The sequence below is a fragment of the Octopus sinensis genome, linkage group LG8 (assembly GCF_006345805.1).
Source record: "Octopus sinensis linkage group LG8, ASM634580v1, whole genome shotgun sequence".
NCBI classification, from domain to species: Eukaryota; Metazoa; Mollusca; class Cephalopoda; order Octopoda; family Octopodidae; genus Octopus; species Octopus sinensis.
This window is the reverse complement of record NC_043004.1, coordinates 9,220,714-9,292,802: the sequence shown is the minus strand read 5'-3', so window position 1 is coordinate 9,292,802 and position 72,089 is coordinate 9,220,714. Positions and strand designations below refer to the sequence as shown.

Here is a 72,089-nt window from a genome sequence, read left to right as displayed (position 1 = left end):
TTCCCCCACCCAACAAAGCTCAAGGACTTTTTATTTCAGGCTCCACCCCAGACATGTCACCACTTTACATTTCCCTAAACCATTGAAGTAAATCTCGGCGTCTTCAACCAATTTTATTCCATTTCACTTGATATTCTTTAATCTTTAAATTTACGCCTCGTTCCTCGCCTTTCATAGAATCATTAGAAGACAACTTAATCTTGAACAGTCATATGTGTGTTTGTGTGTATTTGTAAGTGTATGCATGTGTGTGTAGATATGTGCATATATATATATCCATGCATACATACATATATATATATATATATATATATATATATATACATATATGCATATATATATACATACACATTACACATATATACAAAATATATATACATATATATGCAATATGATATATATATATATAATATCTATATATATATATATGAATATCTACATACATACAGGCATAGATGCATACATTCAAATGTATGTGTCAAGAACAACAGAAAAATTATTCAACACCGAGTGAAAGCGGGAATATATTTACTTCGTAGAATTCTTTATATCACATTTGCACTCTCAACGGATGGTAGCTTGAGAAGTTTCTAATTTATATACACACACGCGCGCGCGCGCCCCATGTGTAAGTAATTATTAAATGCTCACACATTTTGTACTGTCGAAGAATAAGATGAGATTATTCAATTTATTCTCTATAATGTATGACATGTGTAAATTAAATGCTTTCCTCACTGGTGGAATTTCAAATAAATTTTTCCCGTTCTCAACCTGAAGATCGTTTTAGCGTGAAACGAAAGCCTCTCGACGAAATTCATTCCAAATAAATACCTATGCGTGCGCGTATGCACATGTATATATATATATATATATATAATATATATATTATTGTGTGTGTGTGTGTGTGTGTGTGTGTGTGTGTGTGTGTATGTATGTATGTATGTATATATATATATACGTGAGTGCTTCTATGTTTGAGTGAAGTGATAGAGGGAATTAGTAGAAGTAGCAGAAGAAATAGAATAATACATGAATATATACTAATTTTAAAAATTTCTTTTAATGGACAAGTGTTACAAAAGTGCCACAGGCGACAAAAGTTCGTATTGTTGATTAGTGACTTATACGAATTTCTCGGCACTCATGTAACAGTTGTAATTTTCTGCAGCAAAAATAACGTATATGTGTGTGTGTGTGTGTGTGCATTTATATATGTATAGATAGAGAGACAGATATAATTAGATATATCTATATATATATATATATATATATATATAGATATATATATATATTATATATATATATATAAATATAGATAGATAGATATATAGATACTAATATAGATAGATAGATAGATAGATAGATAGAAGATATCCGTATACATGTATATTATACTTTTACAAGAACATAGCTGATAGCGACTTCGAAGTTTCGACCTGCTAATCACTGTCACCTTTCTTGTAAAAGTATAGGTACTCTACAATAAAGTGATGAGTAATTCTGCAGTTTAATCTTGTTTTTATTAGAACTTGACAAAACAACAAGAGTAATGTGTATGTATGTATGTATTTATGATATTATATATATATATACGCCCCACCCCCCCCTTCCCCTCCCTCCCTTCCTCCTTCCTTCTTTTTCTTACTACTGATCTTTGTCTGCTAAGCTGACCACTGTCTCTCGCCCTACCTCACACCCTACACACAGACGCACACACTAACACACACATATATATTTTTTTGTTTTTTCATCTCGCCTCACACACACACATACACACACAGCACACGCACACACTCCCACTACACACACATCTGTTGCGGTTTACCAAACCTTGTCTCCCTCATTTTGGCCTTAAAAACCCCTTTGCTCTGTTTTCGTAAACATCCGCCTTTCACCATGTGCAACTCGTAAATCACCAGTCGTCTTTTTTCTCTTCCCGTTGCCCGCTCTGGGATCTTTCTTCTCTCTCTTCCTTCTTTATGTTTCCGACGAAGAGCTCCGCTCGAAACGTCATACCTCCCTGCTTCCATTCCTGAGCGCCTATTAATAATATACTGTAATTGTCCATTGTTGTTGCTTTTTTGTTTCCCGTTTGGATTAAAATTATATATATATATATATATATAATAAGGATTATAACAATTATATCCGGATGGAATTTATAGATATTTTATACATCGCTATGTACGTTTCCACAGATCAAATGATTTTGACATCAGACTCGGTAATCCTTGGGATTAGCAGAATATAGTCCGTATTATCCGTATTATCCGGATAGTAGTTTTAAGTCTGTTTCACCTTTTTAGATTTCAATTTTATATACAGAGGAGGAGCAAACTTACTATAAACCACTTTTTTGATAAATCCGATAACGGAAGAAAGCGCTAAAAATGTAAATAAAAATATATAATCATTCGTCATTCTACCTTATTATTCTCAATATATATATATATATATATATATAATATATGTATATATGAATATATATATATATAATATATATATATATATTATATATATAATAATATATTATTGAAAACAAGCGGATGTATTCCACTGTAACTAGGTAAATAAAGCCTTCGAACAGGGACGATCAGTAGCGACACCTGCGGGTCTGACTACGCTGCATTGATAAAGGGCAACTACCCTGAAACATGTCTGCAGCTGTCTGACTAGCAGGATGAAGCAGCTGACCTCCCCTGTTCGAAGGTTTGTAATGGACGCAGGTTGTGTGTCAAATAGCTAGCTTGAGGCGGTGGCCTCTTGGAGCTAATCAGCGACAGCTTTAGTCTTATATTTATGACTGCCATATTAGTATGGCGATAACTATTAATTTCCAGTAACGCTGCCGTAATCTCCTTTAGAGAGACTTAGTAATTTTAATATTTCTATTATATATATATATATATATATGTATGTATGTATGTATGTATGTATGTATGTATGTATGTATGTATGTAGGAAATTAAAATTCATGGCCGGTGACCAATGCTTTCGAACCTATGAAGCGCTTAGCAGTGTAGGTGACTAGACAGACTGAAATGGATGAAGGCGCATAAATTCTCCACGACTGGTGGAAGAAATAGGTAACGGTCAGTTGGTTTTGTAAACAATATAATCGTTAGTGTTACATGGGTTCTGGCCATGGTGATATGCGAAGGAGCTGTGACGGGACTATCTACCGAATGGGGAATTCTAAATTTGAAGTAGTAAGCTTTTTAAATGATTGTATTGACTGAATACCTCTTTCCTGGAGTTTGAAAAGTTTTCCAGGTTGAGGGAGTTTGTCAGTAATTATTAGCAGGGAAGAATATTTAATCGGTTGAAAAAGTATCTTCCAAAACATTCCAAATATCTGACTCACAGACACTGACTGGACTTTTCCATTCCGATAATTCTTCTAGCAAATCAATTATTTTAGAGAACATTGCAAAATGTTCGTAACTCTGATTAGGTATCGTGTTCATTTTCTCTTCCTTTAGTCTCTGGTGAGCTCTCCCCGAATCTTCATCCATCTCGGCCGCCTATCATGGAAGTTCAGGGCTTTTTTTTTTTATAGCTGTTTTCTCTTCTCTTAGGGCAATTGCAATGCAGTTTAAAGGCTGGCCATGGCATCAGGACTAGAATCACCTTCGCCATATCTCTCACGAATAAAGTCTAAAAGAGAATTAAATCACAACGTCGAGACTACATCGTTGTATCCACTGTGGAGTAGTAGCAGTAGTAGTAGTAGTAGTAGTAGTAGTAGTAGTAGTAGTAGTAGTAGTAGCAGCAGCAGCAGCGGCGGCGGCGGCGGCGGTCGTGGTGGTGGTGGTGGTGGTGGTTGAGATTGTATTTATTGTTTGGCATCTGATTATTCCTAGCCCAGTGCATCTAAGAACAAAGGCTCTCCAACTATAGCCAACCAGTCGATTAACAAATATAATGCCTCTTGCACTCCCAATCCTTCCGCTATTTATGAAACTATAATGTAATTTAACACAGGTTTAGCTGCTATAGTCTGCATGTTGTGTGACTACGTTGAGGTTTCTTACCAGAAAATCCTTCGCCATAGATGTGACCGAGGCTAGATACATATAATGGTGAGGCCGACGTTTCCATAGACGGCGTTAATTAGGATTTCTATTGAATGTGGTGGCGAAAATACGCACTAGCTTTCAGATATTACATTATCTATCTTTCTGTGTGTGTATGTATGCATCTATCTCTCTATCTACTAATCCGTCCATCTATCCATCAATCTATCAAGCAGTGTGGTAAGTAGCTTGCTTACCAACCACATGGATCCGGGTTCAGTCCCACTGCGTGACATCTTAACAAGTGTCTTCTACAATAGTTTCGGGCCGACCAAAGCCTTGTGAGTGGATTTGGTAGACGGAAACTGAAAAAAGCACGTCGTATATGAGTGTGTGTGTGTGTGTGTGTGTGTGTGTGTGTGTGTGTGTGTGTGTGTGTGTGTGTGTGTGTGTGTGTTTGTGTGGTCTGTGTTCGTCCTCCCACCATCGCCTGACAACTGATGCTGGTGTGTTTACGTCACCGTAATTTAGCAAAAGAGGTCAGGAGAATAAGTACTAGGCTTACAAAGAATAAATCGTGGGGGTCGATTTGCTCGACTAAAGGCACTGCTACAACTAAAGCAAATAAAAGAATAAAATAATTTATATATGTATGTATGTGTGTATACATATATGTATTTATATATAATGTATGCTGATATATATTTATATAGTTTGTAGTGATTCGATAGTAGTAGTAGTAGTAGTAGTAGTAGTAGTAGTAGTAGTAGTAACAACAGCAGCAGCAGCATAAGCAGCAGTTAGAATAATAATCCGGCACTACAACCAAAACCAGCAGAGACACCAACAACACCAACGACAGTAGCGACATTGGCACCACCAGCACCACCAGCAGCAGCGGAAGCAAGAACAGCAGTAGCAGTAAATAGTTAGAAAGCGTATTAAATGCGATGTGTATTCGTAATTATACAAGATAAAATGAGATTTGCTTTGCAACTTGAAAGTTGAAAAGACTTTTAAATATCTGTTATATCATCGAAAGTATAATGACGTGTGTGTGTGTCGTGACGGATAGATATTGATTGAGCGACAAAAGATATTAAGTGTCATGTATAATTTATAATAAGAAACTTTCATAATAACCCGAAAGCCGTCTGAAATCACTGGTGCAGCAAACAGAACAAACACTGAAGCTTCTCAATAATTTCAAATATGGCAATGAATCAAATGATAACCACTGTCCGTTCGGTTTTGTCCAGATTAAGCTCTCATTCAAAATAGACCTTTTGTATTGCGTTATGGTGGACACCAAGTACTTAGGCTAAACACTTAAACATTAAACGTTACAGATCGACATAGTTTAATAGCTAAACAGCAAATGTCATCAGATCAATGCTATCTATCCAAATAGATTTCGATCTATCTATCTACTTACCTACCTATCTATCAAGCTATCTATCTATTTATCTATAACTATCTATCTACCTACCTATCTATCTATCTACCTATCTATCAAGCTATCTATCTATTTATCTATATCTATCTACCTACCTATCTATCTATCTATCTATCTATCTATCTATCTATCTATCTATCTATCTATCTATCTATCTATCTATATATCTGTCTATCTATCTATCTATCTATCTATCTATCTATCTATCTATCTATCTATCTATCTATCTATCTATCTATCTAACTGTCTGTCTGTCTGTCGGACTGCCTGTTTGTCTCTGCATATTTATCTGTTTAACTATCTAGCAATTTTTCTATTTGCCTATCTATCTATTTGTTTATCAATCTTTCTATTTATCTATATATAATCTATCTATCTCGTTATCTTTATGTATGTATGTATGTATGTATGCATGTATGTATATACGTATATATTTATATACATATATATATATATACACCTATTTATTTATATATGTGTGAACATATATGCCTATAATCACATACACATATACGTATACACACTTATACTCGAACATATATATATATATATATATATAATATATATATATATATATATATACATACGTATATATAGGCGCGTGTGAATATAGAGATATATTAGACACGTGCATACATTTCATATATATATATATATATACACACATTCATATATATTCATACACACATATATACGTGTGTGTGTGTGTGTGTGTGTGTGTCTCTATCGCATTTGTCTATTTATAACAACTTCTTCCTCCGCTTCTCTTTTTCTATAAACCAAGCAATTGCCGGTCGGTTCTGCTCGTAAGTATTGTCAACCTTCGCAGCCGTAGAAGTCGCTGTCATTTCATACATACATACATACATACATGCATACATACATACATACATACATACATACATACATACATACATACATACACATCATAGATACATTTATGCGTATGTTGAAATGCATGCATATGTATGTATAGAAATATAGTGTTAGATACACATATATGTATATGCATATATATGTTCGTATGTATAGAGATATTACCATTATATTATAGTATATCATATTGTTATAGTATATTATACATAGATGTGTGTGTAATATTTATTTACGCAAACTTAGGCATATATAGACAAATGTATAGATACAGATAACGGCACAGATGCTTAAATAGATAGGTATAAACACCTAAGTGTGTGTGTGTATGTGTATGTGTGTGTGTGTATATGTGTGTTTAAGTGTATATATGTAGATCACTGAATCAGATATCTTTGATAATCGTATCGTTAAACGTAACGATTCAACGATGATACTTCCATCTACCTTTTGTTATATTTGATAAATTGCAAAACCGCATGAATCAACACTTTCTCGAGTTATTCATTATTTGGCAGAGCAATATTTGGAGTTTATCTCTTTAACACTGTCCAAGACTTATTTTAATCTAAATACAAAAAGAACAATATAAATATGAAATAAAATAAATGGCCGTTGTTATACGTTTTTCTTTCTAATTTAATTTAGACCTGTTTCTTGCGTCGTGTATGTTACACGAAACATTCGCCAATAACTGAGTTCGTGAATTTAGCGGTTGAAAATTCTGGTTTCATGTTTTTAAATAATAGCAATGTTAGATTGTAAAGGCGCACGGCCTAATGTTTAGAGTGTAGCACATACGGTCGTGTGATTATTGTTTCGGTTTCCGGATCAGTCAACTTCCTGTATTCGCGTTTTTCAAGAAAAATGCTCCATTCCACGTTCTTCCATCCACTCAGCTGTAAATGAGTACCAGTAATTAGCCAGGGTAGTTAACCCTACAAAGGGATGGGGTTCTGTTCAACAGTGAGTGTTGTAATCTTATTCACTTATATGCCATGGAATATGGATGAAGTTCCGGATTTATGAGTCCTCAGCAGAATCGTTGAAGTGGTGGCAAAAATCCTTTGCTTTATCTTTATGTTCCGAGTTCATATCGTGCCGAAGATTACTTTGTCTTTCATATTTTTCGGATTATCGATAGAATAGTGTATTGTTGAAGTATGGAGATTGATTGAATCAATGTTAAATTCTGCGATTTTGTACCAAATTAGAAACCAGTGTTTGGAAAAACATGTTTAGATCGCCCAACAAATTGTAACTTGGGTTAACTTTAATTTTCATGTTGCTGATGTCAATAAAATAAGTTACTCCCAAATAATGGATTCATCTAATCGACTTTACCACGCCACAGAAATGTGTGGTCTATAGTAGCATATGGCTTTTCTAGTCACCACGACGGTGTGTTATCAGTCTCGACCTACTATTCTGGTGTAAGTCTAAACATTCAAACTTTGGACTATTTCGATACGCAACAGAACTTGAAGTGACTCACCACAATTGCAGGCGTATAAGATGCACCCCTTATCTTACATTTTGTGGGGAAAATAGTGTTTCATCAGAAACTTATTGAAAGATATTTTAAATTGGTTTTGTAGTGAAAACGTATGGTTCAGTTCATGTCAGTATAATTCTGTGACAGAATACTGGCAAAAGGAATGAAAGCATAAATTTATTATGAATAAACTATATTATGAGGAAAATGCATTTCAGCTTATTTTTCAGATCAACTGTAGGATTGTTTCTATTTTGGTCAAGAGAATTACTCGTGGTTTTGGTCATCATGTTTTTTGTAACCCCGATCGGCCACACTGGAGTGGTGCACCGACGATGATTTTGCTGTCATCCATTCATTACAAATAGCTGATTGGTGGATGAAAGTCTAACATTCCTTTCATCTTCTTAGGAAAATGTTCATTTAGATTACTAAAAAATGTTTTTAAAAGTAATATATTTATTAAATAATGTAAGACATAACTGCTTTTATAATCAAAAGAATCAGGCGCCAACGGGTCAAGAACTGGCTCTTAACTTATTCAAGAGAAAGATTCTTTCGTTTTGGTTTCAAATTTTGGCACAAATTCATCGAGACTACTTGCTGAGAAATTCTGACTATAATATTAAGCGTTTATAGTTCTGTATATGTAGTAGTAATGTGACTTAAATCTGAAAATGTTTCCCGTTTGTAATGGCTCGCAGTTTATCTGTGGGTATTGTTGTTGAATACCATCATGATTAGTTCTATATTGATGACACTGTGTAGCATTTTGCAGTTGTATCGCAGATTCAGGGACCAACAGACGTTTTGGTATGTTTACAGTGAAAACAAAATGAGTTGTTCAGTAGAAAACTCAAATTTTAAAGACATTTGTAGAGTTGAATTCTTCGGGAAATTGAGAAGTGGATAAATTCGATAAAATCAACTTAAAATACAAGATTGATATTTTTGGACTTCAAAGGCGGTGAGCTGGTAGAATTTCTAACGAGCTGAGAAAAATGCTTAGCGGCATTTCGTCCGTCTTTACGTTCTGAGTTCAAATACTACCGGGGTTGATAAAAATGTTCCAGTTGAACGCTGGAATCAATGTAATCGACTTAACCCCGAAGTTGTTAGCTTTGAGCCAGAATTTGAAACCAATATCGATGGCCTTGAGAAAACTGAGATGCAAATTTAGCTGCAAGTTGAAGTTGGATCGTAGAGAAATATAACGAAATAATTATTTCCGATTTAGGGGCCTAACCAGAAGAACTTGATTGCTACTTAATTTTATCGACCCAAGAGGGGATGAAAGGTAAATTCCACATTGGTGGGATTTAAAATTAGATTCAAAATCAGAACATACAAAGTCGGAATAAACACCACAAAGCATTTTGTTCAATGCTCTACCGATCCTGTCATCTACTTTACTCAATCACTTCTGACAGAAATTTGGGATATGAAAGTATTGATTGGTACTTTATTTTACCTGCACTAGAAGGATAAAGAAATAAAGTTGACACCCATAGGATTTGAACCTGGAATGTAGAGATAGATCAAAAACCGCGTATAATTTTATCCAACGCTTTGATGAAGAGAATGGCAAACAGAAGGAAAGCAAAGCCTCATCTCCTGTACATGACTGGGACTTATTTATCGACAACGAAATAATAGAAGGCAAGACTTGAACTCAGAAAGCAAAAAGACGTAAATAAATCTTGAGAGACATTCTCTCTACCGACTCCGCTAATCTGCAACCATTTATTAATAGACTATTTATAGTAATTCTTTCTCCTACATCTCATTAATTCTTTCAGCATTCTCTTCTAATATTTACTTCTTTCTCTTTATCTCCCTCCTCTTTTTCGATTCTTTTCTCTTCTCTTCTTTCCCAGCATCGATTGTCCGTTGATTTCGTACATTGTCGCCTTGCATTTATTGCAAGTTTATTTCACAATTAATCAAAGCTAGCTTAAACGGTTTAATTACAAATAGAAATATAAAAAGCAGTCGTTTTGACCAAATATTGATATTTAGATGAGTTGAAGTGAATGAACGTACAGAGAGGAGAGAAGAGGAAAACATAGTTATTTTGTCGTACAGTTTTAATTATGAACGCTACACCCCAATAAACATGTATTTCGTTATCTTAATGATTTTTCAAATGAATGGTATTTTCGAGATATCAATTGCCCTCCAGCAGAACTGTGGGAGCAATGAAAGTCAACAAGATGCTAGAGGTCCCTGAAACACGATCCACACTGCTTAATATAACAATTGCCCTTCGGCTGTTTTTGGCCTGTTGTATTAAGTTGCTATTTTTCATTTTATTTTCTCTTTGTGTTCGTTATTCAGGCTGTATCGACCAATGGTTAACAACAGGATAATTTTCCAAATTTTTGTTTGAGAATTAAGAAGTGAAAAAAATCTCTCTCCTTGAGAGTATCCGGAGTTAGAACAATGAACACAAACACACGCACACACACACACACCACACACACACACACACACATGAGCATTAAAAAAGATTGAAAAATCCATTCAATGAGGCAAAAGTGCACATGAACACACATTCTCTATTCTTTTATTTCTTTTATTCGCTTCAGCTCAACAACTGTGGCCATGCTGGAGCATCTCCAGTATTATCACTTTCTCAATAGCCATTCTCTTGTGATTGGCTTTTGATGAAGGAGGGAGTTTGATATTGCTATTTTCGCTTGAGTTTCTTGCTGTCGTGTATTTTCATCTGGGTCTGTGGACAGCAGCAGGTCAAGTTATTTCTTGAAACCATCAACATCTACTCCATGTAGACCCCCCAAATGTTTTGGCTAGGTATTGAATAACCGCGGGCCCTTGAATTTCATGCTGTTTCAGTACCTGGTCTCCACCTCAGAAGGGATGGGTGAGAACTTTGCAACAACGAAGTGACGTCCAGTATGGCTCTCGATGCTAGAGTTTGGTGCCGATCCCTCTAGGATATTTGTATGCTCACTTAGCTCTTCTGTCTGTGGGGTGATCACAGTTGAGTGCAGTAGTCCAGATGGCTGAGGACAAATATCCTTTAAAGAACCACCGTGGTTTCTTATGCCCTTGTTCTGAAAGTTCTCAGAATCCATTCGGTCATTCAGACAAATGTCACAAAAACAGATTTAAATAATAATTTTGACTGTATTTGATATTCACTTGGAATAAATCTCAGGAGTTACAACAGTCTAAGAGTTTATAAAAAATTCTTTTAAATGTACGTTTAAAGATTTCAGTTTCATGGAGGAGTTATAACGCCACATGAAAAAAATATTTGTGTCTCTCTATTTATACACGCATACGCACGCATACACACGTACACACACACACACTCTCACACACATATCTTTTTCTTGTTTCAGGCATTAGAGTGCGGCCATACTGGGGCACTGTCTTGAATAATTCTTTTTTTAGTCGGACGAATCGACCCCCAATGCTCATTTTGCTTTTGAACTTGGTAATTATTCTTTTACGAACTGCTAAGCTGCGGGGACGTAAATCAACCAACACCGATTGTCAAGTGCTGATGGTGGTGGCAAACAGACACACGCACATGCGACGGGCTTAATTTGTATACACACACGCACACACACAAATAAATATACATATATACGCGTATTGTTAGATAGATAGATAGATAGATAGATAGATAGATAGATAGATAGATAGATAGATAGATAGATAGATAGATAGATAGATAGATAGATAGATGGATAAATAACTTTCTTTATTGGCCACACAGGGCTGAACACAGATGGGACAAATACAAATGTAGAGCTTTTCTTTTTGAAAATGAAAAAGAAAAAGGGAAAAAAAAGAAAAAAAAGTAAAATTCCGATTAAAAGGGGCCGAGAAAAAAAGGCGACCAAAAGGGATCGCGTATCACAGAAGAAATTTTTAAAATATAAGAAGCAAGATTAGGTTTATCCGTGGAAAGAAAAGTCTACGGAAAAGACTACGGTAACCTCAGGCAGGGAGGGAATAAACACATGAGAGCAAAGTGCTCTCTCTTTCTCTCTTTTCGATTTACAGGATCATGCTCAAAGTTGTTTAGTCGCTCGCACGCACCATCTTTGCTACATTCTCCCACCTTTTTTTGAAACTTTCACGAGACAAAACCTACCTCTCCATTCTCACCTTCCTTTTCAAGTGGTACTTGAAAAAGTTGATGAGCGATTGGCCAGAGAGGTAAGTGTTTGTCTCTAATCCTTTCGCTCGAGTCCACCACACACATTCTTTCGCCATGGCCACCAATACGATGAAGACTGCCTTGCATTCGCGTTTAAGGGAAGATGGCGGAGCAATTTTCACGATAGACTCGGCCGACAGGCGGACTCGTCACGCACGTGACAGCAGCCGTTCGGCATAAGCCCACAGGTCCGAAATGATTGGACACTGCGAGTGCGTGCAGAACGGTTTCGTCGCTCTGACCGCATCTCGAGCAAGTCGGTCCGGTGTGTCTCGAACCGTGCCTGTAGAACTTACCCCGAATAAGTAATGCTTTTTGATAGCACTGCCAGGCCAGGGATCTTTGGTGATTGACCATAGGTCTCGGCCCGAAAGTTGTCCTGAACAGGCGGATCAGGTATTCATCGTCGATGCCCAGATTCTGCCCGAGAACGTCGTCGCACCTCCCCTCCACTAATCCTCTATAGAACGCCTTTGTTGTAATTAAGTCACACAAGTTTGGTCCCGGATGGCAGAGTTGCTTGAGAGTAACGCGGCACTCGCGGTGCCATACGCCTAGCACGACTGCAGTTCGGCCAAGGAGATGAGCTGCAGGAAAGCACGCCGCACAAACGGCGACCACACCTGTTCACCATCGTCTATGAAGCGGCGGAGATGTCGCAGTCTCAGTGCATGTCTGCGCATCAGCAACCACGGCATGCCTAGCCCTCCATTTAACGGGTGTTGACAGCAAATGGATCACGCTTCCCTTCCACAAGAAGCGGAAGAGTAATCGTTCCAGTTTTGTGATGGTAGGGTCGGGACAAGGCGCGATAGATAGATAGATAGATAGATTGATAGATAGATAGATAGATAGATAGATAGATAGATAGATAGATAGATAGATAGATAGATAGATAGATAGATAGATAGATAGATAGATAGATAGATAGATAGATAGATAGATCGCCCGCTAGTTAGATTGATGATGATGATTGTAGTAGTAGTAGTAGTAGTAGTAGTAGTAGTAGTAGTAGTAGTAGTAGTAGTAGTAGTAGTAGTGGGGTGGGGTTGTAACATTGCAACAAAATACAAAGCAGGGACCGGAAAAACTATTTAATCAAACCCAGTCACTTGATTTCGACTTACTTCATCGACCGCGGAGAGATAAACGGCAAAAATAATTTCAACGGGGAATGAACTCGGAACGTAAAGGTGGGTAACAACTAAATATTAGCGCGTGGATTATTTCTTTTCATTCAGATTTAATGTATTCTACTCAACTTCTTAAGATGTGTTCAATTTTTAATAGGAAAGGATAGGAGTTGAGGAGGATTTGGTTGTGATTTCTAATGATTTGAGCAGGCACTCAGTACGATAAAAGCGATGAGCTCAAGATGTCAACAACTGTTTCCACCGTTGTTATGCTTCTGATTAAATAAGGATCCAGCAACAACGATTCTACGAAATTGTTCAGCCTGTAAAATATGGCAACAATTTTCGTTCTTCTATCTTTAAAACAAAAAACCCATCAAAAACTATATAAAATAAGGTATTGTTATAAACCCCTAAAAACCTGTTAGTTCATCTCCGTAAGACCTTTCACGAAACATCTTCATAATCAAGATTGATTTGAAGCAAAACAATAAGTGCAACAATGCCATTTGATTAAATACAAATTCATTTCGCCAAATTATTTTGAGATTGCTCACAATAGATCTTATTACACGAAACATTTCGATGACGTCATTTCTTGCATATGAAGTCATCAAAATTTCTAGTTAAAATTTCAAGTCGATCTCAACATATCTGAAGAGATAATTTCTCGAATTATTTCAAAGGATATTAACACCAACTGAAAAGTAAGTTCTTTTAAAATTGATTTATCATCATCATGCTTTCAAGTTGCATGCGTGTTTCTGCCGCAGCAAAAGCTGCACTTTTGTGCTGCTCTGGTATTTGTAGCATTATCTTTTGGCGATGTTGGATCGTGTGTGAAAGTGCCTAGCACAGGATGTGATCTATGCCAACCTGGACTATTTGTGCACCGCGTTTAGAGTTGGAAAACCTAATACACTTTTGTGATGCCTTTGTTCGTACCTAGTGTGGGTTTATCATTTATTATAAGGTCGATTGTCACATCGAAGTTCTACACTTGTAGCATTCCGACTTGATATTATGTATTGCGTTTGCTTTTCATCCTTTCGGGATCGATTAAATAAGTACCAGTTAATCACTGGGTCTATGTAATCGACTTAATCCGTTTGTCTGTCCTTGTTTGTCCCCCCTGTGTGTAGCCCCTTGTGGGCAGTAAAGAAATAAGCATATGAACTCAGAAGTTAGGATGCCGGAAGAGATACCGCTAAGCATGTTGTCCGATGCACTGCTGACGATTATGTTCGTTCACCATCTTGTTCTGTGTGTGCAACCCACTTTGTTTGATCGTCTTTTGGCAAATTGTCCGCTGAACAAATTCAGCTTCCATTCTACATTCATATTTTCGATTTCTATTTTAAATTTTTCTTTCCCCTTCTTTCGGTGATCCTATTCTTTCTGCAGCGAATATTTGGTAAAACGTTGTTTTGTAGTTTTTGAATAGTCTATGAGTGTCGTATCTATTTCTGAAAAATATTTCTGTACATTTTGGAGGAGTCCTTGACAGGCAAGGGATTTAATCTTGAAACAGTATGTTGTAAAGTCAAAATAAACAACATTTCGGTGAGGAAGACACATGAACAATTCAATCACTATTAACTTCATTTAAACATTTATTATTAGATGTCAACATTTACGTCACACTAACTGCGACCTGGTCATTGACGAGGTTCCACTGCCTCTCTCTGCATCATTGTATGTTGGATGCAATGTTTTGATTTTTTGTGCTTAGAAATATATTGTTTCATTTAGCGGTAATTATCTCGTATAACTGGTGATTCGATCCGTCCCCGGTTCGATTTAGCTACGTGATGTTGATAAGCCACAAAAATGATAAAATATCGGTATCCAAAATTTTCTGAATGCGATTAAAGGTGTCTGTCATGTGTTTTAACACCCAGCGTAATGAGGGAGTCGTCCCCAGACACTATTACGCAGCGAACCGGCGAACAAACAAAACACACGGATTGATTATGAACGCTCGATAATGTTTAGAATTATTTTTTCCTTACATAATTTTTCCAATATATTTCCCGTTACAAAATAATGTTATTCTTGTCATAACTCAGGACTTCATTTTCATTTCCCGCCAATTCCTGCAGCAGAATGCAAGACAACATAAGTTAGGTGTCTCCATAGTCGTCAATATTTGTTATGAGCATTCGGTGAAATTATGTTAAGACTTGTCCATGCTTTAATGTTATCTCTCCATCTCTTTGGCTGCCGTTTCTCTTTCCGTTATTTTAGGGAAGCACTCCGTCGGTTACGCCGACGAGGGTTCCGGTTGATCCGAATCAACGGAACAGCCTGCTCGTGAAATTAGCGTGTAAGTGGCTGAGCACTCCACAGACACGTATACCCTTAACGTAGTTCTCGGGGATATCCAGCGTGACACAGAGAGTGACAAGGCCGGCCCTTTGAAATACAGGTACAACAGAAACAGGAAGTAAGAGGGAGAGAAAGTTGTGGTGAAAGAATACAGCAGGGATCACCACCATCCCCTGCCGGAGCCTCGTGGAGCTTTAGGTGTTTTCGCTCAATAAACACTCACAACGCCCGGTCTGGGAATCGAAACCGCGATCCTACGACCGCGAGTCCGCTACCCTAACCACTGGGCCATTGCGCCTCCTTCCGTTAATTATACCTTCCAGACAGATCTTTCTGGCGCCCAAACAAACTATCCGCTTAGTGTGGCCACCCAATTCGAATACCTTATTTTTGATGACATCTTTGGAGCTAATTTGGTTATTTGTCTTTGATCTTCGATTCTGATGTGGTCTGGCCGTTTGGTGTCACATTACGATTCGAAATTACATTTATTGTAAGAGTACAATACACATTTTCTCCCAAAATACTGTTATCTTTTCTTTATTTTGTCGAATCTCTATTTTTATTATTTATTGCGTAATTCCTGAACCAGAAATGGCATAATAAAAGACTTTGTTTATCTGCTCCAAATATTGAGTTGGAACTGTTTTATTCGTTTCTCAAATCTCTGTATTCTCCCCACTTTTGCTTTCGTCTGTTCAATTAAGCTTTCTCCTTTTTGAATTTTAACATCCTGTTCCCCGCTCCAATGTCATTTTACCATATATATAAATTTCTTTGTATTTTCCCTCTGTTATCTTTGATGCAACTGATTTGGATCTCACTTATTCCAACCACATCCTCTCGATTGCAATACATCCGAAGTCGAACCTTTTATTTGCGAAAAAAAATGTTAGATTTTACTCGTTTAATATAGGCAAGTATTTCTTAGCACTGATAGATAGACATTTTCCAGTCAACCATACTTACAGAAAGCTCTTCAATAGACATAACTTAAAAATCAGTTTCAGCTCAACTACCAATTTTATAAATATAATCGCACACAACACACGAAAACCACAATATGAAACCAGCTGTTCAAGCAGGGATAAAGATTTGTGCCCGCTAAATGGAGCTTGCATGTCCAAGGCCATCATTTATGAAGCCACCGTGAACTCTATATCCACTAAGGACACGGTTTCGACGAAGAAATACATGGGCATTACACCAACGGCAGTGGAAAGTGCGGTTTTTGTAATATGGAAAGATGGCTCATCTGGAAAAGCAGCTTAGACCCCGCCACATGTCTAAATTGAAGAACAACTTTTCGGATCATGTCTACATGTGACTAAATATTTGTTACGCTTTTGGTCTCCACGAGATTGCAGATAGGACTTGCTTTCTATATTGTGTCCACGTACAAGCTTTTTATCTGTCTATACTTTTTACTTATATTTCTTATATATTTTTACTTATATTTCTTATAAGTTTTATATATATATATTTTTTTACATATTTATAGAGATATTGTTTCATAGTTTTATTGCTTATATATCTTTTACACATAATTTTTTCTGTATTCTACCTCCCACCCTGCATTTTTCCTGTGCGTATATAGACGTGTGTATGAACCTTTTGTGCGCGCGTGTGCGAACATGTATGAGGATATGTATATATGTTTTGGCGAATGTATGGGTGAGGATTTGTGTGTTTCAAATGAGGGTGGATGAGTATATACATATAGGCGCATGTACGTGGGTGTTCTGGTGCGCATGTGTATGTATGGACTTGCGCGCTTACACGATTACTATGAACATTTTTACTCCCTTACCTTTACTCCCTCCCCTAACTTAGCGGTCATTCTAATGGCTCTTTTGTCTTAATAACGGTCAATCACACAGTAATTTCCCTTTGTTTATGTATATATATATATATATATATATATAATATATATATATATATTAGGTTGTCTCACATGAAATGTTGCATTTGAAAAAGGAAACATTAAATTCTTTTTCAAGTTTTAGTCTATTTATTTCATCAAAATATGATCCTTGTTGATTTATGATCTTCATCCAACGTTCCTCCAAGGCATATATTCCATCTTCAAAGAATTTGTCATATTTTATACTGATAAACTGTTCGAATGCTTCAATTACCTCTTCTTTATTTGAGAATGTTTAATTGCGTATAGCAAGCTCGAAGTGTTTAAATAAGTGATAATCAGTAAGAAAGATATCAGGAGAATAAGGAGAATGTGCCAAAATTTCCTAATTCAGGCTTTGCAACAGGTGGACCGTAGCTTGAGAAGTGTGAGGCCGTACATTATTATGAAGCAAAGCTGGACCATCTCTATTCACTAATCTGGCTTTTTTATTTTTTTATTTTTCATGCATACAATCAATTTCCTGACAATAGGCTGTTGCTGTTACAGTTTTTCCTTGTTGCAAAAATGAATAATGAAGAACCCCCTTTGTTGACCACCATACAGTGACTATCAACATTTTTGGGTGCAATGGTGGTTTTAGGTAATGTACTGGTGACTCTCTTGCATCTAACCACTGTCCTGTCCTCCTGCAGTTATCAGAGAGTATCCATTTCTCATCACACATAAGAAGCTGATACAAAGTGGTTCTCTTTCCAACCGAGAAATCAAAATAGAACACACTGTAAGGCGTCTGTTTCTTTGAATCTCATGAAGTTGATGGGGAACAAACCTATCCATGTTTTTGACCTTTCCAATTTTCTTCAAGTGTCAAGAAGCAGTTGCGGGAGATATCTGGAACTCTGATCCAATTTTTCGGACCGTTGTTCCCGGATTTCGTTTAAACAAAGCATTCAATTTCATCATGCCGAATAACTGATTTTAGTCTCTCTCTTGGTATATTTTTAAGACTTTCATTTTCTGAACGAAATATTTGGTGCCATCTCTGGACAGTTCTAATGTCAACAGAATCGTTACCAAAAGCCCACTTGATGTTTCGTAGAGCTTCGGTGACAGAGTAACCCAACTTGTATTCATACAAGAAGATCACTCGGTATTTTTCAGTTGTCAACATTGTCATAAGAGCTGTGGGTAGCAATTTCGAATGATAGTACTGTCTAGAAAGAAAAAAGAGTTGAGAGTAAACACAAGCATAATACATAGAAACTCATTAAAAATCCATTTATAGATGACTCATAAGAAACCCATTTAAAATACATTTCATGTGAGACAGCCTAATAAATATAGTTTAGACTTGTAAGGTACGAATCACCTGGTCAGTTTCTCTTTCTAGAAATCCCAGTTTCTCCTTTAAGCATTTACTAACAAAACCTAGTGCTCTAATTATTATTGGTATGAATAGGAATTCATAGTCTGGATATAGCAGCTGGAGGTTTCGAAGCAGTTGTCCATAAATATCCTCTTTTTCTTTGATTTTCAAAGAGATATTTATATCTGCCAGGCAGCTAACCTCTATGATGGTACATACCTTTGTCCTCTGTCCCAAACCACAATATCCAGCCTGTTATGCTTATATTTGACAGAAGTTTTGATGGGAATATTCCACCAGTATTCCTTGAGTTGGTGTTTATGAATGTATTCCATAACAGAGGGATATTCTAAGTTTCTTTAAGGACAGTATTTTTTTCGGATGGCATTGCAAATTGTTTTAGTAACAGCATCGTGTTGCATAAGGAGGTGGTACCGTGACGACATTTTAGAACAGCTGCTAATCACATGCGTGATGTCTTCTACAAGAACATGACATAGCCTACATGGTTGTATATATGTATGTATGTATGTATGTATGTATGTATGTATGTATGTATGTATGTATGTATGTGTGTGTATGTATGTGTGTATGTATGCATGTATATATGTATGTATGTATTTATGTATGTATGTATGTATTTATGTATGTATGCATGTATGTGCAGATTTGAATGTTTTTATGTATGTATACTCATGCATATAGTTGCATGTCTAGACATGTTCATATATATTTAAATGATAAAGTTCTGGAAAGTTTTACAACAGGATCTGTAGTCTCCGAATTAGCTTTCTCCCTTCTGGTTTTGAGAAGCCTAATTTCTCAGGACTGGTATTTAGGCAGTGTGTTACACATCCCAGGACCCCAATAATCACAGGTATAAACTTAAACTTGGTATCTGGACCTCTCTGCAGATTTCTCAATAGTTCACTATAGGGATTTTCCTTTTCGCTGTATGTATGTATGTATTTATGTATATGTGTATGTATGTATGCATGTATGCATGTATATATGTATGTATGTATGCACGTATGTACGTATTTATTTATGTATGTGTGTGCATATGTATGTATGTATGCATGCATGTATGTATGTATGTATGTATGTATGTATGTATGTATGTATGTATGTATGTATGTATGTATGTATGTATGCATGTATGTATGTACGTATGTTTGTATCCATCACGAATCAGTTGAAGAAACATACAATTGCCACTCAGAGTTTCACGTATTTGTCGAGGACAGCGTACAGACTTTCCGGCAATATTAATTTCGATATTAAATCTTTCTTTTCCCTCATTTAGCAATCTTATGATTCCTCTCTTCATTTCTAATATATATAAACTGCACAACATGGATGCAGCATTTTTTCCCCATTTTTAATCATGTATGTATCTTATTTATTTACTTACATTTATTTGCACACATGCCAACATACATACATGTATACATGTATATATATATATATATATATATACATGTATATATGCATGTATATATATATACATGTATATATGCATGTATACTTACCTACATACATACATACATATATGTATATCTATGCATAAAAACACACACACACACATATATATATATATGTATATATTTTCATACATACATAAACGCGTATGGTTACGTAAAAATGTATGTTGTATGTGTGTGTGTGTGTGTGTGTGAATTTATATACAAATATCTATAGACATGCATGCAGTATATTTTTTAGAGGGCGAGGGATGTTTTAATATGAAATAGTTTTTGCTGAAACATCATTACGGAACCCTACCTCATCAGCATCAACATCATCATCGCTACCACCAACAACAGCATCATCGCTACCACCAACAACAGCATCAACTCCACCGACAATATTAAACAACACTTTTAAACAACCACAGAAATATTCTTGTAAACGCTATATAAAAGTCACATTTTTACGAACCATACGTTCAATCATTCACTCACACACAGGCACGCTGTCCATTCCATATTAGCAGAAAGAGAGGAAGAAGACGCCATCTTGAAAGCCAGATGAAAATTTAGCATCTTCTCTAAAGAGATGTAATTAAATCAGTAAATGTAAATATATAGTACACATACACACACACAAACACATACATATACACACACAAACACACACATACATATATACATACACACACACACATATATATACATATATAAATATAAGAGGAAATTTCTAACCACTATGTGGAAACCCTTATGCTAGAAGAAGATCCGCTATGGTCTTAACCACTGTAGTTAAGACCATAGCGGATCTTCTAGCATAAGGGTTTCCACATAGTGGTAAAAAAAATTCCCCCTTATATTTATGTATGTAATACTATTTACTGAATCTCAGCTTTTTTATATGCTAGACCACTAGTGTTAAAATTGATGTTATCAAATTAATATACAATTTTTCACCCTCATTTTGATTTTAATTTTATATATATTTATATATATATATATATATATATATACAACTTTAGCATATAAGAAATCCACATGGTGGTTTTCTCTTCATGTATATTTCATACACTATTATATTTTAAAGATATTAATGGCTTCTGACTTTTATTACGCATGCTAACCACTGGTATAAATTAGTTAATAATTTTTATCCTTGTATTTATAAAGTCATATAATTAAATTCTTCGCCCGGATAGCATACGTTTGAATTTATTCACTGCTTTACTACTCTGGCTTGGCACTCTCGCTTGAAGACATTCGATTTGAATTCTTGATGTATAAAGATGGTACTGAATGCGCACGTGTTTCCTTTGTGTTTTCAGTACGTGTGAATCGTTGACGATTTTCTTCTTCTGTCTTCCTTTCTATTGGAATTTCCTCTGTTTCCGAAGAAGAGCGTTCGCTCGAAACGTTAAACCATCTTTCTTTTCTTCCCTGAGTGTCTGCTAATACTTTACATGTACCACGTGCTCACGTTGTTGAGTTTTTTTTATGGCATTTGTTCTTCTTTTTGGGATTTACTATATACACACACACACACACAACACACACACACATATATATATATATATATAATATATATATATATAGGCAACATCCCTTTTTAGGGACGTGACTGTGTAGTGAAGAAACACGGCACCTGGAACAATTGTCTCCTACTATCACAATCCCTTGTGATCACTTTGTTTAAGAGAAACTCTACAGAAGCCCATCGTGTGTTTGTGTGTTTGTTTGAGTTTGCCTCTCACCACTTGACGGCCCGTGTAAATTTCTATATGACTCTGTAACTTAGCGGTTAAACAAAATAAACGATAGAGAACTGCAATGGATTTGGTTGACAAAAAACCCCTTCAGAGCGGTGCTCCAGTATGACCACAATGCAACGAATAAAAGAATAAGGAAATAATTTATTCTTACAAAAAGAAACGTATAAAGACTTCATTTTTTCAGAATGCTCCTATATTTTCTAAATTACTAAGCGACATCTGAAATTGTGTGAACGAAGATATTTTCAAAGAACTAGCTTTGGGAAATACTGTTCTTGAGGGAGATTATTGTTGCTTGCAGCTCATGACTATAATTTTTTAAGGTGGCAAAGGAGTCTACTAGATATAACAGCAATATTTCTTTCAAATCACAATCAGACACACTCGATAATGTTTTTCTAGTCACACAAATTTCAGTAAAACTGTAAGAAAAATTATGCGGACTTTTGTGACATCTTTCACCACAGTTTTGATCAGAGACGGGTGAGAAGATAAACAGCAACAATTATTATTTGTGTGGACGCTAGATTTGTTAGAAATAATAGCTAATTTCCTTAAACCTCTTCAAAAAAATATGAAAGCAACATGCAGTTATGAGACGTTTCTGCGCAGCCGTTTTGGCGCCGCTTATTTGACGTTGATGATTTGACGCTACTTTATTTAACATAAGAGGTTTTAATGTTTCTCTCTTTTTAATACCTCTCATCCTTCTCCCCTTCTCTCTCTCCCCACTCTCTCTTTCTCCCCTCTCCCCCCTCTCTCTCTGAGCATATTTCTCTTTCTGCGTTTGAAGGGAAGATGCTTATGACAATCGCGTTCAGATAATAAAATGTAATTCCCTCTCTCACACACTCTATCTTAGCGTGTATATTTCTAAGCGTGCACATGCGTATCTGTGCGTGTCTTTGTGTGTGTGTGCAGGCGCGCGTGCATATGTGTAGGGGGATTGTTTGCAATCAGTAACAAAACGTCCTTTCACCAGAACAGGCTGAATATCCAGTCAGCCGTGCCAAATCATTTGTGCCTAAACAGCTGCACCAAATTGTCTCATTCTGAGTCACATGGAAGGACGCCTTGAACCGAAAGGTAAACATTTTGATGGTGCGAGACAAGCACGGATCGTAGAAGATAAAATTTCTGTATGAAGTCGTTGTGGAGGTGTGATGTTTGTGTTAATCTTTCGTTATTTTAAAATGTGACGATTAATTAATAAGGTGTTATTTTCCTCGTAGAATAATCCAAGAGATGGATAATTGTAACACCAGCGAGAAGAATTTTATGCATACAAGAGACGCATCCTTTCAATCTAAAAATGGTGCAAATTTAAAAGAGCAAAATAGTTTGAAGAGAACCAACAAAATTACTGAAAAGCATCACTTGAAACCTTATCCTGTTGAAGAGTACTTAACGGCGGAATGTAGTAAACATCTACAGAATGTACTCAGCTCTAAGACAAAGAAACAAGTAGATATAAATGAAAGACAATATGAAGACAAACATGAGTACAATCTGCTGCAGAGACAAAAACAGTCACCATTTTTTTATCCCACCGAAAAGATGCCATCTTTAAGGCAACAGCAAAATACCAAGTCTTGTTTTTTCTCGGGTGGCAGCAATAATGAAGTCCCTCAGTTTAATAAAGATCACAATCAAGATAGCAATTCCAGCTGCTTATTGCCACAGATTTTACCAAATCACGGCATCCTGCAAAACTTTTCTACAGATACTAGCTTTTATGAGAAATCTTCTGATTATAACAGTTCTACGCCAGCGCAACATTATATACTGCACTATGCACAAGGGTATCCTCAAAAGAGGCGTCATCAACAATCCCAGCACCATCATCGCCACCACCACAACCACCACCATAACCAACAACAACATCAGCAGCATCATAAACAACGATACCAACTAAAGTCTGCGTCGTTGCATAACCATATATTTTATCAAAACTATCTGCAACATCCATCCTTATATGATATCTACAACCGTGATATTTATAAAACTTCAAACTTATGTCGATCGTACAAATGCAAGGTCAAAGAACATTTTACATCGAACAAACCTTATCATTTTTCTACATCAAATATAAATCAGAATTCACAGACCAATTCCTATAATACTGAAACCGTCCAACGGCTATTACTGGAACAGCAAGAACCGTATTACACTATTTCTTCAGTTCGCGATACGAAAACGAATGTACCGACAGAATATTCGGTGAAAAACGATTGTATTCCACTGACTAAATGGGTAGAACCTACCCATAAGAACTTTCCAAGTGCCAAAGATATGAGTAAGTATGATGTATAGCTGATCATATGAACACTAGTGTGGTAGTACTTACTTTGTCTTATCTATTTTTCGAAATTATAAGGATTTACGATTAAGTCACAGAACATGAATAGCTGTTGAAGAGACGAAATTATTTGTACAGCCGTAACTTACTTTAAGGTTATATCTATCAAAAATTTTATGAAAGTATTTACTGATAAAATTTTAAAAGTATAAGCAATATTAAATCTGATGTTCAAATAAAAAGGACAGTTATACCATATGTCTTTCCGTCTTCTCGTATTGCTAGCATTAATTGGTGTGAAAGGATGTATTAGATCAAATCGCTGTTGTCCGTTCTTATTAAATCGTCCTGGCAAGATACATTCTCCGTCAGAAGATATATCAAAAATTCAATTATATTTGTTTCAAGATGAATTTTTCAGAGGAAAAATTCGAGCGTTCGTAAATAAGGCGTAATTTCATTTCTTTCTCCTATAAGGGTAGTAAATACTTGAAATTAGATTGTGTGCAATGTTTATAAAGCTGACGACGTTAGCATTTTAAGAATAAAACTTCTAAAAGTATTTCATATTTTGTAAGTTTGTCCCATTGGTGGTATTTGCACTTTGCTTTGAGAGGAAAAATTCGAGCGTTCGTAAATAAGCCTACTTTGACTCTTTGTAATCCTAATTCTATAAAGTGAAATTCAGATAACAGGAAGTCTAAAATATATTATCGTATACAACTGCAGAGACTTTAGTTCCATCACAACAGCCCAAGAAGATATCAAAAGGTTCCAAGCCATTATACTTTGCCCAGAAGGAATCAATAAAAGATGGAATAGATATAGCTAAATCTGTGACAGAAGCTATGGTTTCAAGAATGCGTGTGAGTGTGGGGGCGTGTGTGTGTGTGAGCGTGTGTGTGTGGGCGTGCGTGTGTGGACGTGTCGTGTGTGTGTGGACGTGTGTGGATGTGTGTAGGTGTGTGGGTGTGTAGATATATGAGGTCTGATAAATAATTCTCCGGACTGTTGCCATAGTAACGAAGCTAAAGCACGCAGAGTAAAGCTGCTGAACAAAGATTGAATTTGAACTCTGCTGTGCAAGTGCACTAAGTTTTAATGATCTTGCTCAATTCCAATGCTTACAGCAGCGCTTGGAAGGAAAGTGTGTAGCGTGTGAACATCACATTAACTATAACAGAGAAAGTTGTCATGGTGATACCTGCTCAGAGGCCTAAGCAAAGTTGCAGAAAGTGTATGGAGATGAGTGTAGGAGCCACACACAAATGTAAGAGTGGTTCAGACGTTTTCAAGATGGCCGAAAAATGTGGATATTGACGAACGTTCAGGGAGACCCGCAACCAGCAGAACTGAGAAAAACATCGCAGATATGCGTACAGCTATGAGGAGAAATCGTTGAATCACCATCCGTGAGTTATCAGAGGATGTGCAGATTAGTTACGGTTCAGTTCAGTCCTTATCGCTGAAGATTTGGTTATGAGACGCGTGTCTGCCAAGTTTGTACCAAAACTGCTTTCAGCTAACCGAAAAGACTCTCGGGCTTCAGTTGCACAAGATCTCCTTAACTGTGTCGGAAGCGGTGAAATCTTTTTGGAAATTTTGCCTCTGAGCAGATAACGCCAAGCTTTTGGTATATTTTGATGCAGATTCTCTGTTCAGTTTTCTCTGTCATAATCATTGCGAGGATCACACAATACACACTTGATTTCCAAGCACTGATATAAACAGCGGAAGTGAGCCAGAATATTAAATCATAGGGTGCATGCACAGCAGAGTTCAAGGTCAATCTGTGCCTAGCAGCTTTACTCCGGATTCTTATTGATCAGACCACGTATATATAGATATACGTATGTATATGTGTGTGTGTATGCGCACGCGCGCGTGTGTGTGTATGCATGTATGTATGTATGTATATATGTATGTGTGTATGTATGTATGTATGTATGTATGTATGTATGTATGTATGTATGTATGTATGTATGTATATGTCAGGTCGCTCTTGTGTGTAACCCCTGTACAACCTGTCGGGTCGTCGGCAACGAATTTTTCTTGCCGCTTCCAGTGATGCAGACTCCCTTTTAAATTCATAGAGCATGCAGTATTTGATGTGGGCTTGATCTCAACCCATTTTCAAAGACAACATCGAGGACAAGAATTTAACTGCTATGGCACAAAATGATCTGCAATGAAAGTAAAAAATACACGTATACGTATGTATGTATGTCTATACATATATTATATATGTTTGTGTATATATATATATATATATATACACGACGGTATGTATATGTATCGATTCAAACTTGTGTATGTATACTGGCCTCTATAGATGCCAAATAACATCGCTACAAATTTTTTTCCCACCCCTCCTTCGTTCCTTTTTCTCTCTTTCCCTTTCTTTCGTTCCCCCTCCTTGCTCAGTATATGAGAATTGCTACATAGATGAATTTTAGCTTGCGTGCGAGACGTTTTGCGTGAATATATGTACACATGCTTTTATGTGTATAATTTAGATTCATATTCATACGTCTGTATATGTATGTATGGCGTTTACGCGCATCCTTTTGTGTATGTTGATATATATATGTGGATTTTAATATAAATATGTATTGCAGTATTTATAACAGGTTTAATTTCTATGCATTAATTTGTACTGTCTTCATTAACGGCAACAGGTTTTTTCCTCGGTATTTTCCTCGGATTTTATAATTTTTATAAGTTTTTATATATATATACATATATTTTTGACCTTTTTGTTTATCGCTCGAAGATTGACCGTTTTTTCTAAAGGGCCAATCAAACAAGTCCATTTCTTTTTAAAGGTGTAGCGTTTGTAAGAGTATAGATTGAATTAATATATATGTTCCATTCTAGCAAGAACTGTCTGATGAACGGCAACGAGAAACTCAGAGTAACAGATTTTGTTGAATTTTCTGCTGCTTAAAATAAAGCATATTACTCTACCACTGGTATTTGAGTACTCTTTTTTCCACCTTGTTTCACATTTATGTGTTTACTCCGGTCTAACCCGCTCCTTGTAAAAGTTTGAGCGACTCTGCACAAGTAGGAAGAACAAACAGCTGAAAAAGATGGAACTTTACCCGCTGGATTTTTCTCAGAAAAATATACCTATCCCTGCACAGAAACAATATATCAAAGGTCTTATAGAGAAAACAGAAGAGTTTATTAGAAGACTGAGATGGAAAGCCTTCTTCTTTGATAATAAACAGAAAATAGAAGGTAACAAATATGGATTTAAATCTCCCAGAAACCCACCACCGATTCCGGAATTAGAAGCCTTCGAGAAAGACCTTTTCGAGCTTATTAGGAAAATTAAATTCCGCAAATTACCAACCAATTGCAAAAAAACATGAGAGAAAAAATTAAGGAAATTAACGGCTCGAATAAGATCTTCGTTAATTCTGACAAGACAAGGAACTTATATGCACTTGATAAGGACGTTTATAAACGCCTGATTTCGAATAGTGTCACGGACACGTACAAAAAAGACAACACGAATATATACAAAGAGGTGAACTTAGAAGCAAGAGGAATAGCTAACGATCTTAAGATTAGCGATAGGATTGAATACCTTTCACCACGACCAGCTTTTATTACTCTGAAAGACCATAAAGACAATTTTAGTAGAAACCCCAAATGTAGATTGATAAATCCGGCTAAAACTGAGATAGGAATTATTAGCAAAAATATTTTAGACCGTATTTTAGTTAAATTAGATAGTGAAGTAGACTTGAGAATTTGGAAGAATAGTAAGTCAGTTATAGAGTGGTTTAAAGGTATTAGCTATAAGAATAATTGTAGTTTCACACAATTCGACATTATTGACTTTTACCCGTCGATATCTAGGACGTTGCTCCTAAGGGCATTGGACTTCGCCAAGCAGTATGTCAACATCGATAGCTCGGAAATTGAAATTATTATGCATGCGAGGAAATCGCTTCTGTTTTTCGAGGATTCCACCTGGATTAAGAAGACTGAGGATTCTCTTTTCGATGTACCGATGGGGGCATACGACGGGGCTGAATTATGTATGCTCATAGGAGCTTTTATTCTCCATAATCTAAAAATAGAATTCCCATTTATAGATGCAGGTCTATATAGGGATGACGGCCTTATAGCCACGCATAATCTAAACGGCCATGAATCAGATAGACTTAGGAAGGACCTTATAGCTTTCTTTCAAAGGATGGGCTTACGGATTACGATAGATACTAACCTGAATAGTGTAGATTTTTTAGACGTAAATTTTAATGCAAGATCGGATAGATTTAAACCTTTCCGTAAGCCCAATGAAAAGCTATCGTATATTAGCAAAGATTCGAACCATCCACCAGTTATCCTTAGCAACTTAGTCAGCAATGTAGGTAGAAGAATATCTTCAATTTCTTCGGACGAGGCAGCATTCCATAATGCTGCACCTTATTACGATAGCGCATTAAAGAATAGTGGATTCTCGGAGAAGATCCAGTTCAACCAGCTTAATGCTAATAATAATGCTGCACGAAGAACTAGGACTAGGAAAGTTTTGTGGTTCAACCCGGCTTTCAATTTGGCCGTAAAGACTAATATAGGTAAGGAATTTTTGAGATTAGTCTCTAAGCATTTTAGGCAGGGTCATAAATTCTACAGAATATTAAATAGAAGAACCCTGAAGGTTAGCTATTCTTGTTGCAGAAATTTCGCCTCTTACATTAGCCAACATAATAGGAAGCTAATTGAGATTAGACATGGTGCCGAGCCCATTAAGAAATGTAATTGCAAAAACGAAAGCTCCTGTCCGTTAGAAGGGAAATGTCTAGTGAAAGGAGTAGTTTATAGAGCCAAGGTGCAAGTGGAAGGCTCATCAGAATACAAGACATACACAGGGGCTTCAGAAAATTCATTTAAAACAAGATTTTATTCTCATAAGAATTCTTTTAAATACCCAGAAATAGAAAGAAAACCAGTCTAGCCAAAATATGTCTGGGAACTAAAAGAAAAGGAAGCCCCACCTTTCACGTGACATGGAGCATTCTGGACAGGGCGGCACCATACAGGCATGGAGCTTACAAATATAATTTCAAGTGCAAGCTTTGCTTATTAGAAAAAATGCATATATTATTCAAAGACAATAATTCTTTGAATCAAAGAAGTGAATTAATGAACTTATGTAGGCACAAGGCTAAATTTAAAATGTCGAATATAAATATACCATATGGATAGAGTATATATTTTGTATTTTGATTTTTTGATTTTGATTTTGACTCTTGAGCGCTGCAACGGACCTATAGCAAAGTCTTATTGTTTCTACATATATATTAGGAAAAACCTACAAACTTTGTTTTCATGTTATTGTATTGCATAAGATTACCTTGATTATTTATATTACCTTGATTATTTATAAATGACCCAAAATAGGATGTTATATTTTATTTTATAGGTCTTTCGTATATATTTTTATTAATGCACCGAATTTTTAAAAGCAATGTTTTTTTTTTTATATAAAAAAAGCAATGTTGTCAAATTTAGAATGTTTATATAAGTTTGTGTATAGCAAAGCATATGTATTTGTAAGCATGCGTATCTGTGTATGTGTAAGTGAAAGTATGCTTGTGCTTAAGCACGCATACACACGACGGTATGTATATGTATCGATTCAAACTTGTGTATGTATACTGGCCTCTATAGATGCCAAATAACATCGCTACAAATTTTTTTCCCACCCCTCCTTCGTTCCTTTTTCTCTCTTTCCCTTTCTTTCGTTCCCCCTCCTTGCTCAGTATATGAGAATTGCTACATAGATGAATTTTAGCTTGCGTGCGAGACGTTTTGCGTGAATATATGTACACATGCTTTTATGTGTATAATTTAGATTCATATTCATACGTCTGTATATGTATGTATGGCGTTTACGCGCATCCTTTTGTGTATGTTGATATATATATGTGGATTTTAATATAAATATGTATTGCAGTATTTATAACAGGTTTAATTTCTATGCATTAATTTGTACTGTCTTCATTAACGGCAACAGGTTTTTTCCTCGGTATTTTCCTCGGATTTTATAATTTTTATAAGTTTTTATATATATATACATATATTTTTGACCTTTTTGTTTATCGCTCGAAGATTGACCGTTTTTTCTAAAGGGCCAATCAAACAAGTCCATTTCTTTTTAAAGGTGTAGCGTTTGTAAGAGTATAGATTGAATTAATATATATGTTCCATTCTAGCAAGAACTGTCTGATGAACGGCAACGAGAAACTCAGAGTAACAGATTTTGTTGAATTTTCTGCTGCTTAAAATAAAGCATATACTCTACCACTGGTATTTGAGTACTCTTTTTTCCACCTTGTTCACATTTATGTGTTTACTCCGGTATATATATATATATATATATATATATATATATATATATATAGAGAGAGAGAGAGAGAGAGAGAGAGAGAGAGATCGATAGATAGATAGATAGATAGATAGATAGATAGTAGATAGATGATAGATATACATATATGTATTATATATATGTGTGTATATATGTATAATATTATTAAGTAAGAAAATGGAGAGATTTAATGGATATAATTTATTTACTTATTAACATTGCTTATATATACACACATATATATATATGCATATACATGCATACATACATATATATATATATATGTATATATTATTAATATATATAATATATATATATATATATATATATATATATATATGTATATATATATATGTATGCATGTATATACATATATATATGTATATATATATATATATATATATATATATATATACATATATATATATATGCACTAGCAGCATAACCCGGCGTTGCTCGGGTATGTAAGAGCCCCTAGTAGGCAACGATAATCCCAATCTAGTCCTTTCCCTCTATGGAACGAAGGCGCATGTGTAGGTTGCAATGTATTCTCTTCACTCCCAAATAACTATCAAACAGCTATCGATAATTCAACCCAACCAATTCCTATCAGGAAGAAACTACATTCGAGACTTTACCCCCAACACCGCCACTTCTGCTAATAGCTGCTGCAGCCGCAAGTTATTCGAATCCTTTTTTTGTTTAAACTTTCTTTATAACTACCACCCCAAACGTTTTACCTTAAATTTTTGACGTACCCTAAGGGTCCTCGGACGCTACTCGCAAACTCTTGGTTTATTATAAACCGCTTTTGTCGTGTGCACCAAAAAACCTTTTCAATTCGTTTGTTCAGTTTGGTCACTTTTGACTTTTTCGTTGTTGTCACTCACATTGCTGCTAGCTTTTTTTGCCGTTTTTGTACATTTTTATACATTTGGGGATACTTACCCTACGTGTTCCGAGAGTTAAAAAGGTCGAGTTGCGTCCCCTAGACAGTCTGTGGTTTTGTGTTTAATACACAAATCGGTTTGCTATGTGTGCCACATATGATTTAATTAACCGATTTTTTCCAGTAATAATGTATCCTATTGGAATAAAAAGGGCCATATAGCTCCTTGGAGTAGACATGATGCTCGCTGTAAATTTTTTTTTTAAATCCTGACAATTTGTGAAAGATATTGTCGAAAATATGTCATCTTGAATTTGAACTCAATTTCCCAAAATAGCATGATTTTATCGATTTTTTCTGATGGTAAGGTATTGCATGGAAAACTAACGCCAGAATTAAGTTTCTTAGGGTAACATTAAGCTTCACCATGAGTTTGGTGAAAATCGATTGCAAGTTGCGAAAACTACAACAGAAAATGTGTTGCATATAGAAAGCTTAGATTCTCGACCCCATGTCGAATTTATCAATTTTTTTCAGAACTGGGGGAACTTTTCAAAATTGTCACTGCTTTAGTTTTGAATTATGACATTGGGCTATGTGTGTGTTAAGTTTCATCAGAATCGGTTGAAAGCCGTGGTCAGGGTGAGGGTACAACCTGACAGACACACAGACACACAGACAGACAAACTGCCGTTTATATATAGAGAGATATATGTATGTATATGTGTATGTATGTGTGTGTGTATATATATATGTGCATGTATGTATGTATATGTGTGTTTGTGTATAGATCGTAGTTAAACTCTTGGTTCGATAGTGATAGATATACATATGTATGTGTATATGTTTCAGTTGAACCATCAGAAGTCTATGGAAATCTACTTGAGCCGGGATTTATCTCAAGTCAAGCAGTGTCGTCAGGTGTGACAAAGGAAGCAATTGAAGAACCGAAGCTAGATTTTAAGGTATAGTATCCATATTTGATTGAATGGTAAGAAGTTGATTTAGGTCCCGGCTGTCCTCCAGTGCTCACGAATCTGATGAGGTGTCTGCTTAAAAACAGACAAGAACGGGGAGGAGCTTACTCTGTGATGAATTATTTCCGCAGCCATCATTGTTTTGTGTAATATGAAAGAGCTTTCCATAGATTTTCTCCCTTTCGGTACATTTACTTTCAATCTCAAATATACTTCACTAAAAATTAGGAAATATTTCTCTCATGTCCCGCTGGACATCTAGAAATTTCGCTGACTGTTCACCTCGTCATCCGGTGCCGAACGAAAGTCGATTAGCTATATATTGTATAATCGTTGGTGTAAAAATCGACCAGGAATAGATAAAGGGCCGAGCGGTCGCAACAAGAATTGTTTTAGAAAGATAGTAAACTCTTCCTTTAGTGAGTATAACAAGGTGAATATAGTGTGCGGTGTTGAATGTATTTGTAGTAGTTACACTGACAAGAGCCGAGGCAATACAACTTTATTTCAGCTAAAACGAGATATCTAATCCCTGAGAGCGGATAAAGACTGAACAGTTAGCTTCTGCTGTGGATTTATTTATGCGGCGAATATGGATTAAACAAACACAAAGAAAACAGAGACAATGTGCCCCAAATTACCTCACAGAACATCTAAACTATTCACCTCGTCTTCCACCTTCTTCGTCTTTTGCTTTTTTTGTAAATTCTCACTATGTATGTATATATATATATATATAATATATAATATATATATATATGTGTGTGTGTGTGTGTGTGTGTGCGTGCGTGTGTGTGTATGTATATATATAAATATGTATAATATATATTATATATATATATATATATATACATATATGTGTATATATGTACATATATATGTATATATATATACATATCTACATATATGTATATATGTATATATGTATATACATATCTACATATGTGTATATATGATATATCACATATATATACATAACATACATATATATATATATATATATAATATATATATATATATACTCTTTTACTTGTGTCAGTCATTTGACTGCGGCCATGTTGGAGCACCACCTTTAGTCGAGCAAATCAACCCCGGGACTATTCTTTGTAAGCCCAGTATATTTCTATCGGTCTCTTTTGCCGAACCGCTAAGTGACGGGGACGTAAACACACCAGCATCGGTTGTCAAGCAATGCTAGGGGGACAAACACACACAATATATACATATATACGACAGGCTTCTTTCAGTTTCCGTCTACCAAATCCACTCACAAGGCATTGGTCGGCCGGGGCTATAGCAGAAGACACTTGCCCAAGATGCCACGCAGTGGGACTGAACCCGCAACCATGTGGTTGGTTAGCAAGCTACTTACCACACAGCCACTCCTGCGACTATATATATATATATATATATATAATATATATATTATTATATATATATATATATATTATATATATATATATATATATATATATATATATATATAATATATATATATATATAGTATATAATATATATATATATATATATTATATATATATATTATATTATATATATAGATCAATAAGTGGTGGGGTTGTGTTGACCGCACGTGGAGAAATGATAAGCAAGGAAAAATTGTAAAAATGCAGAATGCTAAATTGAAAGAAAATTTTAATGAAATGAGAAATTGAAAAAATATATAAATATATATTTATTCAAACCGGTTTTCGTCATAGTGTGACTTATCAAGAATAGTTATGTAAAAAAGGTTTTTTAAAAATGAGAAAGGGGAAAAAAAGAAAGTTGCATTGTTTTTTGCAAAAGAATAATAATAAATATGTACAAAAATTAAAAAATAAGTACTCCGATACATTGTGAGTTCGTTGTGTATCTTGAGTTTAATGATTGTTCACGAAAAAGTTACCTTGAGTTATTAGGATCCAATAGGATTAAGACCATGTGTTGTTTGGTTTAATTAAGGATGTTGGCAAAAACAGGAAGTAGTAGTAATTGTGGTTCTTCAGTTCCTGTGTTGTGAATAAGGGGAGACAACTCTTTTGAGTTCTTCAATTTTTGTTTCACAAAATCCCCTGTAATAAAGGCTGCTAATAAACCCCAAATTATAAAATTATCATTTTAGCTTCATTTGTATTATCTTTTTTTATATAATTGTTTGTTAACTTAACTTTCAGATTTTCACACTTTATTTATATTATTTTCTAATTATATAAATTTGCATAGACTAATTTATAATTACATTTCAGATTGTTATATCATATATAATAAAAATGATGGTAATAACAACAATAGTAAAGATGATATTTAAAGAATATAAGTTTTAGCTTGAAGTGATGAATCTATGGTATCCTTATATATTTGTGTTAGTCCATCCATGAAGAATGAGGTAGAAAAAGGAAGTTTGATCAACGAGGAGTTTGTATATTAAGTTGTGTTTGGAATTTTTCAATAAAGAGATTCTCCTTGTTAATTCTCTCCCGTGTGGTGATCCCGTCTTTACATTGGTAGGAATATATAGAATTTGGGGTTTAAGTCTTTAGCGCATGAGTCTATGTGGTCACTCAGTGGATTTGTCGGTATTCCGGGAGATTTATTTGTTCTTTATGCACCGCTACTCGTTTACGTAACGGGAGACTCGTTTGTCCACATAATTATGTTGGCAACCAGCGCATGTGAGAACGTAGTAGATAAGGTTCTCGGAGGAACAGGAGAAGTTAGTCTTGATTTTAAACTTCGTACCTTGTTTGAAGGTAAATTCAGAACCTTCAAGTAGGGGGGGCAGGTACCACAGTTTGGGCGTGCACATTGTTTTGCTGCTGGGGGTGGATGTGTGGGTGTGAAGTTTGGCATTGTCAAGAGTTTTTCTAAAGATTCGTGTTGCCTTTTACATTTGAGGATTTGGTGTGTATTTATAATGTTTTTCATTTTGGGTCTGTTGACAGTAGACTGAGGTTTTGTATGATTGTGGTGTATGCTTCGATATTTTTGGGGCTGTGGGTGGAAATGTATGGAAGTTTTGAGGTTGTGTGTGGTGTTAGGTTGGGTAGTTTCAGTGTAATGTTATCTAGTTCTTTGACGCGTTTTATTCCATACTCTATAAGGGTGGAGGGATATTGGCGTTGTAATAGTGTTTTTTGAGGTCTTGAAGGCGTATTTCTCGTGTTTTTGGATCCGAGACAATGGTGCATACCCTTTTAGCCAAATTGAAAGGGATATTTGTCTTGGTGTGTTTTGGGCGGCATGAATTAAAGAGGAGGTATTGTTGTGAGTCTGTGGGTTTGTGGTAGATGCCTGTTATGATTTGGTTCTTAGGTGTTTTTATAATTAGGAGATCAAGGAATGGGGGATGATGTTTGCTTAATTCCATAGTGAATTGGATGTTGGGATGTATGTTGTTTAGTATGGTTTTGAATTCCAGGAGTTTTTCATAAGGTTCTTTCCATATGATGAAACAATCATCCAAATACCTTTTCCAGTTTTCCATTAGGTAGGTGTGGAAAACATGTCCAAATTTCTGGCGTGATATTTCATAGAGTGATAGTTCGAAGAAACCCATTATGAGGTTCGCAAGGACTGGTGCAGCCTTGGTACCCATCGCAATACCACATTTTTGACGGTAGTGTGTGTCGTCGAAGAGAAAAAAATTGTTTGTCAGAATGAACTTGAGAGATTCTGTAATAAAAGTCTTGTTAATGCGGTCAGGGAATGTCCCTGGGTGTTTTTCTAGCCAGAAGTCAATTGCCTATATACCATATTCGTGTGGGATGTTGGTGTAGAGGTTGATAACATCAAAAGATACCAGGAGCGCCTCCTCGTTAACTGTTTTCGGGAGGTGTTTGAGCAAGTCCAGATCATCCCTAATGAAACTTTTGATGTGGGTAAGGAAAGGTTTCAAAAGGATGTCTAGGAAATTACTCAGGCGGTGTGTTTCACAGGAGGTGCCAGCCACGATGGGCCTTAGTTTTAGGTCCTCCGGTGCTTTGATGTTGATGTGGATGTCAGTGGAGAGTTTGCAGGCTTCGGTGATGTATTTGTTTTTATCTCTCTCTATATAAACGGCAGTTTGTCTGTGCGTGTTTCTGTGTGTCTGTTTGCTTGTACCCTCACGCTGACCACGGCTTTCAACCGATTCTGATGAAACTTGACACACACATAGCCCAATGTCATAATTCAAAACTAACGCAGCGAAAATTTTGAAAAGTTCCCCCAGTTCTGAAAAAAATCGATAAATTCGACATGGGGTCGAGAATCAGAAACACAAACCACAGACCGTCTAGGGACGCAACTCACCTTTTTTAACTCTCAAAAAAAATTTACATCATTTTTTTTCCATTTTTTTGCTATTTTTTGGCTATAACTCTCTAAAAATGCTTTATAGTTATTCCCTTACAAACTGAGCAACGCCGGGCGATACTGCTAGTGTTATATATATATATATATGTTTCATATATATATATAATGTTCATTATATATATATATATATATATAGATATATATTATATATATATATAATATATATATATATATATATATATATATATATATATATATATATATACATACATATCTATATATACAGTTGTGTCTGAAGAGAGTCATTTTCTTTTTGTGCCTTATATATACGTATTATCTATATACATATACATATATTGTATATAAATGTATGTATATATGTATGCATAATATATATTATATATATATAATATATTATATATATATATATGTATATATGTATATATGTATGTATGTATATACTACGAATACAGGATCGATGCAATCGTTTTTATATATCAAGAGACAATAAATGCCTTCTAAATACATTAGAATGAAAATATTAAGCAAAACTATAGAAGACCATAAATCTTACTTTGAGTTCTTTATACAAAATAGCTTCCACTTAACAATTAGCGCTTCATATCTATTCCACCTGTGCACGTGTATCTGCATCTGTGGTATCTTATGTTGAAGTATAGATGTATCATTAATAAAGCTTTGTATCCAGTCGCTTTACTGTCGTTAACTGCAGTTTCTATCGTGGTTTCCAGAAAGACACAACTCCACCGAAAGACGAATCCTCGCAGCTAAGTCCAAGCAACTGGCAAGAATATAAAATAATGGACATTAACGGCCGAAAGATTGGTTGCAATATTCAAGTTATGTACACTTCAGAAAGTGAGGCGAAAATGAAAGCCATTTTACCAATATTCAACAAAGAGCGTCTCACTGTGTGGGTGACAACTTCTTGTAATCTGATATTATTTCTTGATATGCTTTCAGAATAAGTCAAATTATCAAAGTTTTGTTATATGTATCAAACTCCTATTCACACATCAGGTTTCCGATTCTTCTGACATGCCATATCACGTATGCATGTGTGCATGCTTACACACACACACACACACACACACACACACACACACACATATACACACACACATATATACACACACACACACACACACACACACACACACACACACACACACACACATATAACTTTTCTGTTATATTAAACTGTCCTATGTCCAAATTTGGCCAAATGTGTGTTTTTTTTCCAATATTTCATTTTGCTTGCAATAACCGGTTCTTTTGGTCAAACTGTCGTATCTCCAGCTGCTTCAGATGCCGAGATATGGAAATTGTCAAAGTGTAGCGCAATGGTTCAGCATTTTTCAAAAGTGTAGTAAGTCCCACATACGACAGTTTTGCAAAAATATTTCTGACTGAAAATATCATACAAGCATGGAGTCAGGATTTTATGCCCCCAACAAAGTATTATTATTAAGCTGAAACTGTTGCTAATGCTAAAAGAAATGGAATGGTGAAACTATTTTTTCGTTTTCCGAAAAATTAATTTTTTGAACTTACGACACTTTTGCATAACAGCAACGTCGTTATGTATATGTTGAGAAGAGTTATCGTTATGTTTATGTTGAAAAGAGTTCTAGATAAGGGGAGGTAATAAGTGATTTCTTCCGGTGTAAGGGAGATAATCGCTTAAAAATTTTTGCCTTTCCTTTGGGGTGAATTTCTCTGTATAAGTATGCTGGAATGGTTAAGTCTGGGCTTGTTCTTTTCAATGAAGAATGTTTCCTTGTTTAGTCTAATTTGTGTTGGTGTTCCGATAGCACATTGGTAAAATGGAAAGATTAAAAATTGTGGTAGTAGTTGCTTTGCGCATTTCTCAATGTGCTCACTAAAAGGTATCATTCTGTATTCTGGGAATGCAATCTGTTGTCGATGCAGTGTGCATCTATGTCTGAGTGATAGTCCCGTGGATCCCACGTAGTCTTGGTGGCAGCCCGAGCATTTTATGGCATAAATTATGTTTTCAGAAAATACTACCTTACATATCCACATACAACCCCAGAAACAAAGAAGCCTTCACCATCATCACCCAGAATTTACCAATACTTCATAAGGACCCCAAACTAAAGGAAATTCTAAACATACACCAAATCATTAAAAGCTACAAACAACCTAAATCACTTAAAAAGATTCTCACAAAGGCAAAATTGTTTTCTGAAATTACGGATGCAAAAGTAAAAAAATGTGGTAGACCGAACTGTGCAACATGTCCAAACCTGCTAGAAGGATCAGAATTCCTCTTCAAAGAGGGACAGAAATTCAAGATCAAATCTAATTCTACTTGTGCCTCTGAAAACATAATTTATGCCATAAAATGCTCGGGCTGCCACCAAGACTACGTGGGATCCACGGGACTATCACTCAGACGTAGATGCACACTGCATCGACAACAGATTGCATTCCCAGAATACAGAATGATACCTTTTAGTGAGCACATTGAGAAATGCGCAAAGCAACTACTACCACAATTTTTAATCTTTCCATTTTACCAATGTGCTATCGGAACACCAACACTAATTAGACTAAACAAGGAAACATTCTTCATTGAAAAGTACAAGCCCAGACTTAACCATTCCAGCATACTTATACAGAGAAATTCACCCCAAAGGAAAGGCAAAAAATTTTAAGCGATTATCTCCCTTACACCGGAAGAAATCACTTATTACCTCCCCTTATCTAGAACTCTTTTCAACATAAACATAACGATAACTCTTCTCAACATAAACATAGCGACGTAAGAAATTTGAAAAGCTAAACGCGAAACCAGTCATTTCTTCTAAACTATGTCATTGTAAGAAAAAAAATTTATAATATTCTTCAGACATATTGACTCAAATATATATTTTTTAACCTTTTAAAACAAGCCTTCTGTAGTTTTTTCACTTTTTACTATTTTCCATATATATATATATATATATATTATATATATATATATATATATATATACATATTTTGTGAATGTGTATAGAATAATATAGTTAAAACATGGTCTGGTTTTCACGTTTTGCTTTATGATACTTAACATTAAAAAAAAAACTTATGCTGTGATGCTCATAAAATTTAATTAGCGCTTTCATACATAATGTACTCATCAGATTTCAAATGTTTTTAACTGACAGTTGGGTTCTTGGCAACTTTAATACTTCTTGGAACGCTCCAGCCTGCTGAATTTTTAGCAAACCTTTTTGACCAATCCGCACGCTCTTAAAAGAAAACATGATTTGCTAGGCGTACCGACATCCTGTAACTTGTTTATATCTATTAATCCATGTCATTAACTGGTTGTTATATTATTGCTGGTATTTCCGTTCAGAACAGCCTTGGATATTTTTATAAACCAATTTTCTTTTATCTTTCTTCCAACCTCACGTGTCTCATGTAGTTTGTGGAAAGGAAAAATTTGAAACACTTTCTGACCACATGTCCGTATATGTTTGCTCAACGGAATTTGGCGAAAATTACTGTTCCGGATTTGTTGTCTGTGGACTCGTGAGCGTTCCGATAATGCATTCCCTGTCTCGCCTATATATAATTCCTCGCAATTCGGGCATTTAATGCAATAGATTAAATTCCTGCTTTTGTAGTTCATATCTGCATTTGCAAAATTCTGCCCATTTTTTGTTCTAACGGATCTACATGTATGCATGTATTGACACGTTCACATCTGTTATCATTACACTTGAATATCGCGAGTGTTTTGTGTTTTTTCATGTTGAATTTTGCCTTTGTCAATAGTTTCTTCGGGTTTTGTGGTTGCCTTTGCTTAAGCTAAGTGTTTGATTAGTTATTATGTTTTTCTTAATTTTTCCTTTTGTTTTATGATTTCACATTTTTTTACTCTGATGACTACACTACGCATAATAGCGCTAATTTAACTTTATGACCATTACAAAATAATTTTTTTTTTTAATTTTAAAATAGCATAATAAAAAACGTGTAAACCAGACCATGTTTTAACTTTATTCACCTTTAGAGGAAGTTCATAACATCATTGCTTATTTCCTTTGCCAACCAAATTTCTGATTTCTGTTCTTTATTCGACCGACGCTTTGTACTGGAGTCTATGTATATTGAGTTCTAACACCAAGTTAGTAGCATCGCAACGCCTGAGCGAAATATTAATAATGTGTGTATGTATGTATGTATGTATGTATGTATGTATGTATGTATGTATGTATGCATGCATGCATGTATGTGTGTATGTATGTATGAATATATGTAAGAATGCATTATGTATGTATGTATGTATGCATGTATGTATGTATGTATGCATGTATGCATGTATGTATGTATGTATTTATGTATGTATGTATGTAAGTATGTATATGAAGCGTATCAGCATTGATGCTTTTTTAGGTTCCCAAATCTGCTGATTGAAAATCTCTATGACGGTAAACAGTGTTCAACATGCGGTCGAAGAAGTTCGGTTATTGATAAAGAACACATGGATAAACATTTCCGTCAAAATGAGCTGAAGACAGAGAGAAAGTTCCTGAAATGTCGGAATTGGTATGAGAACGTGGCACCAAATATTGGTATGTTATTGTTTGTTTGTTTTTTTTCTGGCGGATACGAACAACGTTCGGAGTGAAGAGATGTATGATAATTTGTTTCTTTATTACCCATAAGGGGTTAAACATAGAGGGGACAAACAAGGACAGACAAACGGATTAAGTCGATTACATCGACCCCAGTGCGTAACTGGTACTTAATTTATCGACCCTGAAAGGATGAAAGGCAAAGTCGACCTCAGAACATAGCGACGCACTTCGCCCGGCGTGCTAACGTCTCTGCCAGCTCGCCGCCTTCAAGAGATGTAGGATAATATCAGATTCCAGAAATACTGGGAATTAGTAAGTTAATAAACTTGTTTCTATGGAGATAGTAAGAAGCCAGCGTGAGGGCGGCGGTGGTGTCATTTCGACGCGCTAAACATCATAGCAAATCAAGGTTACACATTTTGACAGCGATTTATCTGCTATTTCTAGTAGCTCCAGCAACCACGTAGAGTTATTTTTGTTCATGTTATTGCTGTTTAGCCGCAGGTAAGTCTTGACTGAGATCTTCAGCAAAAATTTTCCATCCATGAACATCCTGCCGGGGTTTTTAATATAAAGAAATCGGCGATTACGTGATGCGAGGGACATCTGGTGACTATTTTTGCAGGACGAGTAACTACGTCGAGGTTCTTTTCTTGGCTTGCATGGATGTTGTATGTGTGGAGCGTATGTGAGACTATATAATTGTCTGTATGCGTGTATATGCACACACACACACATATATATATATATATATATTATATATATATATATGCAAATTTATGGTGTATTTTGCGCATACATCTCTGTACGGACACAGGTATGGCTAAATCGTTAGAAGGTTCAATTCGAAATCGATACGTTGAGGGTTCGATATTACTGCTCGACACTTAAGTGTTTATTTTTTTACTTACTCGCGCGTTCAACCAAACATTGTGAGTGAAAATGGGTAGACTAAAACTGTGCGGAAGCCTGCACGTTAGATTCTTCCTATAATTATGTATCTTTATACAATTGGCAGAGGAACAGCAACAGAGAAGTATCAAAGATATCAACCCAGAAGAAAAACAAGTTGCCAAAAAGCCCCAGTTAATTCCGGGTATTAATGACGTAAGTAGATGCTACTTCTTCGGGTGCCTGTTTATGCCAATATACAAAAAGGTCTTTATAATGTTTGTTATTCTGTCTGTTACGACGTCTTTTTAATGGCAAATAATAGAAAGGCGGCGAGCTGGCAGAAACGTTAGCACGCCGGGCGAAATGCGTAGCCGTATTTCATCTGCCGTTAGGTTCTGAGTTCAAATTCCGCCAAGGCCGACTTGGCCTTTCATCCTTTCGGGGTCTATAAATTAAGTACCAGTTACACACTGGGGTCGATGTAATCGACTTAAACCGTTTGTCCTTGTTAGTCCTCTCTGTGTTTTGTCCCTTGTGGGTAGTAAAGAAATAGGCAAATAATAGAAAGGCAAGCTTTGATAAAATGAAACGTTATTAGGAAAATTTGTAAATATAAGCACCAAAGTAGGAAAACCAACTGAGAAATTGCAATGAGTCCCGCTTCTAATCGTGCATTGAATGTGTGACTATGTGTGTATGTGCATGAATACTTACCCATATTTATAAGGATTTCAAATTCTGGTACAAAGCCAGCAGGTTCGGGGCATGCGGTAAGTCGATTACATTGACCCCAGCACTCAACTGGTACATATTTTATCGATCCCGAAAGAATGGGAGGCGGAATTTGAGCTCAGAACACAAAGACGGACGAAATGCTGCTCAGCATTTTGTCCGGTGCGTTAACAATTCTGCGTGCTCGCCGCCTTATGCATATTTATAATAACGGAAACAAAAGATATTGTGAACCGGTTTTCTTTTAAATATAATAATAATAATAATAATAATAATAATAATAATAATAATAATAATAATATAATAATAATAATAATAATAATAATATCTACACTGGCTAATAAGTCGGCATTACAATATCAAAACTGCCGACAAGTGGTATAATCACCACCCTGAGGCTGTAACTGAAGGAGAAAATGTAACCATTCTGTGGGACTTTCCAGTACATACAGACCGAACCATTAAGGCCAATAAACCAGATATTGTTGTGAAAGACCAAAACAATAAAGTTTGCTTATTGATCGACATGAGCATCCCCTGTGATCATAATATCTCAGCGAAAGAGTTTGACAAGCTCAGAAAATATAAAGACCTATTCATTGAAATTGAGAAAATGTGGCATCTCAAGGCGGTTACAATACCAGTGATCGTAGGAGCACTAGGAATGATCAAGAAGGGAACCGAAAATTATATGAGAATGATCCCTGGCTTACCATCCCTGCAAGAAGTGCAAAAGATTGTCTTAACTGGTACATCACACGTATTGAGAAGAGCATTGTCGATGTGAGAACTGTTGCTGCTCATGTATTTTAATTTTTAAAAAAAATGAACGAACTATTGAGTTTGGTTTAATGGCCTACCAATGTATACTATGAGTTTCTTTGCCCTAGGAGTCGGGAAGACACTCGGCAAGAAATGGAAGCAAATTTGAAAGAAGAAAAAAAATAATAATAATAAAAAGATAAAAAAATATTCAGACAAATACATAACAAAAACACCGACTTACAAACACATATAACATACAGAAAATTGCACTACTAGGCACTGCACACATCCTACGCAGAACACTTTCCATACAATAACCATCAGAACATCACAACAAATCACAGCACATATCCAAGGCACACAGAGCTGCGCTCGGTAGTGAAGTGAAAGCACACTATAAAAATAAAACTACTGAATAATAATAATATAATAATAATAATAATAATAATAATAATAATATAATAATAATAATAATAGTAATAATAATAATAATAATAATAATAATAATAATAATAATAATAATATAATAATAATAAATTGAGGGAATATTATTCCAAACTTACAGGGAAAAATTCAATTTAGAAATACTAAATTAAATTTCTAGATGGTGTATTTTAATTTTTCATTTTGAATTGATAAAAGGTGGTTATTTCTAATTTATATATATATATACGAAGTCTGATCAATAAGTATCTGTACTGTTGTCATAGTTACAAAGCTAAAGCATGCAGAGTAAAGCCCTCTTGGCGACGATTGACCTTGAACTCTGCTGTGCATGTTCTCTATGATTTAACTTCTAGCTCACTTCGGCTGTTTATATCAATGCTTGGAAGGAGCGTGTGTAGCGTGTAATCCTCGCATTGATTATGACAGAGAAAACTGAACAGAGAATCTGTATTAAATTTTGCCAAAAGCTTGCCAATACCTGCTCAGAGGCCAACGCAAAGTTTTCAAAAAGACTTCATCGCTCCCGACACAATCAAGGAGATCTTGTATTACTGAAACCCGAGAGTCTTCTTGTTCAGCTGAAAGCAGTTTTGGTACAAAGTTGGCAGACATTCATCTCATACCCAAATCTCCAGTGATCTAATCTGCATATCCTCTGATGACACACGGGTGGCGATTTGATGATCCCCCCCCACAGCTGCACGCACATCTTTTTCTCAGTTCTGCGGTTTACGGGTCTCCCAGAATCGACATTTATTCTGCTATCTTAGAAACGTCTGAACCACTCGCACATTTGTGTGTGGCTCATACACTCATTTCCATACACTTTCTGCTACTTTTTGTAGGCCGCTGAGCAGGTATCGCCCTGACAACTTTCTCTGTCATGGTCAATACAAAGATCACATACTACACACGTTCCTTCCAAGCAGTGCTCTAAACAGCGGAAGTGAGCTAGATCGTTAAAACCTAGTGTGCATACACAACAGAGTCCAAGTTCAATCTCTGCCCAACTATCGGAACACCAACACAAATTAGACTAAACAAGGAAACATTCTTCATTGAAAAATACAAGCCCAAACTTAACCATTCCAACATACTTATACAGAGAAACTCAATCCAAAAGAAAGGCAAATAATTTTAAGCGATTATCTCCCTTACACCGGAAGAAATCACTTATCTAGATCACCGCTCAACGTAAACATAACGTTTTAAGAAATTTGAAAAGCTGAACGCGAAACCGGTCATTTCTTCTATACTATGTCATTGTATGAAAAAAATTTATAACATTCTTCAGACATATTGACTCAAATATATATTTTTTAACCTTTTAAAACAAGCCTTCTGTAGTTTTTTCACTTTTTACTATTTTCTATATATTCAACCACGTGCTTTCACATACCAACTTTCTTACCTATATATATATATATATATATATATATATATATATATATATATATAATCATATCGAAGGGAAATGGAAATTAATAGAAATTTTCCCTTCCAGTAGCCTAGTGTGTAAAAATTTATTCCAAAGACTATGTATTACTCATAAAATACAGTGTACATTTCAACATATACGAGGATTCCTCGTATGTGTTTAAATGCACATTGTATTTAATATATATATATATATATATATATATATATATACTCTTTTTACTTGTTTCCGTCATTTGACTGCGGCCATGCTGGAGCACTGCCTTTAGTCGAGCAAATCGACCCCGGGACTTATTCTTTGTAAGCCCAGTACTTATTCTATGGGTCTCTTTTGCCGAACCGCTAAGTGACGGGGACGTAAACACACCAGCAATGCTAAGGGGACAACCACAGACACAAACACACACACACACACACATATATATACATATATACGACAGGCTTCTTTTCAGTTTCCGTCTACCAAATCCACTCACAAGGCATTAGTCGGCCCGGGGCTATAGCAGAAGACACTTGCCCAAGATGCCACGCAGTGAGACTGAACCCGGAACCATGTGGCTGGTTAGCAAGCTACTTACCACACAGCCACTTCTGCTGTATATATATATATATATATTTATATTTATATATATGTATGTATATAAATATAAATATAAATATATATATACCAAGTAAGTTAAGGGTTATGGATCCAACCCACTAAGGGATAATATTTATCCAATATACTGTTGGTATAGTACCCAAATTCCTGATACATAAATGTTTTTAATTGCAACGCAATTAACTTATTTATTGTATTAAACGGGTGAAGGTAAAGAAATATTTAACCAATAACTTACAATACAAATAAGAAAATGGAGAAACAATTTAGTTGGTTCATCAGCTTTCGGATATTAGAATGTTGAATTTATGATTTTTATAATTTGTATTCTTATCTTATATGTATTAAATTATAATGTATATATGCATGCTATTAAGGTTCTCATTTTTGTTAAATGAATAAATAATTCAACATTCTGATATCCAAAAGCTGATGAACCTACTAAATTGTTTCTCCATTTTCTTATTTGTATTATATATATATATATATATATATATATATATATATATATATATATCACACTAGCAGTATCGCCCGGCGTTGCTCGGGTTTGTAAGGGAGATAACTATATAAGCATTTTTAGAGAGTTATAGCCAAAAAGTAGCAAAAAAATGCATTAAAAATGGAAAAAAAATTATGGTAAATTTTTTTTAAATCGTTGACTCATCGTAGACATTTTTAGAGAGTTACTTCCCTTATATAATAGCGAAAAAATGCATTAAAATGGAAAAAAATTGATGGTAAATTTTTTTTAAAATCGTAGACTTATCGTAGACGCGCTCTAATACCCAGAAGGGCTCGATATGAATCACGACTATAAGATACCCGGTTTTGGTTAAACTGCACCGCAAAATGTGGGAGTAGTTAGGAGTCTAAATCGTAGGAGACAGACACACATATATAAAGATTATGTTGTATCTGAGGAGGATCCTTATGCCGATAATAAACATAGGCACTGGTTCTGTTCTACTTCTTTATAACTTAACCAGTTAACTACTGGACCAATTTATTAATCGATTGTTTGATTCTTTGATTAACCATTCGGCGAATCAATGAATCAGCTTTGTCAAGTGCTTTCGTCACCAATCGCCACCTCATCGATGGCATGCACTCTCTACCGCCAACCCTACTTCAGGGCTCTCTGTCACCTAGTTTACAGGTTCTATATTTATATGAATGTGAGTGAGAATGTATTGGATATTGGAGCGTATCCATAAATTAATTTGAAGTCTGGAAATGTGGAAGTTGTAGAGATAATTTATGGACTCCTGTAATATATTATATTATCTCAGTATTTCTTGTTTCATTAACGAATCTTTAAAAACTAGAATCTGGCACGATATTACAAATATTTTCTAGCGCAATTTTTCTGTATTTTGCAACAGATGTGTTCCGTATGTAAGGAGAGTTTTACGCAGTTCTATAACCAAGAAGATGAAGAATGGCAACTAAAAGATGCTGTAGTTATGGACAACCAGGTGAGGATGAAAGATTACTCTCTATAGTGAATGCTTTGTATTTTGTTTTTGCTTATCTTCTTGTTCTTGTTTAAACAAAGTTCAACATTTATCATACCCTTCCGTATATCTAGGATTAAATGTTCAAGCCACTTGTAGGTAGGTATTGATTTGAGGAAATTTGACTACTTTTTTCTAGCATGTCAAGCGACCGTGTTAAGGCTCTTGCTTTGATCAGTATATTTTTCCATTTGATATCGATTTAGTGATTGAGAAAGTATGAGACAACGTTTATTCCAATTTCAAAGCAGTCGACTCTGTATTTTTGGCATTCGACTCTGTATTTTTGGCACTGTGGTGGTGGTGGTGGTGGTGGTGAGGGTGGCGGTCGTAGCGTATCAGAAACGGTAAAAGGCTGAACGAAGTACCGTGTGGTATCTCGTAGTTACATCTCAACTTTCTGAGTTCAAGTTCTGAGATCTCTTTTGTTTCCCAAATTCCAGGGATCGGTAAAATAGGACCAGTTGAGCACTGGAGTCGATATTATCGGCTAGCCCCCCCCCACCTCCCGCATAATTTCAGGCTCTGTACCTATAGTAGAAAGGATTATTATTATTATTATTTAAAGCGGTGAACTGGTAGAATTGTTACCACATCGGACAAAATGCTTTGTGGTGTTTCCTTCACGTTCTAAGTTCAAATTCTGCCGAGCTCAAAATACACATTTCTTATCAACTGTACGTATCCTTCCTCTCTTTTTTTCTAGAGTATTTCCATCAAAACCTGATAATTCTTCTGTTTCTTTTTTCCAACAGTATTTCCATGAAATCTGTTCCGAAGACCGAGACAACATGTAAACCAGCTTCTTCTGAAAACCAGCACCAATCTATCTTTTCCTGATTTTCTCATCATTAATCGAAGTTATCGATTTATTCAATGTAATCACATAGATATAATCATTTTTGAGTGACTTTCAATTGAACATTTAAAATTTTCTTCACAATAAATATATAAATTTCGTTTATCTGGAAGATTAAATTGTTTAAATATTTACGCTTATTACATTGTTTTCTGTTCAGAGTTCAGATCATAACTATTTTATGATTTTAGCGCTAATTCTTCAAGTACCAATAAAATATTTCCCTATATTTCTCTTCTCTCCATCGATTCATCCTTGAGTGATTCCAACAACGTACCAGCTTTTTTTTTTCTGTTGGATGTTGCTGACCTCTGAATAAATCCTACTTCGTTTCTAAAGAAAGAGTTCTACGAGCGATGCCCTGCATACCATAAATCATTCTAAAAGAGAAAAATCGACCTCAGTTCATGATTGGTACTTTATCAATCCCCAAACGATAAAAAGTAAAATTAACTTCGACCTGCATTGAAGAGGTTCGCTAAAGCAGTATATTTGAAGCTGCAATGATTTTGCCGGTTCGCTGCATTCACTAGAAGATTGTGGAGACTATATTTCATATTCTCACTACATGAATTTTGAGACTTTGCTGCAACGCTAAAAATCTCTCAGAACGCAGAGAAGCAGAATAAATAGTGAAAACCATTCCGTACAACTCTGACAATTCACCAAATCTACGATCCTGAACTGAAAAATATTTTATCGACCAAGGAAGGATTTTCCCTCGATGGGATTTGAGTTCGTAGTGTAAAGAGGTGGAACAAATAAAACAAGGCATTACTGCTCTGGACTGATCCCTATATCTTCTGTGGATGACGAAGTCGGGTTGCCATTGGATCCAAGTAATCATTCTGATTTGGTAATCAATTTTGGAAATTATATTTTTACCTGTAAGAATGTTGTTGATGTCAAAAGAATTTATAAACTTTGACAACATAAAATAGATTCTTTTTGAAGAACGTTGGATCTCGAATCATATAAACAATGAACAATAACCTATAAATAGTAAAAATTGTTCAGAGAAAGTCATTGTTAAATTTGAAAACTTTGATAAAAACATGGAAATAATTTCTAAAATGAGGTACTCTTGGTAGGTAGACATGTTAGGTTCGAACTTCACAAAAACTCCTTTCATTCTTTCGGTTCAGTTGAGGTATTTTGGTTTCGTCCAAGAAAGGTCTTCTTAGTCTGTTCTCTATTGTTCGACATCGGTAAACTTTTCGCAGACGCATTCCTTGATTTTGTTGCGAAAAGAGTCACCTGAGGTCGCTGATTCTGCAACCTGAGCTGTTAGGCGAGATGTAGTCAGTTATGGTTGACAATGAGCCCAAAAAGAAGACAACACAGAAGGAACAAGTTCTAACAAATGTTATATTAGTTTAACAATTAAACTGTAAAAGAAACAGCTTCGGTGTTTCAGACAAAAGTCCTTCATCAGGAAAAGTAAAAGAATGTTAACAGGTGCTCGATAATTTATAAATATTTTCGGATTTACGATCGAGGACATGAAGCATAAGAGGCAAAGGTAATCCTCATAGGATTTGAAACCGGACAGTCAAGTAAATCTCATACCACAAAGCATTTACTTCGGGAGTTAATCAATACAACCATTTCGAGTTCTTCTTGCGTCCTTTCACGAGTATTTTTTTATTTTATCATTACAGGAATAAGTATAACATATTAAGGGTAAAAATAAAAATGACATAGAGATTATATATATATATATACAAATTCATAGGCATATGAATGTATATGTGTGTGTACATATATATACATAAATATGTATATACATATATATATATATATATATATATATTATATACATACATATATATAGGCATACATATATACAAAATATATATACGTATATATATACACATACATATATACAAATTTATAGGCATATGAATATGTGTGTACATATATATACATAAATAAGTATACATATATATATATACATACACACACACTCACATACTTTCAAGCATATATATACACATATATATTCATATACATATTCATATATGCATGTGTATATTTGTATATAAATATATATGTGAATGTATATATGCATGTATGTATATATATACAAATATATATGCATATATACTTATGTATATATATATATATATATATATATATATATATATATATATATATATGCATATATACTTATGTATATATATATATATATATATATATATATATATATATATATATATATATATATATACATACATACATACACGAAATAAGTGTGAAATTCAATTATGAAGCAACGTACATCATAATTAAACTATAGAAATATGAAATGTAAAATACTCGGGAAAAATCTTGTTTTACAGAGAGAGAAAAAAACTTAATAAATGATGATAAGATTGAATAATGTACATATTCGAATAAATGTATAAACTGTATCTCTAAATTCAGAATAGCAGAGTTCTAGATTTTATGATTGCAAATAAATATATTGGCACCTAATAAATTACATACATGCATGTGTATGTGTGAGTGTATGTGCGTGCGCGCTTGTACGTGTGTGTGTGTGTGTGCACGTGTGAGTGTATATATATATATTTATGTGTGTGAGTGAGTAAATTATACGCATCGCCATATAACAAATGCTCACGCACGAACTCACGCACACACACATACATACATACACACTCCCGCGCACAAGTAAATGTGTGTGTGTTGCTCAAATTTAGTATTAAAGTTTGTTCCACTGATAAAACCTCACATCCCAACAAAAATGATAATTCGTATTTGTGCAGCAAATGTAGGAAGTCATTTCATAGGGAAAATCTGATAAAGAATCTTAGAAAGTTTGAGAAAAATAATCAAGCGGGTTTCTCTGATAATTTCAAGAATTCATTTTCTGATTTTAGTAGAAACCAATTTATATTTTATCATATTTGAGTTGCATACTTGCAGAAAAGTTATGAAAACTACAACAATAAGAGAACAGCAATGTAACTGATAAAATAAAGACTTGATTTATAGAAAGTAATATATCAGTTTTTGAAATGGATTGTAGAATACATGAATGTGCGTGTTTCTATCTATTATTTATATCAGTTTCAAATTTGACACAAGGCCTGCAACATCGAAGAAAAGGATAAATCAATTACATTGACCCAGTGCTCAAATGATTCCTTTTTGTCAACCGCCGAAAGCCTAGTACTTATTCTATCGGTCTCTTTTGCCGAACCGTCACCATCGGTTGTCAAGCAATGTTGGGGGGACAAACACAGAGACACAAACATACATATATATATACATATGTACGACAGGCTTCTTTCAGTTTCCATCTACAAAATTCACTCACAAGGCTTTGGTCGGCCCGAGGCTATAGTAGAAGACACTTAATCAAGGTGCCACACAGTGGGGATGAACCCAGAACCATGTGGTTGGTAAGCGCGCTACTTACCACACAGCTACTCCTACGCCTATATTGTTATATCTTAACAATATGAATTTATGGTTGTTACAATATGTTAAAATACAGAAGAATCAACAGCAACCCATCAGACATATTGATTTTTATATATACACACATGTTCTAAGTCTACTCAGGTTACATTACATTCATTTTGCTTTGAGATTCTCTTAAGCACTGCTTCAGCATCTACAGTGGAATCTATGTTTTACTAAAGAAATCCAATATGGTTGAAAGATGTTTGCAGTTATCTCCCATGTTTTGAAATGCTTAAAACCTTATTAACCATTGAATCAATGTTCTCCCCTTCTGTTCAGTTTATCCAATTAGATTATTTCTGATCATCATCGAATACATCCACTCTTCCTTAACCTATTTTAACAATTATAGCAAAATGCTGTCACTTTTCTAACTTTACATCTTTTACAAATATATTTCCCATAAAATGCTGTATAATTACCTTGCTAAAATATTATTTAGCTAATAACTACATGGACAAATGATCTGCAAGAGATTGCAGCTAAATATTCCTTAAATCACATCTCACATTATAAACTTAATGAGGTGGAAAAATTTCATAATTTTATTCTTGATACAAGTAAAAATATGAGAAATGTCACAGCTGCATTGTCAAGTTTTTGTTAAGATCTGATAACATTTCTTATGATATCATATTTTAACAAAACAGTAACATTTATAGTCAGTAGAATATGTATCATAAAGCGGCAAGTGTGGAGGCATGGTTAAGAAGCTTGCTTCCCAATGATGTGGTCTTGGTTACAGTACCAGCGCATGGCACTATGGGCTGTTCTCTGCTTCCATAGCCTATTAGTATTTGTTAGATGGAAACAGTAAGAAGTCCATTGTAAAAGTAACTGTATATATATATATATATACATATATTTTATAATATTTTTGTATGCATTTGATGTTCTCATTTGTAAAATGAATAAATAATCCAATATTATAATATCCGTAAGTTGATGAACAAACCAAATTTGTTTCTCCATTTTCTTATTTGTATTATAAATTTACGGTAAAAATATTTCTTTACCTTCACCTATTTAATACAATAAATGACTTAATTGCATTGCAATTAAAAACATTTATGTATTAAGAATTTGGGTACTTTACCAACAGTATATTGGATAAATGATATCCCATAGTGAGTTACACCCATAACTCCTCTCTTACTTTGTACTATATATATATATATATATATATATATGAGCAAATGCAGGCTTTGGGCATACCATTGGCAAGAAATAAGGTTTTGGGTGTATGTGAGAATGTTTGTTTCCAGATTTCCATGACAACATTTGGCTATGAGGAAGAATAACTTGACATGGAAACAGGTGAAGGTTGTTGACAGGAAGAGCATGCAATCGTAGAAAATAAGTCTCAGCAAATTCCCTTTCACACATTGCAAGCATTAGAAAGAGCACATTAATGATGACGATTATAATGATGATGATGATGATGATGATGATGGTGGTAATGTTCTGAACACGCTAATGAAATACTACTAATGTGTGTGACTTATCTAAAATATTTCACTGTTACTCAAGAAATATTGTTTTCTGAATATGACCAATAGGTGGAGGCATGGTTGGATGAGATAAGAAGCACCATTTGCAAGACATGGTTCCAGGTCCAGTGGCATTGCATGGCACCTTTGCTAAATGACTTTTGCTATAGCCATGGACTGATCAATGTGTTGTCAGAGAATTTGGTAGGTGGAAACTGTAATGAAGCCCATCATATAAATGTCTGTGTTTGTGGATGTTTGAGTCAGTGTCTGTATGTAATGATTTGAAATCATTTCCTACTCTACTACCAACAGATTTAGTGAAAAGCATTATTTTTCAGACTCCCTTTATACACTTGTACATTTAATCAAGAAAAATAGATTTGAAGTAACATAAAAACAAACAAAATTATTATTGTAAAAATGTTTTATTTAACTGATTGGTAAAGTTTTTTACAAGGTGAAATATATACTAAAATATATTTTATTCTATATATATATATAAATATATATATATATATATATATATATATATATTATATATATATATATATATATATTATATATATATATATATATATATATGTGTGTGTGTGTGTGTATATATCTGTAAATGTAATATGAGACAATTATTCAGCAGCCATGATAAAACTCCAAGTTTCGGATGTCGGGGTGGAAATCCACACCACCATCTCTTCAGTTATCAGGCCATCGGAAAAACTGCTATGAAAATGACCGTTAAACAAAGGGAAATTACTGTGTGATTGACCGTTATTAAGACAAAAGAACTATTAGAATGATTGCTAAGTGAGGGGAGGGAATAAGAGTAAGGGGGTAAAAATGCTCATAGTATTTATGCAAGTGTGCATGTCCATACCTATTCATATGCACCCACAGACCCACATACATGCACCTTTAAGTATACACTCATCCACCCTCACTTAAAACATGCACATTCTCAATCACACCATTCACAAAAAAAAAAAAAATATATATATATATACATACAATCCCACACACACACCAAAAAGGTTCATACACACATCTAAATACACACAAGCACAAGAAAAAAACAGAGCTAAGGGCGACAATACAGAAAATACCCTGTAATTTCCCTTTGTTTAACGGTCATTTTCATAGCATTTTTTCAGATGGCCGGATAACCGAACAGATGGCGGCATGGATTTCCACACCGACATCCAAAACTCAGAGTTTTATCATGGCTACCGAATAATTGTCACATATTACATTTGAAAATAAATTCCTCTATTTATATAATATTGAGGTCTCTTTCATTCTTTTGTTGTCTTACCATTTCTATCAATATGTATATATATATGAAAAATAAAATATTGACATGTCTGTTGGTATTTACAAATATAAGTGCATATTAAAACATTAAAAGTAGAATTTTATACATATACTTACTTAGAAGACACAAACATGATTAAAGGGGTGCAAAATATTCATGAGGTGAAACAGTTCTGAAAATATATGTGAAAAATAAAATTATCAATTAAAACAGTGTATGTATATATATTCTATCAAAAGATCCATCATTATTTACAGATATAAATTTATACATAAAGTTAAAATGATATGAATTAATATATACTTATACATAATATATACAAGTAAATTTATTTACAAGTTGAGACATTATAAATTTATTTATAAAAAATATAACCTACCAAATTGAAATTACATATAGATATGGAACTGATGTGATAATATTTACAAATATATATATATATATATATATATATATATATATATATATATATATGATGAGAATAAACAGAACCATGAGGCAAGGAGATACAGACATTTTATAAACACAAAAGATATTAAATGAATATATACACCTCATCTATATAAGCTTTGCGATGCGGATAGTTTTAAAATGCTCTCCATTTTTTAAATATATCTACATATAAAAAGAACCAAATCACAGTTGGAATAAAGGAAATATAAATTCTTGCAGTGTAGTCTAATAATCCTTGTTGCTTTAGATTGTTCTAGGAAGAGGACCACAATTTGAAAAGAGATGCAACAAGTGAATGAGTGCTATTCTGAGGAATCACACAACCCACTAGAAATGACAGGTAAATTCCCCAGCAAAACTAATTCTACCATTATACAAACAGGAAGAACACATTAGTCTATATTCCTCTTGATATCTAAAATGACAGCTTCCTTTTACCATTGAACTGTAGAGTCAGGATTTAGCCAGGGTTAAACGCCTGCATCAATCATTATGTCGGTCCTCAGCACATATTTCATGGTAAGTCTGAAATAGAAAATAAAATACTCTTAGATATTATTTATTGATAATCTTACATATTTCATATATCACACATCATAATATGATCAGATTAAACAGAAGCAATTTATCATAAAACATCTAAGCACACATTCAAAAATTTAACAGGGTAGTTAAAGACAGATATTAATTTCACCTTAATTATTCCTAATTAATTGCTAATATAAGAAGAAGATGAGAAATTAGAGGAAAGAAGGATTGAGTCAATGACATCACCCACACAAATTAACTGCTAATTATTTTAATCACTCTGGGAAAAAATAAAATGTTAAAGCAGGATCCAACAAGTTTTCACTTGATTAATAAAATAGGAAATAGAAATAATAAAAAAAAGAAAGACTTACCTTTCCATCTATATCAATGGCATCATTCAACTGCCATTCACCATCTTCATGATTGAAAAATTCAGTAAACTTTTCCTTACACACCAAACATACCTGTTGAACATGAAATCAGAAGAGATTAGAGAAGAGTGTTTCAGCATTAAAAAAAACCCAGAGAAATGATAAGAGATTTATGGCCAGGATGAATTATGTGTGTGTAAATTCATATTAACCGAGTTGAACAATAACTTGGAATTGACTAATCTATAGAAATATCTGAAATAAATTATACCAATTACTAAAAGAGGAATTGGCCCAGGTATTTGTGGAGAGGAATTTACTTGTCGCACTCCTTATTGTAATGCTAGACATGGACTGATATAATTCTGGAAGGTGATGATGTACACAATCATGTGTAACTTGGAATCGCAATAAGTGAAAGACATCAAGATTGGCTAAAATAAGCTAAAGAATAAAAGTGCAAGAGGTAAGTGTCAGAAATGAACAGAGTCTTTTAATCCTGGGAATATGGCCATACTGGAGTACATCCATCAATGTATGTGACCAATCACCTCCACACCAATATGTACTTCATCCTGGCACATTGAATATATACAATGTTTTCACTGAACAGCTAAGTGAGAGGACACAGGCATAAACACATAAATATTACAGTACTTACTGCATAAATACTTATAATATTTCACAATATTTCTATGAATTCCTACAATATTAAATACAGGTTTGTATTTATTTATAATTAGAATATATTTTAACATTAGAATATTTAGATTTCAAGCAACACATTTAAAAGTAAAACAACAATTTAAAGGAGAACAAACTAGAAATAAAACTAGAAATGGATATACTTACATCATTGCCAGAATGTTTTGTCGGTCCTGTAATATTCTTTTTCTTATTCTGTTGGTGTTTTCTCAGTTGAAGTTCAAACGGGTTTTCTGGAAAATAACCATAATAATAATCACATTAAAACACATATAAAAAACGCCACGAGACAAATCAAAATATTACAACACAATTTCTTATTTTGGCCTGTAGACAATATACAACAACAAAAATAAGAGTATATTACTGACCAAACATTTTTATAATTCCTAGATTTACCTTCAGCATAATCTTCTTGCAGGTACCAGTGCCTGTGTTTGGAATAGTTTCTGTGTTTTGCAAAAGAGTTTTCCCTGAAATGTGCATCCATGTGATCGTTATCAATACTGGATCTCCTATCACCACAAATCGAACATTGTTTCCCAGAGTAAAGTTGGTGGACGAGTGACTGAGAGACACTGAAAGAGAAAATAATGTCGTTTAGTCAAGATTGAGAATATGTTTCATGCAAATAGAGATAAATAAATATATTAATTATGATGTGGATTAAGAAAGATTATAATTGAAAGAAAGACGAAATGAACTTACGTTGTGAAGTTTGTTGTATCAAAATTTGGTAAAATATTCCTCATCTTCTGTTGAGATACGGAAGGGTACATTGGTGTGAGGCTGGACTTCACTTTCAGCTCGTTACCGTGTTCAAGTTTATACAGCTTCCATTTTGTTTGATTGGTGTTAACTTCCATCTTTGATTCGTTGTAATCTTTCATTGGTTCATTCTGAAATATAAGGTGAACGAAATTGTTTATTAAAGACATCATACATATACAAGGGAAAGTGGGGGAAATGTGTGTGTGAAACTATCTGGGATCTCAATTCGCATTATTTTCCTTTGTTTATAATCACATCCATCCACATTGACATAATAACTGAAAATATATTTACATAAAAATATCCAGATGATTGAATAGGCAATGTGGGGTTTATAAGTTCGTTAATTAACCACATTACCAACGTATTAAAGGACCATTTCGTCCTTATTTACCTTTACTCTGAATAACTTATAAGCTAGCCACCTCCTTGTGAACAGAAAAGAATGAAATTTCAGCTAGAAACGCAACAAAGTAAGAACAATTCAAATAATTTGCTGTTCACCAAGAGATATAAAGAGTTTGTTAACTGTTATCGCTAACTTTTATAATATACAATCTAATTAACACTTTTAAAATTAATATAATACAATCGCATAGATTTATAATTTGAAAAAAAATAGAGAAATAACAACATAAACATAATATTTACTTACATGGAATGCTTTTACATCGCAAATCTCTCCATTCTGCCTATTTTTGAAACGATCTTCCACATAATGTACTTTTAAATTACAAGTGTTGTCCTTAATTTTGTCTACGAGAGATTTAAAGCGAATTGTCGATTTTATCTTCAACTCGTTGCCATATTTCGCTTTATAATCTTTCCATTTTACTCGATTATTCTCTGATTTCCTTTCTTTTTCTTCACTTTTGTATTCTTGATTATTCTGAAAATATAGAAATAAAATCCAATAACCTATTAAAGAAACGATGAACTTGTGTCAGACTTTTGAAATCTCAGAAACATTCCTATGAAAATACGATAACATAAAACAAAACAAAAAAATGCAGCAAGAACGGATTAAATATAATGATTGTGAAATTACCTGAAAATTGTTTACATCCGTTTCCATTTCAAGAGTACCAGAAGCATCGGGTCGGCCATCCTGTTTATTTAATGTTGATAATCTCTGTCCATCTTGTACATGATTGCCGTTAAATTCTGAAAATATAGAAACGTTAATTATTTTATTAACAGGAAATAATTTACGTATTAAACAAAGACTAACAATAGAAATCATGTATTTAAAGAATAAAATTATTAGCAAAGTACTTACCGTGTGTACTTCCATCAGGAGCCTGGAGTACCTTGTTTTGTTGAACAGCAGGCGGAATTGTTTGATATGAGTCCATAGACACTATTGGGGATTGAAGCATTGAATTTGAATTGGTGGTGGTTGATTGCGATAAAAGCCATGGTTGCTTTTCATTTTGTCGTTGATAACGGCTTCTTGTATACTGTGCATAATGCGATTGCTGCAAATTCCGATGTTGTAGATATCTTCTGCTGCCGTTTCCAAAGCCAGATAGGCTACGATGCCCTTGTAAGCAATATGGCTGCCAACGGTTATTTCTGTAACGATGGTAGTTGTTAAAGTAGGTACCCGTGTTCGATACTTGATACTCTGGCTGGTTTTCTTTCCCTTCTCCTTTCCAAATGTACCTGCTGTTATTTCGGTTCATTTCCTTGGCTGCTACTTTACAACGGAATGTAATATACGGCAATGTTATACTGAATAAACCAACCGAAAATGCTGCCCGTGTTTAATGTCTACAAATAAAACAGTTGTATCTCTCGCGAAAGTGTTTCGATCCTGGTCTGAAGACGCAAAGTGTTGGCTGTTTTTATTTACCTGTGAATAAAAAAGTAAATTAAAATTTGCGCGCAAACTTCTCATCCAATCAGAAGCCAGATAAATGTCATGTGATCTCATCAGTATTTTCAAAGCAATCACGTGTCACGCAGCAGAAACTTTTATCAATTACTACAACACTCCCATGCGATGACAACAATAATAACAACAACAACGACAATTGCTAGTTATAAAACTACTATTACCACCACCAACAACAACACCGCCACTACTACTACTACTTCTACTACTACTACTACTACTACTACTATGCATTGATAACAAAAGCCACAAGAGATACCAAATTATATCATGGTATATATTTTAACTATTTTTCCAGATAATACAGTTCTATATTTAAGAGATGAGGAATTACGTACATTATTTACATTAATTTACATTTGACGGATATTTGTCCACACCTGACGAGCTAGCTTTTGATTGAGTTTCTCTATATGTCTCCATTGAAGTCCAATGTTGGCTCCGTACCTATTACATAACACGGTTCTATATTTAAGATGAGGACAAATGTCTGTCAAATGTAAATAATGTATTTTCCAGATATTCTCGAAAAAGTTATTTTAAAAAGAAACCGTCACATTGAAACCAACTGAAATGAATAGCATTTACGTTGATCTCTAAATACCATTTGCTCATCATTTTTGGCATTAAAGAAACAATTAGAAGCAACACACATGAGAATTATAAAGGTTCCTTGTATTTCTATTAAAAATATGTTTCAGGACCAAATTCCATATTGCTACGATTTGACGGTAAACGACAAATATTCTTCGATTTATTTGCCGTGTCGTTTCATCGATTGGGAAGTATAGATTCTGTTGAAACTAAATGTATTCTTTAAAATTCTTGATATAGCAATGAATTTTCATCAATAGATTCTGGTAAAGGGAATAAGGCAATATTCAGTGAGGTACTGGCCATACTCTTTCCATGAATCGTTAAGTTTTGGTGACACAAACAACCCAACAACGGTTGACTTGTGGTGGTGTGAAGCAAATGCAAGCACAAAGTGACACAAACTTAAATAAATACATAAGACATATATACGTACATGCATACCTACCCACCTAACTAACTACCCACCCTCCTTTCAAGCTACCTACCAACCTACTTACATGCCTACCTGACTAGCTACCTACCTACCCTCCTATCAAGCTACCAAGCTTCATACCTACCTACCTACCTACCTACCTACTTACCTACTTGCTTACATACATATATACATACATAAATACATACATACATGTAAAACAACTAAAGATACTGACCAGCACACATAATTTCAGATAAACAGCAACGTAGAACGACTCTTCCAAAAGCGAGAAGCGGGAGGCAGAGGCTTAACAACGATCCAGACTGATTTCAATGGCACTTCCTCTCTCCCGGAAACATCATTTAACTACTCTGCCTATGTACGTGATGTAGATGACATCATGATAAATGGAAGGCATTGCATCAAGCAATTTTCCTTGCTCTACCCTTCAGTACATGCTCAAAGAAGTCACTTAACTGCCACAGTGAATCATCAGACGTAAAGATGAGTGTGTATCAGCAGAAGACCATGCATGGATATGTTAGCGAAAGGCCCCAGCATGACACTAACATTGATAAACACAGCAGCGTATAATGAACCAACAACCAGATTACAAACTCTTACATTTTTACAATAGGACAAATTTATAGTATTTAACTCAACTGAACATGTTTGCATCCACACATGACTATCCAGCCTTTCCCTCAGAGAGTGTGATATGTTTTCAAGAACATATGCCTGCCATTTCTAGTACATGGAGCAAACATGTAGAGTCTCCTTCATTGGTGCATAACACCAAAAATAATTAATATATAATATTCTAAAGAACTTGAAGAAATGCTGTTAATGTTTGCCACTTATCTAGTATATTCCACTGATGCTGAGGAAATGTCGTTTGCATATTATGACCAATAGGTGTAGGCATGGTTGGAGGAGATAAGAAGCAAACATTGCAATTTCATGGTTCCCGGTTCAGTGGAACTGCATGGCAAATTTGGTATAGACCCTCACTGATCAATGAGTACTTAGAGAATTTGGTAGGTAGAAACTGAGAGGAAGCCCATTGGTTATGTATCTCTGCTTGTTGATGTTTGTATCTGTCTCTGTTTAAATCAGTGTAAGTTAAGAATAAAATAAATACCACACTTTAATAAAATACAAGTAGCTCGCTTGATTCGTTTGTATAAAACCTAGCAAATCTTGATGTCTTTCAGTTATTGCGATTCCAAGTTACACATGATTGTGTATATCATCACCTTCTAGAATTATATCAGTCCATGTCTAGCATTACAATAAGGAGTGCGACAAGTAAATTCATCTCCACAAATACCTGGGCCAATTCCTCTTTTAGTAATTGGTATATTATATTTCAGATATTTCTATAGATTAGTCAATTCCAAGTTATTGTTCAACTCAGTTAATATGAATTTACACACACATAATTCATCCTAGCTATAAAACTCTTATCATTTCTCTGTTTTTTTTTTTTAATGCTGAAACAATCTTCTCTAATCTCTTCTGATTTCATGTTCAACAGGTATGTTTGGTGTGTAAGGAAAAGTTTACTGAATTCTTCAATCATGAAGATGGTGAATGGCAGTTGAATGATGCCATTGATATAGATGGAAAGGTAAGTCCTTCTTTTTTTTTATTATTTCTATTTCCTATTTTATTAATCAAGTGAAAACTTGTTGGATCCTGCTTTAACATTTTATTTTTTCCCAGAGTGATTAGAATATTTAGCAGTTAATTTGTGTGGGTGATGTCATTGACTCAATCCTTCTTTCCTCTAATGTCTGATCTTCTTCTTATATTAGCTATTAATTAGGAATAATTAAGGTGAAATTAATAACTGTCATTAACTACCCTGTTAAATAAATGAATGTGTGCTTAGATGTTTTATGATAAATTGCATCTGTTTAATCTGATCATATTATGATGTGTGATATATGAAATATGTAAGATTATCAATAAATGATATCTAAGAGTATTTTATTTTCTATTTCAGACTTACCATGAAATATGTGCTGAGGACCGACATAATGGTTGATGCAAGCGTTTAACCCTAGGTCAATCCTAAGCATGTGATATGATTTCAAGAAAATATGCCTCCTATGTCATACGCATGGAGCAAACATGTAGAGTCTCCTTCATTTGTCCATAACACCGAAATTAACTTATATATTATGTTATAAAGAACTTGAAGAATTGCTGTTAATGTTTGCCACTTATCTAATATATTCCACTGATGCTGAGGATGTGCTATTTGCTATTATGACCAATAGGTGTAGGCATGTTTGGAGGAGATAAGAAGCACCCTTTGAAAGTTCGTGGTTCCCGGTTCAGTGGAATTGCACGGTACATTTCATAAATGTGTTATGTAATATAGACCTTCACTATCAATGTTTTTAGAGAATTTGGTAAGTAGAAACTGTGAGGAAGTCCATCGAGTATATACATGTGCTTGCAGATGTTTGAGTCAGTGACTCTGACACAACCAGTGTCTGTTTCAATCAGTGTAAGTTAAGAATAACATAAAAACCACACTTTAGAAAATAGAAGGAGTTGATTTGTTTCCCAAAAACATCTCCAGGTGCAACCAAAGCATCCGGCACCTTATTTAGGCTCATTTCTATAACATACAATCACACTGACAAAAAATACTACACATTAGTAACATATAGGTAGCTCGTTTGATTCGCTTCCCTAAAACATCTCCAGGTGCCACCCCAGCATCCGGCAGCTTAAATGGGCTCATGTCTATAACATACAATCACACTGACAATAATACTACACATTAGCAAAATACAGGTAGCTCATTTGATTCGCTTCCCTAAAACATCTCCAGGTGCAACGCCAGCATCCAGCAGCTTATTTAGGCTCATTTCTATAACATACAATCACACTGACAATAAATACTACACATTACCAAAATACAGGTAGCTCGTCTGATTCGTTTCCCTATAACATCTCCAGGTGCAACCCCAGCATCCGGCAGCTTGTATTGGCTCATTTCTATAACATACAATCATATTGACAAAAAATAATACACATTAGCAAAATACAGGTAGCTCATCTGATTCATTTCCCTATAACATCTCCAGGTGCAACCCCAGCATCCGGCAGCTTATATTGGCTCATTTCTATAACATACAATCATATTGACAAAAAATACTACTCATTAGCAAAATACAGGTAGCTTGTTTGATTCATTTCCCTAAAACATCTCCAGGTGCAACCTCAGCATCCGGCAGCTTATTTAGGCTCATTTCTATAACACAAAATCACACTGACAAAAAATACTACTCATTAGCAAAATACAGGTAGCTCGTTTGATTCGTTTCCCTAAAATAACTCCAGGTGCAACCCCAGCATCCGGCAGCTTGTTTAGGCTCATTTCTATAACACAAAATCACACTGACAAAAAATACTACACATAAGCAAAATACAGGTAGCTCGTTTGATTCGTTTCCCTAAAACATCTCCAGGAGCATCTTCATTATTGGTCAGCTTATATAGGCTCCTTTCTATGACATACAATCACACTGACAAAAAATACTACACATTAGCAAAATACAGGTAGCTCGTTTGATTCGTTTCCCTAAAACATCTCCAGGCGCATCCTCATTATCGGTCAGCTTATATAGGCTCCTTTCTATGACATACAATCACACTAACAAAAAATATTACACATTAGCAAAATACAGGTAGCTCGTTTGGTTCATTTCCCTAAAATATCTCCATGTGCAGCCCCAACATCCGGCAGCTTATTTAGGCTCATTTCTATAACACAAAATCACACTGACAATGATATAGATTGAATACTGTTGACAAATCAATATAAATCATATTCATTGCTATTGAAGAAGGGGCTGGCCCCATTGAATAGAAAGAAGAGACTTCTTCAAAGAACAAGTCTAGGCTTGCTTTCTTCGTTCTTAAAACAAGCTACAGTCCATTTCTTGACTTCATTGAATCCATGTCTTTAAAAGATGTCAAGCATCATGATTCTCACCCTCTGAAAGCTTATTTCCTTTTTGAGTTTTATTTATAATAGCCTTCGCAGCTTTTCAGAAATTTCTTGGCGATTTTCTAGGAGCTTAAAAAAGCACATGTTGATCGGAGGCCGACCGACATACATACTTATATAAATACATACATACATACTTGCATACATACATGGTGGCTGCCCCCTCGTTATCAAGTATGGCCATTGCACGAAGCTTAATCAATGTTGTTATCGTGCAATGCCTGTGCAAGATTTTTTTTAAAGTGAGGAAAGGCTGTGCACTCACTAAACAACAGCAGCCATAATCAGAAAAGAAGAACAAGTCAACATCATCAGTAACCACTGAGCCGCAGGTTTTACGTTGGAGTTATCCCAGTTATCTGAGTTACCTTCTCCTAGAAGGATACCCTAACAAAGACTAGGAGTCCTTCACTCCCAATGGTTTAACAGCGCGATCGGTATACAGTCTGATTAATTCAATGTCCCCACACATGATACAGCCTTACATACATACATACAATTTCAAATGGCGCATCCTCTCCTCGGAAACATCATTTAACCACTCTGCCTATGTACGTGATGTAGATGACATCATGATAAATGGAAGGCATTGCATCAAGCAATTTTCCTTGCTCTACCCTTCAGTACATGCTCAAAGAAGTCACTTAACTGCCACAGTGAATCATCAGATGTAAAGATGAGTGTGTATCAGCAGAAGACCATGCATGGATATGATAAACAAAGCAGCGTATAATGGACCAACAACCAGATTACAAACTCTCACTTTGAAGGGTATATGTTTACACTCCAACCATGACTATCAAGCCTTTCCTTCAGGCCTTCACTCAGAGCATGTGATATGATTTCAAGAAAATATGCCTCCTATTTCTTACACATGGAGCTAACATGTAGAGTCTCCTTCATTGGTCCATAACACCGAAATTAACTTATATATTATGTTATAAAGAACTTGAAGAATTGCTGTTAATGTTTGCCACTTATCTAATATATTCCACTGATGCTGAGGAAATGCTGTTTGCTATTATGACCAATAGGTGTAGGCATGTTTGGAGGGGATAAGAAGCACCCTTTGAAAGCTAATGGTTCCAGGTTCAGTGGAACTGCACGGCACATTTCATAAATGTGTTATGCTATAGACCTTCACTGATCAATGAGTACTTAGAGAATTTGGTAAGTAGAAACTGTGAGGAAGCCCATCGAGTATATATATGTGCTTGCGGATGTTTGAGTCAGTGACTCTGACACAACCAGTGTCTGTTTCAATCAGTGTAAGTTAAGAATAACATAAAAACCACACTTTAGCAAAATAGAAGGAGTTGATTTGTTTCCCAAAACCATCTCCAGGTGCAACCCCAGCATCCGGCACCTTATTTAGGCTCATTTCTATAACATGCAATCACACTGACAAAAAATACTACACATTAGCAAAATACAGGTAGCTCTTTAGGTTCGTTTCCTTAAAACATCTCCAGGTGCCACCCCAGCATCAGGCAGCTTAAATGGGCTCATTTCTATAACATACAATCACACTGACAAAAAATACTACTCATTAGCAAAATACAGGTAGCTCGTTTGATTCATTTCCCTAAAACATCTCCAGGTGCAACCTCAGCATCGGTCAGCTTATATAGGCTCCTTTTTATGACATACAATCACGCTGACAAAGATATTGATTGAATACTGGTGACAAATCAATACAAATGAAATTCATTGCTATTGAAGAAGGGGCTGGCATCATTGGATAGAAAGAAGAGACTTCTTCAAAGAACAAGTCTAGGCTTGGTTTCTTCACTTTTAAAACATGCTACAGTCCATTTCTTGACTTCATTGAATCCATGTCTTTAAAAGATGTCAAGCATCATGATTCTCGCCCTCTGAAAGCTTATTTCCTTTGGTCGTATGAGGTGGACGATTCAAAAGAACCTGATGAAACAGGCCACTTCCGGGAACACCAAATTCTAGCTTGACATGGTCAGTTGCCCTTCCTAATTCCAACCACATTACAGATTTGAAATCATTTCCTACTCTACTGCAAACAGATTTATTGAAAAGCATTATTTTTCAGATGCCTTTCATATACACTTGTATATTTAATCAAATAAAATAAATTTCAAGAAATAGATAAAAACAAACAAAATAATTATTGTAAAAATAATGTTTTATTTATATGTTTGGTAAAGTTTATTTAAAATTTGAAATATAAAGGGTAAAGACCCCCTTTGTTCATGAATGACTATGGGATTGCACCTAGAAAGTTACCCTCCTAGACACAAGTCCGGGCAAGGTTGTTTATGGAAGGCTAGCAGTCGCCCATGCGTACCAGCCTCCCCTCTCCACGCCACCAGTGTTATCCAAGGGAAAGACAAAGGTCGATACAGCTTGACACCAGTGACGTCGCAACTCATTTCTACAGCTGAGTGAACTGGAGCAACGTGAAATAAAGTGCCTTGCTCGAGAACACAACACGCAGCCCGGTCCGGGATTCGAGCTCACAACCTCACGATCGTAAGCTCGTGGCTCTAACCAATGAGCCATGCGCCTACTAAAATATATTATATACCTATATGATATATATATATATAGAAAAGATTATTGACATGTCTGTTCATATTTACATAGTTTAGTGCATATTAAATAATTAAAAGTAGAATTTTTTTACATATACATACAAACACACGCATATATAGAGGGGTGTAAAATATTCATGAGGTAAAACAGTTCTGAAAATATATGTGAAAATTAAAATTTATGAATTAAAACACTGTATGTATATATATTTTATCAAAAGATCCATCATTATTTACAGATATAAATTCATACATGAAGTTTAAAATGATATGGAATTAATATATACATATACATACAAGTAAATTTATTTACAAGTTGAGACTTTTTAAATTTATTTATAAAAAATATAACCTACCAAAATGAAATTACATATAGATATGGAATTGATGTGACAATATTTACAAATATATATACGTATATTTATGAGAATAAACAGAACCATGAGGCAAGGAGATACACACATTATATAAATACAAAAGGCATTAATGAATATATACAACTCATCTATATAAGCTTTGCGATACGGATAGTTTTATAATGCTCTCCATTTTTTAAATATATCTACATATATAAAGAACTAAATCACACTTGGAATATAGGAAATATAAATTCTTGCAGTGTAGTCTAATAATCCTTGTTGCTTTAGATTGTTCTAGGAAGAGGAGCACAATTTGAAAAGAGGTGCAACAAGTGAATGAGTGCCATTCTGAGGAATCACACAACCCACTAGAAATGACAGGTAAATTCCCCAGCAAAACAAATTCTACCATTATACAAATAGGAAGAACACATTAGTCTATATTCCTCTTGATATCTAAAATGACAGCTTCCTTTCCCCCTTGAACTGTAGAGTCAGGATTTAGCCAGGGTTAAACGCCTGCATCAATCATTATGTCGGTCCTCAGCACATATTTCATGGTAAGTCTGAAATAGAAAATAAAATACTCTTAGATATTATTTATTGATAATCTTACATATTTCATATATCACACATCATAATATGATCAGATTAAACAGATGCAATTTATCATAAAACATCTAAGCACACATTCATTTATTTAACAGGGTAGTTAAAGACAGATATTAATTTCATCTTAATTATTCCTAATTAATTGCTAATATAAGAAGAAGTGAATCCTGATGGGCCAGATACTTTCCCTGTCTTCATATCCTTAATTGCTTTATCTACCAGTGTACTGTTGATTTGGGTAGCTGGTCCCTGAATTGGGTCGACATTTGGCAGACTCCTCCACCCATTCATTCTCCACAGCAGTCTTTCATAGTGGCATCTCCAAGACTCCCTCTTTAGAGAATCATTGAATGGAAGGTCACCATCATCCATGCAGACACATTGCTCTCTTATGACATCATGGTTTTCTCTCACACACTCTCTTGCAATCTGTAATACTTCAGTTCTTTGGTCCTCACATTGCTGAAGTCTCTCTCCTCTTAATTAGAAATTGTATTGTATACTCTTATAAAACTATATGTGAATTCACCTAAATAAGTCTATTTTATATATGACCCACTGATAAATTTTTTAATGATTTTTATCCTTTAATTATGTTTGAATGTGTGTGTGTGTGTGCATGTATTTGTGAGTGTGTGTGTGTGTACATGCGTGTGTGTCTTCATGTTTGTATTTGTCCAGCACCAATTCTTGACAACTGATGTTGATTTGTTGTTTATGTCCTCATGACTTAGTGGCTGAGCAACAGAGACTGATAGAATAGGTATCGGGCTTAAAAATAAGACTTGGGCTTGATTTGTTTGATGAAGCCTTTCTAGGTAGTGCTCCAGCATTGCCACGGTCAAATGACTGAAACTAGTAAAAGCTAACAACTAGCATTTCTTGGTTTAGAACATTAAATGTATCAGTATTCACTTTGCTAATTAATCCTCCTGTAGTTTGGCCAATCAAAAATATTATGACCACTTGACAGAAATATTGCCGACCACACCAAATACTATGAAGGAATGATTATCTCCCTTGTATTAACTATCCAGAGGAAGAGGAAGTCTTCTGTACTCCATCTTGCTTATCATAACTACCATGTCAAAAGCAAGAATAGAAATTATTTATGTGACATTTTGATCTCTTAGAAATAGCAAAGAAATCTCTCTCAAATCACACCGAGTTGTCTTAAATAAAAAAAAAAAAGGATATATAAGAAAATGTTATCCCTGATATACAAAAAAAAAATGCAGAGGGTGGTCATGAGTGGAGTGTCTCTTAGCTAAGAGCTAAGCAACAACAATCACTATTAATGGAATTTAGTTAATTTAACAAACTATAATAGAACTGACAAGATAACTTTGGTGTCATCATGAATGTTCTGTGAAGAAGTTTAGTGAGGCTGATTTTCTATGTTTGGATGCCTTTTCTATCAGTGACCCTCATCTGTTCCCGAGCAAAGTAATATTTAGCCCTGGCCAGACATGTTTTTCATGAAAAGCTCCAAATGAACATCATTGCTTTTCTAATGATGATGCTTGTTTATAGCCATCACATGACATCTAAACTACGGAGCACACAAACATACGCACATACATATATATATATGCATACATACATGCATACATACATACATATATATATATATATATATATATATATATATTATATATATGTAATATACATACATATATATATGAATATATATATACATATGTGTATATATATATATACATATATATATGAATATATATATAGGCGCAGGAGTGGCTGCGTGGTAAGTAGCTTGCTAAGCAACCACATGGTTCGGGTCCAGTCTCACTGCGTGGCATCTTGGGCAAGTGTCTTCTGCTATAGCCCCGGGTCGACCAATGCCTTGTGAGTGGATTTGGTAGACTGTCATATATGTATATATATGTATGTGTGTGAATGTGTTTGTGTGTCTGTGTTTGTCTCCTTAGCATTGCTTGACAACCAATGCTGGTGTGTTTACGTCCCCGTCACATAGCGGTTTGGCAAAAGAGACTGATAGAATAAGTACTAGGCTTACAAAGAATAAGTCCCGGAGTCGATTTGCTCGACTAAAGGCGGTGCTCCAGCATGGCCGCAGTCAAATGACTGAAACAAGTAAAAGAGTAAAGAGTATACATATATAAACATATGTGTGTATATATATATATATATATATAGAAACGGGTTTGTATGATTGTGTATAGAGGGATATATTGTTGAAATACTCCTGATACAACCTGGGACCTTGAAGACTGCTATAATGCAAGAAAGTATACTAGTCCCTTAATATATTTTATATTCAATATTTCATCTATTCAATAAGACAATCAATATTTCATCTCATTTTACTATATATATATTATTTATACTATATATTCTATATTCTACATTAATATTATAAAGAAAAAACAGAATTGGAATTTCTTTGAACAATATATATATATATATATATATATATATTAATTCTCAACTTGCCATCGAATATTACAACTTGGAATTTCTTTATGTGCCTTGTTCCTTGCATAAAACTTCATAAATATTTCTTCAAGCCAGCCTTCGAATTCCTCACTTTGCCATATGTTCTACTTGAAACCAACTTTCCAGAGATACTGAAGCTGCTCCAAAGCATCATATTCTCTCCAGTGGCTCTTGGAACCAGCAAAAAAGAAAGACAAATTCTTCCACATATTTCACATTCACTACTTTTGTCTGCAGCTTTTGATGATTCTGTTTGCTTCCTCTTCCAAATTGCTCTTTTGTATGAAATGTGTTGAATTCTTCGCTAAACCCTCAAAGATTTTTTTCTCCACTCTGCTTTATCAGTAGATCATTCTTCCCTGTTCTCAAGAGAAATAGCACATTTCTTGACATTCATCTTAATAATAAAATTACTGTTTGGATTGTGAAGCTTTCCGCCTTCCATATTTCAATTCTCCAGAAAACAGATTCTTTACAATTCTAGTATTACTCGTTCAGACAAGATGTCCACTCCACCTTAAAGCACACCGAATGATAACAGCTTTAATGCCGCTCATTTGAGTTTTTTTCTAGAACTTCGTTGTCCAGGGTATGTGTGGTCCAGTTCACATTGAGTGTATATCTCAAGCAAGCATGCTTGAAACTGTTTGAGCATCTTTACTTGGTGTTTGTAGATCATCCAAGTTTCACAACCACACAATAAAGCTGCGAGTACAAAGACTGCTTTCCAGATTTCCAAAAGTTGTCAAAGCCTTCATTCTGTAAAAGATCTCCTTCTTCAAATTCACATCATCTGACCGAATCCTTCCCAGATAATTAAAAGACTTCCCCACTTTTAAATCTTTATCTCCTGCTTATATATTTGATATCATTTATACTCTTCCAGTGCAACTGGTAACATAACTTCGGTTTACTTCCAATTCATTTCCAAAAAGCTTTGCATGATGCATTAAACACTCTCATCATATCCTTCAGATCCAATTCTGTGTGAGTTGTGAAACCACAATCATCTGCATCGAACAGTCCCCTAACAAAAGACTCAAACATCTTAGTGTCGTCTCCTGACGTTGAACATATTTCCCCAGGGTTCTAATTCTGATGTAGATTCCTTTAGTGTTACTTTCGAATGCTCCCATGAATATTATTATGGTTTTCTGTTAAATATAGACACAATGTATGCTTAATATGTATCATTACCCTTCATTTTCTGGAAAAAAAACAATGTCTAGCTGTGCTATTTTCATTGAAAAGCTATTGGCATTGTTCACCCAAAAAGTGAAGAATCTTAAATAAAAAAGAAGGGCCGTTATACAGAATAAGGAAAACATAGCAATAGTGTTGCCATG

The 72,089-nt window shown here is 34.8% G+C and overlaps 1 protein-coding gene across 2 annotated transcripts; it reads left to right on the top strand.

Moving 5' to 3' along the window:
* The first annotated feature begins 13,570 nt into the window (after nt 1–13,570).
* Nucleotides 13,571–48,635, top strand: LOC118764405 (myotubularin-related protein DDB_G0290005-like). 2 transcript variants are annotated; one of them, XM_036505179.1, is made up of 8 exons: nt 13,571–13,882; nt 23,203–24,266; nt 32,399–32,511; nt 37,569–37,750; nt 41,248–41,426; nt 42,451–42,539; nt 47,694–47,786; nt 48,581–48,635. In XM_036505179.1, exons 2-8 carry the CDS (start codon nt 23,216–23,218, stop codon nt 48,620–48,622), a joined length of 1,749 nt encoding a protein of 582 aa, XP_036361072.1. In that variant the 5' UTR covers nt 13,571–13,882; nt 23,203–23,215; the 3' UTR covers nt 48,623–48,635. The 2 variants fall into 2 exon arrangements, with proteins under 2 accessions (XP_036361072.1, XP_036361071.1); XM_036505178.1 differs by having other exon boundaries at nt 13,572–13,882; nt 42,448–42,539.
* Nucleotides 48,636–72,089: the final 23,454 nt, after the last annotated feature.

Bases quoted from the DNA above. Each gene is read 5' to 3' on its own strand.
- LOC118764405 (XM_036505178.1), top strand. From the start codon at position 23,216: ATGGATAATTGTAACACCAGCGAGAAGAATTTTATGCATACAAGAGAC. The intron at 24,267-32,398 runs GTAAGTATGATG...TATATGTTTCAG, and splicing joins TCCAAGTGCCAAAGATATGA to TTGAACCATCAGAAGTCTAT. The intron at 42,540-47,693 runs GTAAGTAGATGC...ATTTTGCAACAG, and splicing joins TAATTCCGGGTATTAATGAC to ATGTGTTCCGTATGTAAGGA.